Here is a 60,948-nt window from a genome sequence, read left to right on the forward strand (position 1 = left end):
AACATAACAAGCAACTTAACACATCCATATAACTAACACGTTAATAGCATCAAGGTATCAACTAAAATTTTTAAGCTTCTTTGTCAAATCCCAACTCTCCAACAACCCCAAATCCAACCATGGGATAGATGGAATTCAAACTAACAACCAAAAATATACATGAATTTAAAGGAATAACTTCAACATACCTCAACCTAGATACAATTATGGCCGAATTTCTCCAAAGCTTTTCTCTCCTTCTTTTACTTGGTTTTTCAGCTAAAGGATAGCAAGGATGAACACACACTTTTTTTTGTTCATTTTCTTATTATTAATCTTTATTTCTTCTCTATTTTAATTACTCACCAATATTAAATAATAAACAACATAACCTTGGAAGAATGAAGCCATGCTTGGCCGGCCACTCAACATAATTTGGGGCATTTTGACATGCAAACCCAAATTTTCATATTTCAATACTATTTGGTCCTTACTTATTTACCTATCAAATTTTCTAAGTCTCTCAACTAAATCCTTTCAAGCAAGATTCACATTCCTAAGATAAAAATTAAAACATCAAATTTTTATACAAGTACTACCACACATATAAGGTATGCAAATAAAATTTTAACTAAATTTTATGACTCGGTTTTGTGGTCCCGAAACCACATTCCGACTAGGGTCAAATTAGGGCTGTTACAAGCCTTCTACTGCTACTAGATACAGCTCGCTATACAAAAGCTGGAGCATGGCTCTCGACTCCCTCGGACTCATCTTCTGCTTGATTGGAAGACATTCACTATATTCAAAACAGTTTAAACAATTATGAGACGCCACACTATCAACATTCGAATAATGGCATGTATAGCGAACTTTAACATCCTCTACGGTAGTCCTAGAACCGACTAAACTGTAGCTCTAATACCAATAAATGTAACACCCCTTACCCGTACCCGTACCCGACGCCAGGATAGGGTTCGAGGCATTACCAGGACTTTACATTTCGAAATGTACCAAATTGGGTCACCAAGTTTTACTCAAATTTTAAGCTTTTCATCCATGAACAACTCGTCCCTTATATAGGCCTTCGAGGCCAATAACATACCTAAAGGCAGTGCGAGATAAATTCGGGTACGTTCGGTAAACCTTGGGCTCCTTAGGAAATTTTTTTCCTTATCATAAAGTGTCACACGCCTATGTAGGTGGGCCGTGTAGACTCACACACCCGTGTGACTTGGGGCATGCCCATGCCCTTCAGCCGTGGGCAACACGGCCATGGTGCACGCCCGTGTGGCCTACCCGTGTACAAGTTTGAGCTAAAATTTTAAGTGCAGGGACACACGGCCATAGCACACGCCCATGGAAGGGAACCATGTGTCACATACAGCCTAGACACACACCCGTGTGTCTAACCATGTCGACTCTAATAGGTTATTTTCCAAGCCTTTAGTCACCCCTTTCTACTACTTGTGCTTAGTGGTTACCAAATTCAAAGTAAAACACAATAAATAATCTTGATTAAACTAGATGTATGGAAATCTCATATCATTGGTTTCATACATGATAGGTTATTTCCCACTTAGTGTTTATGGGTTTCCATGTCACTTTAATTCATCCGAAATTGGCTCGTTCATGTGACTCATTGCCAATTGGTAACGACCTATCACTTGTAAATAAAACCATGCATAAATTCGTAGGTGATAGCCTACTTCAATAAAGCCAATTTTTGTGGCCATATACAAAGAAATAAACATATTTTTACATGCCTTCATTTGGCAAATCAAATGCACATGTAACAAAATACTCAAAAATACTATACATGCCATTGAACAAAACAAACAAAGTCTTTATACCAAAGCTTGTCTAGTTGATATTGTGTTGACTCTCCAATTGTCTTCAAATCCTTTCGACTTCGAGCTCTGTGAGACAAGGAAAAATAGAGGGATAATCATTTACATGCTTAGTAAGCTCGAATAACTGGAAAGTAAACTTACCGAGTAATTAGCATACATCCATATTTAAATCATGACATCATCAATTATGAAACGATTCCCTATCACATGCACTCAATCAATGAGTTAGTTACATAACAAAGCATCATGTAATTATGTAGATGAGTTCATCATCCATCATCTTATTGACATACATCATATTAATCCCGTTGAGTTTCTAGGAAATCTCGATGGAATACCCATTATCCGTTAATTCTTACGAATGATCATTTCACATATATGCACTCCCGCGAACCTCATATCTCATGGCAGGATTACCAGTCCCAGCTAAATCCCCCATATCATGGACTCATAAGGTGATGTCGGGATTACCAGTCCAGGCTAAATCTGTAACACCCCGTACCCGAGACCGTTGCTAGAGTCGGACACGAGGGGTTTGCAGACTTAAATCACTTGCTTTCACGGTCCATTTTAAATATTTCCAGCGGTTGGCTAACTACGTCCTTTGTCACTTTAAAAATCATATCTTGAGTTCCAAAACTCGAAAATCAGTTTAAGTAAATTTTTTCCTGAAACTAGACTCATATGCCCATCTACAGATTTTTTCTAGGATTTTTGGTCGGGCCAACTAGTGCAGTTTATTAGTTAAAGTCTCCCATTACAGGTACGACTACTTGACCTTCATACATTACGATTCAGATATCTCCCTGTACAAGGCTTCAATACTGATGTCGTTTGTTTCTATAGAAACTAAACTCAAAAAGGAATCTATACATATATGGCATGACTTCTAAATGTCTCTGGTTAATTTATAATGAATTTCCAAAGTCGGAACAGGGACTCCAGAAACCGTTCTGGCCCTGTCTCACGAAGACTTAAATATCTCTTAACATACAGTCCATATGATCGTTTTGTTACTTTCCTATGAAAATAGACTCGTCAAGGTTCGTTTCCATAATTTATTCGCTATTTAATTCCATTCCTAGTATTTTTAGAGATTTTTCACATTCACATCACTACTGCTGCCGGCATCAATTTTTTTAAGGTAAACTTTACCTATCTCATGATCCTCCATGGATCAACTAGAGTTTGTCATACATATACCAAAAGTGATCATGAATAACCATTCCCATGACTAACCGTTACCAACATTTCCATACCTCTCGATGGACGACATACAAAATGATTATAATGCTATGATCAAAGTATACTTAAAGCCATTTTCGCATGGCTTATATACATTAACCAAAATATCCTCCCACTACTAGTCTATTCTATACATGCCATAAGATAATCCAAAACATAGCAGTACCAAATAGTGGATAGTGATAGTGTGACTAGTTGCTGACAATCCCCGAGCCTGTAGCTTCCAAATGAGATTAATAAAACAGAGGAAACAAAGTAAACGGAGTAAGCATTACAATGCTTAGTAAGTTTTAAGCAGTGTCAACAGATAACAACCAAATTATAACATAGTTGTTCGTATTTTTATTTCACTCTTCCTTCGGGCATACCATCCCTTTACCGAATATGCACATCTCATCATATATAATAGGCAGATAAATTCTCACCTGATAGTGATCTCTTGTAAACATAGGTACATTACATATTTTCACCTAACTTTCCACATCGACCAAATGCACAATAATCATAGAACGGTCTTATTACTTTACTCACATATGCATCATATAACGACCTTGTGATTTAGTCCAAATCAAGCTTAAATATAATCTCAAAATACATACGACCAACTTAACGCATTGAATGTATTTATTACCAATTATTCTTGTGAAGTCATATAATCTTACGCTTTACTCGAATCTTGGTGAAACCTTTAGTTGGGGCTTACGGACAAAATCTCCACCGTGGTCATCGGGTCTTACCGGACATAATCTCCACACGTAGTCATCGGGTCTTTAGAGCTCGGATATAGTAAAACACGGAGCTTACGGACATTAATCGGGATAATATTCTCGCATAAAGCTGCGGGGTTTTAACCGGATATAATCTTGACACAAATGCCCTTCGGGACTTATCACATTTATACACTTTCACATCCATCACATTGGCCACTCGGCCTTATCACATATATACACTTTCACATTCATCACATTGGCCATTCGGCCTTATCACATATATGCACTTTCACATTCATCACATGGGCCATTAGGCCTTGTCACATATATACACTTTCACATTCATCACATCGGCCATTAGGCCTTATCTCATATATGCACTTTCACATTCATCACATTGGCCATTCGGCCTTATCACATATATACACTTTCACATTCATCACATCGGCCATTAGGCCTTGTCACATATATACACTTTCACATTCATCACATCGGCCATTAGGCCTTGTCACATATATACACTTTCACATTCATCACATCGGCCATTAGGCCTTATCACATATATACACTTTCACATTCATCACATCGGCCATTAGGCCTTGTCACTTATATACACTTTCACATTCATCACATCGGCCATTAGGCCTTATCACATATATACACTTTCACATTCATCACATCGGCCATTAGGCCTTATCACATATATGCACTTTCACATTCATCACATTAGCCATTCGGCCTTATCACATATATATATATCTCATACATATTTCATATTTTTCTTGTACATCAATTTCAGCAATAGCTTATAAGCAACTCAAATAGTTTCATCAAAGTTTACAACAAAATCACATATTCACTACAAGCAGTTTTCCTAAGCAACAGTCACTAAATTGTTTATAACTGGAGCTACAAAACTCAAAATAAATTTCCGTTAATTTTCCCCGAATTTAGACTCATGTATCCATAAAATTTTCAGAATTTTATATGTGGCCAATCAATACCAGATTTTTCTTAAAGTTTTCCCCTGTTTCACTGTTCGACTAATCTGACCACTCCTCACTACGAATCAGATTTCTCATTGTACAGAATTCAAAATGTGTTATATTCAATTTCATTTGAAACTAGACTCATTAAGGAGTCTAAGCATATAAAGTTTACCTTATAACCATTTTTGTGCAAATTATAACGATTTTCTAAAAAGCAGAGCAGGGATTTGAGTCATTCGACACCGTCTCACACAACTTTAAATATCTCTTTATAGGAAATTTCTTTGCTCACACGGCCTCTTTTATAAGGAACTAGACTAATTAAGCTTTGATTACATATTTTATTCAGCCTATAATTCCACACCAACAATTTATGGTGATTTTCTAAAATCACGTTACTCTTCTTGTCCTAAGCAAATTATTACAATTTGCTCTTAAATTTCAAGTCCAAACACTTATGAACTTACCATTTGAGTTTAAAACATATCATGGCTACATCATATCTTATTAAATCAACTCATTATGTTCTATTATGATTGAATTTACTCAACGTTTAATCACTTAAAACTTACCTCGAAAGTGGCCGAGCGACTAGATATCCACGGCTATTCGTTTACTTCCTCTTTTCCCTATCCGACTTTGATCCTCTTTGCTCTTAAGCTTAAGTAAAACAATAGATTTGCTTAAGTACTTAACTAATATTATTCACTTAACAATCACATTTGGCAATCACATATCATTTAATCTATATCTAAAACAATAGATTTCAATATGTATCATATTTATGGTCAAACACAAGAAGAAAACTAAATAGGCTTTACTAGCCACACTTAGTTCTATTATAACATAACTCCACTTACTTATATGCACATTCGGCACAAGCAAACTTCATTTCAATTTTGCCACTCTTGAACTTATCCATAATATCCTAAGTTCATTTAGTAGCTAGGCAACAATTATACAAATCAACAAGCATTTAACAACAATGTACTTAACCAATCCTTCAAGCATACATTCGGCAATATATATATGTTAATGACGAAAACACTTAGGCCAATTCTAAAACTTCCACAAATCTTCATGCTTACATGCCATAACCGTATGGTTCTTATCACACTTGGACCACAAAATGCATAAATTTCCCAAATTCTAATTACTATCATAAGCTCAATTTAGCACTCATTTAGCACTTCAACATAGCCGATTGTCATTAAGCAATTAAGCCACAACTATTCAATTTTACCAAGCTCAACTCATCTATAATCAACCTTCAATACACTAAAGCATCAAAAACAACATCAAAAAAATACAAACATCCATGACCGAATGTCATCTTCATAAATTTACAAAACATTTGCCATGAGCTAGCTTCTATACTTGATGACCACTCCAAATATACAAAGATTTTCAATGAAAGAGCATTAACATACCTTAATCCCTTAAAGGTGACCAAATGCCGTAACTTCAATTTCTCCTTTTCTCTTTAGGTACGGCAATGGAGAAGAGAAAGATGAACCAACTCTGTTTTTATCACCCATTTCTTTTAATATAAGTCCATACTTCATATTATTTATTCATTTAACACTTAATTTATTAATATAAAAGGCATAAAATGGCAATCATCCACTAGCCTTGCCGTCCACTAACTTGAGGGAGGGATATTTGACATGCAAGTCCTCATACTTTAAACCATACAATATTTGGCCACTACAAATCAACCTATCACATTTTCAAGTTTCTCACATAAGTCCTTTTTAATAATTCCACATTCAAATGACAAAATTAAAACACGATACTTTCACACATGAAACTTTACATATAATAAACATAGAAAAGAAAATTTATATACTTTTGTGACTCGATTTTGTGGTCCCGAAACCACTTTCCGACCAGGGTCAAGTTAGGGGTGTCACAAAATCCCTTATAACGATAAACACCCTTAATGAGCTCGGGTCTGAATTACCAGTCCAGGCTAAATTCAGACCCTAATCGGATTACCTGTCCGGATTAAATCCATAATGCACACATATTCTTCGGGAGGCTTGATCATTCAAGAAACACCCGTCCGAGCTAGATCCTTTTCATACGTGAGATCACGGATTACCTGTCCGGGCTAAATCCTTACTGCAACACATGCAGGATCTCTTTACACATATCAATGAGGGTTTATCCATCGAATTCCCTTTGTCAACCTCATCCGAGACATTTTTCACATGTTACCATCAAATATGCATTTCTATGATATTTCATGCTAATAATAAATGCAATCATCATGCATTCATAAATCATTCAATTATGCATATTAGGGGTTTACTTTAAGTTATCCGAACTTACCTGGTATTCTTTTCAGAGTTGTGTTTCGATTATTCTAAAACCTTGCGTTTACCTCGATCGACCTCCGGAATTTGTTCCTCGGGGTCTATAACAACAAAATTTAACTCATTAATACACCACATTATACATTTCAAGCTTAATATCTACCTCTGATCCAAATGACCGTTTTGCCCCTAACCTTTCACATTTTTACGATTTAGTCCCTAGGCTCGTATAATGAAACACATGCACTTTCTATCTTTCCCAAGCCTAACTGAACACTTTTCCTTCTTATGGTAGCCCACATATTCCATTATTTTCTCATTTCTACCAGACATTTACATCTTTTGCAAAATAGTCCCTATAAGGGTTTTTCATGAAAATCAACTAGGAAAAGATGTTCAATACACATTCATCTTTCATATTCCTCCATAATCCATCAAAATACAAGCAAATCATGCATGGGTAAATTTTTAAACATGAACCCTAGCATGAAATATGGGTAGAAAAGGAGAGAGCAAGCTACCGAGATTTCAAAAATACAAAGAGCATGAAAAACAGGGCTTGGGAGCACTTACTAATGAGCTTGGAAAGCTTAAAAACCCTAGCTATGGAAACTCTTGAAGTTTTGGCTGGAAAAGGAAGAGAATGGGCTGATTTTGGTTCATTTGTCCCATTTTATTTCATTAAAATACCAAATGACCAAAATGCCCTTAAGCCCTTTCCTTAAAATTCCATCCATGCAAGCCTATTTTTGTCCAAAAACTTAGAATTTAGGCTAATTTCTCTCCAAGACCTTCTTATTCATAACCCAAAGCAATTTCATACAAATTTCTTCTAGAATTCAAGTTTTGCAATTTATTCAATTTAGTCCCTAATTTCCAATTGAACACCTTACTCAAAGAATTTCTTAATGAAACTTTAACACATGCATATACTCATATTCTAGGCCTCATAATAATCATAAAGTAAATATTTTGATGTCGAAACTTTGGTCCCGAAACCACCATTCTAACTAGGCCCTATTTTAGGATGTTACATTATTTGCCATGATTTCTGTTATGTCTACTCAGAAATGTTTGAGAAAAGGGTATGAAGCTTATCTTGCTTTTTTGTTGAACACTAAATATCTAGAATTGAAAATTAAATCAGTGCCTGTGGTATGTGAGTTTCCCGATGTGTTTTCGGAAGAACTACCAGGTTTGCCTTTTGTCAGAGAAGTTGAGTTTGGTATTGAGTTGATTCCAAGTACCACACTCATTTCTATTGATCCTTATAGGATGGTCCCATTGGAATTGAAATAATTGAAAGCTTAGTTGCAGGAATTAACAGATAAAGGCTTTGCAAGACCTAGTAGTTCACCATGGGGTGTACCAGTGCTATTTGTGAAAAAGAAAGACGAATCGATGAGATTATGCATAGATTATCGGTAGCTTAACAAGGTAACAGTAAAGAATAAGTATCCACTGCCTAGAATTGAAGATTTGTTTGATGAATTGAAGGGAGCCACTGTGTTCTCCAAGACAGATTTGAGATCCGGATATTATCAGTTTCGAGTAAAGTGTCAGATGTCCCGAAGACTACTTTCTGGACTAGGTATGGTCATTATGAGTTCCTTTTGATGCCATTTGGCTTAACTAATGCTCCTACCATTTTTGTGGACTTAATGAATCGAATTTTCAAACCATACTTGGATAAGTTTGTAGTTGTATTCATTGATGATTTCTTGATTTATTCTTACGATGAGACTGAGCATGCAGTGCATTTGAGGACAGTTTTACAGATTCTGAGAGATAATCAGTTGTATGCCAAGTTTGGCAAAGTGAGTTCTGGTTACGAGAAGTTGGTTTTCTTGGACATATTGTCTTAGGTGAATGTATCAGGGTTGATCCAAGCAAGATTTCAGCTATTGTTGATTGGAAGCCTCCAAGAAATGTATCAGAAGTCAGAAGTTTTCTTGGTCTTGTCGGATATTATAGATGATGTAACAGCCCAAAATTGACCCTAGTCGGAATGTGGTTTCGGGACCACAAAACCGAGGCATAAAAATAATTAAAAATTTATTTTGATGCCTATAATATGTGTGTGCACATGTATGACATTTTATGATGATTGATTTAGTGTTATAAAGGTGAATTTCACTAGAAAGGACTTGTGTGAGAAAATTTAGAATTGAGATAGGCAAATGTGGAAGTGGTCTATTGATGCACACTAGGAAATGTTGTCCTTGCATGTCAAATTCCCCAAATTTGACTATAGTGGCCGCCAAGGTGGGCATGATGGGCAAGGAAAACATGTTTCCAACATGTTTGGCTAGTGAGTTATGTAGGAAGTATTATAATAAAAATAAGCAAAAAAAAATGAAAAAAAAAGAGAAAGATGAGCTTGGATGCCCCTTGTTGCCGTGAGTGTGGAGAAAGAAAGAAGAATTTTTGTTCATCATTTTTCATTTCCTTTGGGCTGAAAATTCTAAGGAGGAAGGAAGGAATTCTTGTTTCATGTTGGTTTGGAAGAGGTTTAGGAGGAGGTTTGGCCATACTTGTACCTAGATTAAGGTAAGTTTGATGTTTTGCCATGAGATTCATGTATATTTTAGTTGCTAGCTTGATGTTCTTGTTAGCCCATGGTCCAAATCTTTGTTATGTCATGGGAATGAAATTCGCCAAAGTGAATATGGTGTTAATGCCATTGCATGCTAAATATCAAGCTTGATAATGATTCATGTGATGGTAGATTGAGGATTCTTAGATTTTCTTTTAGCATTTTGAATGAGATACTAAGTTCTTTGTTTAACCATGACCAAATTGAAACGGTATGGTGTTGTGGTATTCGCCATGTTGTATCCATAAGTATGATTCATGCATGTTGCATGGTAAGTAAGATTTAAGCTTTGGATATGTGTGTATATTTGGATATAAGCCACTTGAGAATTGGCCATTGCACCTACATGAATATATGTTTGCACATGATGAATTGGTATGACATGTATACTATTTTAAGGTGTCTATTTGCTTGTGATGTTGTTTGGTTATGAAATAAATGAGAGATGTGTATAGAACTACAATATGTAATCGTTAATTAGGAAAATGTATGCTGTTTTTTTGTGTAGTATTAAGTGTAAAATTAGCCTCCACATAGACATGCATATTCGCCAAAGGAAGTAGATTGGTGTGCATGTATTCGGTTAGAGGCAACCATATTGAAGCCTTATCTTGGCTTAGATTGTCGACCAAATGGGTAATAAGTGAGGATGGTTGCGAATATACAAACATACATATGCATGTGTAATTGAATTATGAATGTTTAGCAAGAGGGTTAAACTAGTTGATTTATTGATTAAGCTCAAGGAGTTAAAGAAGGAGAATCAAGCAAGGGAAAGACGAAGGTCATCGAGTAGCCGACTTGGACTGTTTTACCCAACACAAGGTAAGTCATTAAGCGTATATTTGGTGTTGATTTAAATGATCAATATATATATATGCAAATGTGTTTAAATGAGTTGGTGTGTAAATGGAAATGTATGTGTATGGAATGATGCCATTGTTGAATGTATAAAGGCAGCAAAATACATAAGGTATTGGTCTCGGCACTAAGTGTGCGGGTATAAATGGACACGGTGACAAGATTGGCACTAAGTGTGCGGGTTTAAAATTGTACAGCACTAAGTGTGCGAGTTCGATTATATAGCACTAAGTGTGCGAGTTGAATACATATAGCACTAAGTGTGCGGATTCACTATATGTTCTTGCATTACAATTGGCTTGAGTGTGCGACATTATTGAGCTAATCCGGACAGCGGATCGGGTAAGTACCTCGAGCTCTTGACGAATAGAAAATATGTTCATGCTCGGGGTTGAATTTGGTAAGCCTTAAATCTATGTGATGATTGAAATTGTATGGTTGTGGTGGAAAATGAGTTAATGTGTAGAATATGAAATGTGGATGTATGACTTGGTACGAGATTGGACCGAAAGGTCCGAGGTATTATGGTATAGATTCGATATGGACGAGTACCTAGCCTCATTTGTTGTACATGTAGTAGTAACTTTATCAGTGGATTGACGAATGCTTATGACTTACTGAGTTGTAAACTCACTCGGTGTTTTCTTGTCACCCATTTTAGGTCTCTTGGACTCGTATTGTTGCGTGCTCGGAACCGTCGTTGAAGTCATCACACCGGCTGAAATCTTGTGGTATTGTTTTTTTGTTGTTGAAGAACATTTGGCATGTATAGGCTATTATATTTTGTCGAATTGTGGGTTGTAAACTTTAAGCCATGTGAAAATGGCCTATGTGGTCGTCGAGTGGGATGCTAGAACCTATAGCCACGAGTCTTAGAAACTCAAATTTTGTTAAGGTGGCCATAATTTGTGTCATGTATGATGGATGATTAAGGCCAAGGAAAAATTCATGAAATTGGCATAGTCTCTGCAGTAACTGTTGCGGACAGCAGCAGTGAGATGAGATTGAAAAATCACTAAAAATAGTAGAAGTAGAATTAAATAGTGAGTAAATTATGGAACTGAACCTTGATGAATCTATTTTTATATGGACGAAACGAAACGACCATATGAGCAGTATACTGGGAAATATTAAAGTTCTCGTGAGACAGGGCCAGAATGATTTCTGGGTCCCCTGTCGCGACTTTGAAAATTTACCATAAATTATCCAGAAAGAATTAGGAGTCATGCCTTATATGTACAGATTCCATTTTGAGTCTAGTTTCATTAGAAACAAACGGCACCAGTATTAAAGCCCTGTACAGAAAGATATTCAAGTTGTAACGTGCGGAGGTCAGAGCAGTCGATCCCTGTAACATGGGTGACTTTAACTAATAAACTGTACCAATTGGCCCAACCAAAAATTCTAAAAATAAATCCATGGATGGGTATATGAGTCTAAATTCAGGGAAAATTTACGAAACCAGTTTCCGAGTTTTGGAACTCGAGATATGATTTTTAAGGCGACGGTGATGCAGTTTTCCAGCCTGTCCAGAAATGCCAAATTGGTCGGTACTTTAAGAGGATTTGTCTCGTTAACCCCTCGCGTCCGACACCGGCGTCGGTCACGAGTTAGGGGTGTTACAGATGATTTGTAGAGAGATTTTCCATGATAACTACCCCACTAAAAAGATTACTACGAAAGGATGTCAAGTTTGAATGGACTGAGAAGTGTCAACAGAGTTTTGACAAGTTAAAGGCATTGTTGACTGAAGCTCTTGTTTTCGTACAACCAGAACCGAGTAAGGAGTTTGTGATTTACAGTAATGCGTCCTTGAATGGACTTGGTTGTGTACTTATGCAGGAAGGAAAGGTAATTTCTTATGCCACTAGACAGCTAAAGCCACATGAGAAGAACTATCCAACACATGATTTAGAGCTAGCTACCATTGTTTTTGCGCTGAAGATCTGAAGACATCATTTGTACGGTGAGAAGTGTCGAATATTCACTAATCACAAAAGTTTGAAATATTTGATGACTCAAAAACATTTGAATTTTAGGCAAAGAAGATGGATAGAGTTGATTAAAGATTATGAGCTAGTGATCGATTAGCACCCAGGTAAGGCAAACGTTGTTGCTGATGCTTTGAGTAGGAAATCTTTGTTTGCATTAAGAGCTTTGAACACTAGTCTAGCCTTATCAGATGATGGTTTTATCTTAGCTGAGTTGAGAGCTAAACTAATGTTTCTTGAAGAAATTTGTGAAGCTCAGAAAAATGACAGTGAGTTGTTAGCCAAAAGAGCTCAGTGTGAGTTGGATATAAAGTCAGATTTTCAGATCAGTTCTGATGATTGTTTGATGTTCAGAGACAGGGTATGTGTACCAAAGAATCATGAGCTTATTCGAAAGATCTTACAAGAAGCACATAGTAGTTCTTTGTCTATTCGTCCAAGTAGTACAAAGATGTATAATGATTTGAAGAAAATGTACTAGTGGGTAGGAATGAAAAGGGACATTTCAGAGTTTGTTTCTAGATGCTTGATCTGTCAGCAGGTAAAGGCCGAACATCAGGTACCTTCAGGTTTATTGTAGCCTGTGCTAGTCCCTGAGTTGAAATGGGACCGAGTTACTATGGATTTTGAGACAGGATTACCATTGACACCGAGAAAGAAAGATGCAGTATGGGTTGTGATTGATAAGTTAACGAATTTGGCTCATTTTATCCCAGTTCGTATGGACTATTCACTTGACAAGTTGGTCGAGTTGTATATTTCAGAGATAGTCAGACTACACGGGGTACCATTATCGATCATTTCAGATAGAGATCCGAGATTTACTTCACGATTTTGGAAAAAGTTACAGGAAGCTTTGGGTACAAAGTTGAGTTTTAGTACAGCTTTCCATCCTCAGACCGACGGTCAGTTAGAGAGAGTTATTCAAGTACTTGAAGATATGCTTAGATGTTGTGTACTGGAATTTCAAGGTAGATGGGAAAAGTACTTTCCATTAGTAGAGTTTGCCTACAAAAATAGTTATCAATCGAGTTTGAAGATGGAACCTTATGAAGCTCTGTATGGACGTAAATGTCGCACACCTTTGTATTGGACAGAGCTTAAGGAAAATCAGATTTACGGGGTTGATCTAGTTAAAGAAATAGAAGAGAAAGTAAAAGTCATCAAAGATTGTTTGAAAGCAGCTTCAGACAGATAAAAGTCGCATGCTGATTTGAAGATAAAAGAGATTGAGTATCAAGTTGGTGACAATGTGTTTTTGAAAGTATCCCCATGGAATAAAGTTCTCAGATTTGGCAAGAAAGGAAACTAAGTCCACATTTTATTAGACCGTTTGAAGTGATTGAGATAGTCGGACCATTAGCATATTGGTTAGCTTTGCCAATTGAGTTAGAAAAGATCCATGATGTATTTCATGTGTCTATGCTACGTCGTTATCGTTCAGATATGACACATGTGATTTCTCAGACAAAGGTTGTGATTCAACCAGACATGACTTGAAAAACTAGTAAAGATTCTAGCTCGAAAGCTAAAGTAATTAAGGAACAAAAGTATTGCACTTGTGAAAGTATTATGGAATAAACATGGGGTAACAAGGCCACATGGGAGCCTGAAGAGGCTATGCAAAAATAGTACCCAAATCTCTTCACAGGTAAGATTTTCAAGGACAAAAATCCTTAAAAGGGGGAGAAATGTAACATCCTGAAATAGGGCCTAAACGAAACAATGGTTGCGAAACCACAAATACGAGGTATAAAAATTTATTTTATTATCATTTTAAGGTCTATGGCATGATTGCATGATTGTGTGAAAATTGTTTTTAGAAATTTTATCAATAAAGGGTCCAATTTGATATTTAGGACTAAATTGCAAAAGTTGTAAAATGTGTGTTCTAGTTCACAAAGGTACTAAGTACTTGTGAGTAATGGGTTTTTAAAGTGGAGGTCCTTGGATAGTAATTAGACCATTATACTAGTTTGGACAAAAATACCTAAAGGAAGATAAAACACCATAGTTTTTAATTAAGGGCATTTTGGTCATTTAGTTATTAAAATGAATTAAAAACAAAACTAAAAGCCAATTTTTGTCCATCTTCAACCCTTGGCTGAATTTCACATAAGGAAGACATAGCTAGGGTTTTTCAAGCTTCCAAGCTTGATTGTAAGTCCGTTTTAGCCCCGTTTTAATGTTCTTTATGTTTTTCGAGTCTCGGTAACTTGATTAAGCTTATTCTAGCAATAATTTAACCTAGGGTTTATATTTGGAAAAACACCCATAGATGAAATGTGTTTATTTTGATGTTTTATGGTAGAATATGAAGCTTGAAATTGTGTTAAACAACTTTTGCTAAGCGATTTTACATGAATATGAGTAAAACGACAAAATCGGTAAAAATACCTAATGTTCATAAGTACATGTTAGAGTGAGAATTTGATGTTTCCATAGAAGGGAAAAATGATCAGCATGTCATAAAAAATAAGAAAATAGGATGAATTTTAATTTTCAAGCCTTGGGGAAAAGTGTAAATATGTAAAAGTTTAGGGGCTAAAATGTAATTTTGCCAAAGTTTGAGTCAAAGACTGTTTTAATAAATGTGAGTATTAAATAAGCTAAACTTGTTATTATAGATCAAGAAGAATGAAATCCAAAGTTAGACCGGAGAAAGAAAAAGATAGTGGACTAAATCGATATAGTTGATCGTAATTTGTTTCGAGGTAAGTTTGCGGTAAATAAATGCAATATTCTATTATTTTATGTTAATGTTGTTAATTTCCAGCATGTGTAAATTTATTTTATGAAATTATTCAAAGAAGACTCATGCATGAATTGACAGAGAAATAATTTCAGAAAGTCCCGGTTGAACCTTAAGAATGTGTAGGATACAAATGTCATGACATTAGGGTTTAAGGATACCATAAGACCATGCCAAGGCATGGTAATTGGTAAGGTTTCTAAGGCAAGGATATCATGTAAGACCATGTCAAGACATGGCATTGATAAGTTTCTATAAGGAAAAGGTCCCATGTAAGACCATGCCAAGGCATGGTCATAAGGCAAGGATACCATGTAAGACCATGTCGAGACATGGCAATGGTAAGTTTCAAAAGGATACCATGTAAGACCATGAAAAGTCATGGAAATGGTAAGGTACTCGTTTATTCTTAGTATTCCAAGTGGTTCAACGGGAAAATTTAAAGAGAATATCAAGGTAAGGTAAGGTAAGACGAGTTATACTAAAAAGGGTAAGACAACTTCATGCTAGAAGAGCAAAAGTAAGTATATAATGTTCATGTATGCTTGATAACGAAAAAGGTAAGTAAAATGTATTAATAAATTTGATTAAGTAAGTAAGTATTTCAGTAAGTGAGTAAGTGAAGAAGTTTAAAATATGTCTATGACAATTAATGAAGTTACATTAAGTAGTATCATGCCAAGTAGTAAGATAATTCTTATGAATGTTGTTATTTATTTGCATGCAAACTTACTAAGCTTAATGTTTACCCCTTTATTTTCCTTCTTTTATAGTTTTTCAAGCTAACTCGGGATCGTAAAAGTACGTCGGAGGTCCGGGCACACTATCACAAGGATTATTTTGGTATAGCTAGACGTTTCATTTTGAGTATGGCATGTATAGCATCGTAGCCATTTTGTGTGTATGATCTTATGATATGGCTAATGAATGGTATGTAAATGCTTGATAATGATTAGCTATTGGAATGGCTAATCAAGGACATGTTTGTTATTTTGTATGCCTAAATGCTAGTTATTCTATGGAAATCATGAAAAAGGTGAAATTAGCTTTAAAATAGTATTGGACAGCAATAATGACGTGAATTTGGAAAAATCACTAAAAATAATAAAAATGGATTCAGATAGTGAATTAGATATATAATTAAATCTTATTGAGTCTATTTTCATATGAAAGAAACAGAATAAATAAAGGAGTTGTATTTTATGAGATATTTAAATTTTTGTGAGACAAGGTCAGAGTGATTTCTGAATCCCCTGTTCTAACTTTAGAAATTCACTAAAAATTGTCAAAAATAATTAGGAGTTATAATTTATAGGTATAGATTCTTTATTTAGTATACTTTTAAGAGCAATAAACAGCATGGTTATTTGAATTCTGTATAGGGAGGAGATTAATTCGTAGTGAACAGAGTTCAGAGCAGCTGAACACTAAAACAGGGGAAACTTTAACTAATAAATTGTACTAATTGGCTAGACCAAAAATTCTGAAAAAAAAAATTAGTAAGAAGATATACAAGTCTAGTTCCAGATAAAATTTACGAATTTGAATTTTGAGTTTCGTAACTCGAGTTATGATTTATTTAGTGACTATGACGCAGATGGACAGTTTATTTATGAAAGATGAAATAAATTGTTTTGATTTGTTTAAGTGATCGAAAAATTTTTATTGATTCCTGTTTGTTCCCGAACTATTTCAATTTTATGTTTTAGGGTCTCAAAGACCCTTTTTAGGTACATAATGAATGAATGAAACTATATTGATTTTAAGAGCAAATTTTTATGCCCCGAATTAGTAAGCTAAGTCTGGTAACGCCTCGTGCTCGACTCTAGCGATGGTCTCGGGTAAGGGGTGTTACAGTTAAATTCTATGTTAACTTGATCATTAATGTTTAAATGCAAGATATGTTATTCATTTTGAAATGTGAATGAATGATGATATTTATTTCTTATTTTCATACGAGGTTATTAAGCTATAAAGCTTACATTGTTTATTTTTCCGTATTTTATAGTGAATTTAGTGCTAACTCGAATTTGGGGATCTTCGGAGACCCCATCGCACTATCTAACTATCAATTTGGTACTTTTGAGTTTATGTTTTAAGTATATGGCGTGTATAGGTATTTTGAGTCGTTTTGATTATGGGCTGATAATGATTTTGGTCATTTGAAATGACTTGTAAATGTATATGTTTTGGTTTGTAAATATAGCCATGAGAGTTGGCTTAATTTGGTTGTTTTGGCTATGTATATATATGTGCATATATGGTTTGTATTGTAAGTTCATGATAGATATGTGTATGGCTTATATTATAAAGCTTGTGCATATAGATATGGTAGATACTAAATGATTGATATTGAAAATTGGTTTGCTTGTGAAATTAGGCTAAATAATGCATATTTGAGTTTAGCCATTTTGCTGTTTAAGTAAGTAAAGTTTGGTATGAATTTGGATGCCATATTGTGGTAGTTATGTTTTGGCTTGGTTGGTGTTGGAAATGGTTTAAAATATACTTGAGAGAGGATGTTGGAATGCCTTTTATATGATATGTTTGGTGCCAATTGTTTGATATAGGTGTGCACAAATTTGGGTGGCAAATTGGCTTGGAAAATAGCTTATTTTTGTCCACACGGGCGGACAGCCGTGTGTGACACATGGTTATGTTACACAGCTGTGTGTCCCCTGGTGTTGAAATTTAAATCAAGTCAGTATGCTCTACACAGCCTCACACACTAGCGTGTGACAGGGCTGTGTGGCATAAGTCAGTATACCCTATAGGTTTGGCACAACCTAGCACACGGCTTGGCACACGAGCGTGTATGGCCATTTTTACTGCACATGGGCATGTGTGTTGGCCGTGTGACCCAAGTCAGAGAGTTACACGGGGTCAGACATGGGCTGGAACATTGCCATGTGCTTCCATTTGGAGTGTCCACACAGCCTATGACACGGGCATGTCTGTTGGCTGTGTGTTTGGCCACACGGGCATGTGTCCCTTGTTTTTGAGAAAATTTCTTAAGTGTTCAAAAAGTTTCCAAAGTTATCGGTTTAGTCCCGAACCACTCCCAATATATGTTTAGGGCTTCGTAGGCTCGTATTAGGGACAAATTGATTGAGATTGAATGATGAATGCATGAATTGTGAAAATGTATGCTAAATGAATGTTTAATTGTTTTATAAGTCTGTCAACGCTCCGTAACCCTATTCCGGCGTTGAATACGAGTTAGGAGTGTTACAAGTAGCTTGTTTGTAAATTCTGGTAGCAATAAAATGTACGGTGATTTGAAACAAATGTGCTGGTGGCCAAGTTGAAATGTGATATCTCAGAGTTAATATCAGGATGTTTAGTTTGTCAGCAAGCTAAAGATGAACATTAGGTACCTTCTGGTTTGTTACAGCCAGTGACGATTCTAGAGTGGAAATGGGAACATGTCACGATGGATTTCGTATCGAGACTAACTTTTTCTCTAAGAAAGAATGATGTTGTTTGGGACATTGTTGATTGTTTAACGAAATCTTGCATTTCATTCCAGTGCATATAGATTATTCTCTCAAGATATTAGTAGAGTTATATTGCTGAGATTGTCAGATTGCATGGGGTGCTAGTTTCTATTATTTGTGATAGAGATCTACGGCTTACATCTCGATTCTAGAGAAAGTTACATGAGGCTCTAGGTACTCATTTGCATTTTAGCACCGCATTTCATCCTCAGACCGATGGTCAATCCAAGCGAGTGATTTAGATACTCGAGCATATGCTTCGATGTTGTGTTTTAGAGTTCGAAGGTAACTGGGAGAGATTTTTACCATTAGTTGAATTTGCATACAACAATAGTTATCAGTTGAGCATCAAAATGGCACCATATGAGGCTTTATATGGTCAAAAATGTTGAACTCCATTGTATTGGACTAAACTCAGTGAGAAAAAGCTTCACAGGGTTGATTTCATACGAGAAATTGAAGAAAAGGTTAAAGTAATTCGAGATAGTTTGAAAGTAGCTTTAGACCAACAGAAATCTTATGCAGATTTGAAAAGAAAAGACATTTAATTTCAAGTTAGTGACAAAGTGTTCTTAAAAGTATCACTCTGAAAGAAAGTTCTTCGATTTGATCATAAAGAAAAGCTAAATCTGCGGTTTATTAGGCCATATAAGATTATTGAGAGAATCGGGCAAGTAGCTTACAAATTAGCTTTACCGTCAGAGTTAGAAAAGATTGACAATGTATTTCACGTTTCTATGTTACGACTGTATCTATCAGACCCTTCACATGTAATTTCACCTGTTGAAGTTAAGATTCATCCTGATATGATGTACAGTGAAGAACCAATCAAAATTTTAGCTGGAGAGGTTAAAGAATTGAGAAATAGAAGCATAGCTTTAGTGAAAGTATGTAACAATCCAATTTTCAGTGGTGTCGAAAACAGTGGTTTGAGACCACTAAATCTGACAAGTGAGTTCAAAAATTTTATTATTTATTATTTATTATTTATAAGTTAAATGTGATTTTAGGAAGACTTTTGAATTAGTGATTTGTGTTTTAATTGGAATTATTAGGTTAAGTGATTTCGAAAATGAGGTATCGAGACCTTGATTTCATAAGCTGAGCCGTAAATATTTTTATAAATATTTACAGTGTGTCAACAGGTTAGTATTAAAGTTTTCTTAGAAAATTTTAACGTATTAATAGTTAATTAATTAAAAAGGACTAAATTGAAAAAGATGCAAAACTTGCTAAAATGATTAAATAGCTCAAGAGTTAAATAAGGGGGGACTAAAAGGGTAAATTAACCAAAGAGGAAAGTTTCGGAGGCATAAGCAGAAAAAAATCAAAGCATTAGTGTGAACAAGGGGTAAAGTTGGAAATTTGTAAAATTAAACTTAGAAATTGAAATAACAAGAGAATTCTAGACAATTTCTTTTCAAAAACTTCAGAAAAATACCATAGGAGGGTTTTTTAAGCTAAATTTCATACTTTTGCTCCAACTGATTTCAATTCTTGCCTTTTTATTGTAATTTTTGTGTTTTTAAGACTTTTACAATTAGGTCCAACTATCTAATTCATTAGTTTTTTATTTCATGGATAATTTTGAAAGTTACCATTGATGATTGAAGAATGTTTATGATGAATTAACATGGATTTGAACTTTAATTTTGTTATATGATGATTTTATCAAGTGATTTCAATAGAAATTGATTTTAGGACCTAATTGTGAAAAAGATTAAATCTTAGGGTTTAGTATTAAATTTTCTTTATCAAAGGCTATGTAATAGCTTAGAATATTTAGATAAAGTGTTCATTGAGAAAATTTAGCTCATTTGATGGGTTAATTGGTGAGGGACTAAATTGCAAAAATATAAAAGTCAAGGTAATTGTGTAATTTTAAAAATTGAGGGGTATAAATTGTGAAGTGAATTAGAATTGAAATATGTGCTAGACGTATAAATTTTGAAGTGAATTAGAATTGAAATATGTGCTAATGAATAACTAATTTTATATACATTTTAGATCAAGAGCCCGTAGATCAACGGGAGAAAGGGAAATTAATAGAATAGTCTCTGAACTACTAAAAATTCTACAAATCTACCCCAGGTAAGTATGGTTAAACTTTAATGTTTATTTATTATATTGATGAATGTTATTATGTATTTATTCATATCTAATGTTGAAAATAAAATTATCGTTGAATTATGAAATTGAAATAAACGTTCAAAACGAGTGGAACGCGGGATTGAGTACATTCGTTCTGTGGTAAAGGACGAATTGATGGAAAAGACCATGGTTGGACCATGGCATGTTTATATGTAAGACCATAGCTGGGCTATGGCATTAATGTAAAGGATGAATTGACGGATAAGACTATAATTGGGTTATGGCACTACGAACGTAAGATCATGGTTGGACCATGGCAGTGATTAAATATAAGACCATAACTGGGTATGGAAATCTGATCATAAGACCATAGCTGGGCTATGGAAATCTAATGATAAGACCATAACTAGGTTATGGCACTACGAGTGTAAGACCATGCAGGGTCATGGTAACAAACATGTAAAACCATAGTTGGACTATGGAATAAAGAAAACGATGTACTCATATCCGTAAGTTGTTCCTCGATTCAATAAGAATTGGCAAAAGATCTATGTGAATCAATTGAAAGATATATTGATTAATAATGTTATTGATATGATGGTAGTGTGTTCATTGATTTATGTTGTGTTTGACAGGAAGAATGTATGATTTATTCGCAATTTAATTTATTATATTGAGTTCGGTAAGATCAATATTTAACCTAATGAACTTACTAAGCTTCGATAAACTTACTCGTATTGTTTTATGTTTTTTGTAGATTAACGTGAAATCGGAGGATTGGATCAGCACATCGAGTCACACTATCCAATTTGCTCCGGTAGATTTTTTCATACATACTATGGTTTATATGGCATGTATAGGAATTGGTATGATTTTAAGTAAAGTTGGTTTGTGTAACATAATGAGTTATACTTTGTTTAAGTTTCAAATCAACTTATATAAGTATGAATTAAACATGAATGAGGAGTGTTTAAAATGATTAATTGATGGTTATAATAAGGTATAATTTGACTTAGTAAATATAGTAAAATATGCATAAATCTGTATATGATTGATTTGGTAAGATTGGGTATTTGAATATATCTAATGATATGTTAGTTATAAGACTTGGTATTGGTTTGAATTGAAGGTCTTATTGTGTTTTGTGAGTGTGGAAATGGTTGTACCTAGGTTGATGTCAAAATGAGTGAGAAAAGTGGCCTTAAAAATGGCTTATTTTTGTCCACACAAGCAGAGACACGGGCGTGTGTCTCAGCCGTGTGAGACACACGGCCTGGCACATGGGCAGGTGGTCTGGCCATGTGTCCCCTTCATCTTAAAATTTCAAAATAGAATGCCTAGGTTTTTACACACGACCTAGTGCACAGGCTTGTAACTTGGTCGTGTTGTAACACCCCGAACCCGAGACCGTTGCCGGTGTTGGACACGAGGGGTTAACAAGCCAAAACCACTTATGGCACCGACCAATTTGACATTTCCAGGCAAGCTGGAAAACTGCGTCGCTGTCGCCTTAAAAAGCGTATCTCGAGTTTCACAACTCAGAAACTGATTCCGTAAATTTTCCCTGAATTTAGACTCATATATCCATTCATGGATTTATTTCTAGAATTTTTGGTCGGGCCAATTGGTACAGTTTATTAGTTAAAGTCACCCATGTTACAGGGATTGACTACACTAACCTTCGCGCGTTACAACTTGAATATCTCTCTGTACAGGGTTTCAATACATACCGTTTGTTTCTAATGAAACTAGACTCAAAAAGGAATCTGCAAATATAAGGCATGACTTCTAATTCATTCTGGATAATTTATGGTAAATTTTCAAAGTCACGACAGGGGACCTAGAAAACCGTTCTGGCCCTGTCTCACGAGAACTTTAATATCTCTCCGTATACTGTTCATATGATCGTTTTGTTACTTTCATATGAAAATAGACTCGTCAAGGTTCGATTGCATAATTTATTCACTAATTAACACCATTCCTACAAATTTTTGTGATTTTCCACATCCACGTCACTGCAGCTGGCAGCATCTGTTTTTAAGGTAGGCTTTACCTATATTGTAGTTCCCATGGACCAACTATAGTCTAGTCATACTTAGGTCCAACATATGATCATATTTAGCCATCCCAATGGCTGATCATGTGACCAACTCTCTCATTCCAAACCATAATCACATCATGAAACCAAATATAATTACAAACCACATATGGTCAAATTCCATACTCCACTTTTACGAACCATTTTCGCATGGCAAGCACACATATACATCACAAGTACTTAAAACAACCGAGAGTAGTCCTATACATGCCATATCCAAAACTCAACTAAAGGAGTACCAAAAGGGCTTTGATAGTGTGGTTGACTTCAACTTCTATGATCCCGAATCCGATCGCTAACGAGCAAAATCTATAAACAGAGAAACAAAGAAACGGAGTAAGCAATTTATGCTTAGTAAGTTTTGAGCCATAATATACACACAACCAAAGCATAGCATTCAAGTAGCTAAACAATAATTCATATGCACAATTTCTCAAAGACATGCTTACTTCACAATCCCAACTCTTATATTCATACACAAATAACGGCCTAGTTAATGCCGATAGCTCATTTATCATTAGAGCGAATATTCATACGCACTTACTCATAGTGTGCGAAGCACACACAAAACATACCTTGTTGTTGGGAATTTCACAAGTGCATTAACTGAAAATTTTCCAGCAAGTTCAAAGTTCTCGAATCACATACCTTGAGTTTATCCGGATATAGCTACTGTTCAAACGCCTTGGGACATAGCCGGTTATGGTAACCCGCACAAAGGCCTTGGGACTTAACCCGGATATCACAATTTGCACAATTGCCTTGGGCTTAGTCCGGATATCATAACTCTCGCACAATTGCCTTGGGCTTAGCCCGGTATCACAATTTGCACAATTGCCTTCGCTTAGCCGGATATCACTCGAACATTCATACACATCTTTGTTTCAATTTCATAACACAACTTTTATGCACAATTCCCTTAGCAAAATATCATTTTACTCAATGGCCACATACAAAGGCACAAATTGATTGCTCATTACTTCATTCAATCGAATCAAAATCTAAGTTTCGATACTCGAAAACTTACCTCGACGTGGTCGAACGATTTCGACGGCTATTCGACGACTTTTTCCTTCCCTTATCGGATTTAGCTCCCTTTGCTCTTGAGCTTAATTTAACAAATAAATTGGTTTTATCATTTGAGCATCGAAGAGGAATTCAAGATACCTAGCCAATATATATGCTCATTAGGCATCAAAGTCACATATGTACGAAATCACGAATCGAACTCAACACATTAGTTAATATTCCTCTTAGGCGAATTTTCTAAGCCAAGAATAGGCATCAATATGCTTGCCTCTAACCGAATGCATGCACACCAATTTCCCCTCATGTGGCCGAATATGCATGTCCATGTTGAGGCCAATTATGCACTTAATACCACACAAAAACAGCATGCATTTTACTAACTAACGCATTACATATTGTAGCTCAATACACATCTCTCATGTACTTCATAACCGAAACATCATCACAAGCAAATATATACCTTGAAATAGTATATATGTCATGCCAATACATCATGTGCAAACATGTATACACATATAGGTGTAAGGCCGAATCTCAAGGGTTTCATACCCATCTAAACACAAATTTTTACCAATCAAGTAACAAGCATAAATCATGCTCATGAATGCACCATGGCTGAATACATCACAACCATACTCTTTCAACTTCGGTCATGGTTAAACAAAGAATTCAATGTCTTACTCAAGATTGCTACAAAGAAATTTCAAGAGTAGTCAATCCATCATTGCATGCATCATTAGCAAGCTTCACATTTAGCATGCAATGGCTTCAACACAATAACAACCTTGGCCAAATACCATTTCCATGGCATAACAAGGATTTGAACCATGGCTAACATGAACATCAAGTTAGCAACTAAAACATGCATGAATCTCATGACACAACCTCATACATACCTTAATCTTGATGCAAGTATAGCCAAAATCTCCTTCTAGATCTCTTCCAAACAAAAAATGGAGCAAAATCCTCCTTCTTCCTTAGTTTTGGCTCAAAGAAAGGATGAACAAAATTTTTCTTTCTTTCTCTACAACTCACGGCAATGGGGGAATACCACACTCACACACATTTTTTTTCATTCTTTTCTTACCCATACACCTTTGTTTATTATTTCTCCCTAATGCACCAACAAAACATGTTTCATGACATGTTTTGCCCATCCTCTCTTGCCATGGCGGCCACTTCATGTTGGGGGAAATTTGACATGCAAATCCCTTATTTTTGCATGCATGAGCAACTAGTCATCACACATTTCCCCATCATACTTTCAAAGTTCACTACTAAGTCCTTTCTAGTGAAATTCACATTTATAACACTAAATCGAAACATCAAAAATGTCACACACAAATTAACACATATCACAGGCATCAAAATAAATTTTAAATTATTTTTATGCCTCGGTTTTGTGGTCCCAAAACCACATCCCGACTAGGGTCAATTTTGGGCTGTCACAACTCTCCCCCACTTAAGAAATTTTCATCCCCGAAAATCTTACCGGTAAATAGGGTTGGGTATCGCTCTTTCATAGAGTTCTCGGTTTCCCAAGTAGCTTCTTCATCCCGTGTTTGAGCCATAACACTTTCACTAGCGGAACCCGCTTGTTTCGCAACTCTTTCACTTCACGTGATAGGATACGAATCGGTTCTTCCTCATAACTCATATTGGCTTGAATTTCAACCTCTGATGGACTAATCACGTGCGATGGATCAGATCTATAGCGTCGAAGCATCGAAACATGAAAGACATCGTGAATCTTTTCGAGTTCGGGGGCAAAATCGGATGATATGCCACCGGACCGACTCGCCGGATATCTCATATGGCCCAATAAACCTCGGGCTCAACTTGCCCTTACGGTAGAATCGAGTATCTTTTTCCCAAAGCGAAACCTTGAGAAACACTTTATCTCCCACGATACTCGATGTCTTTTGTTTGAGACCGCGTCGACTTCGACGATCGGAGGCTATCTTGAGACTTTCACGGATTACTTTCACTTTACATTCAGCATCTCTAATCAAATCCACCCGAAAATTTTGCTTTCACCGAGCTCAGTCCAAAACAATGGCGTACGGCATTTACGACCGTACAAAGCCTCGTAGGGTGCCATCTTAATACTTGATTGAAAACTATTGTTGTAAGCGAATTCAATCAAAGACAAATACCATTCCCATGAACCACTGAACTCGAGGGTGCAACATCTTAACATATCCTCAAGTATCTGAATTATCCGCTCGGATTGACCATCGGTTTGGGGGTGAAAGGCGGTGCTGAAATGCAACTTGGTACCCAAAGCTTCTTGCAACTTCTTCCAAAATCGCGAGGTAAATCTCGGATCTCTATCCGACACGATGGAAATAGGCACCCGTGTAATCTCACAATCGAGAAAGCGTAAAATTCGGCTAGTTTGTCCATTGAAAAACCCGCGTCACGGGGACAAAGTGAGCCGACTTAGTCAATCTATCTACAACGACCCAAATCGCATCCTTCTTACTTGCGACAATGGCGGTCCGGATACAAAGTCTATTGTGACTCGATCCCATTTCCACTCGGGTATCGTGATCGGTGAAGTAATCTGAAGGCACTTGATGTTCGCTTTCACTTGTTGACATATTAAACATCTCAAAACAAAGTCGGAGATGTCTCGTTTCATACCATGTCACCAAAACCGACGTTTCAAATCGTTGTACATCTTCGTACTCCCCGGGTGGATTGCCATTCGGCTACAATGGGCTTCGTTCAGAATTATCGAAATAAGTTCCGAATTCTTTGGAACACACAGACGACCTTTGAACCTCAAACAATCGTCATCATCGATTTGAAACTCCGAGTCCTTGTTCGGAACACACTCGGCCGTTTTGCGACCAACTCATCGTCGACTTTCTGAGCTTCACGAATTTGATGTATCAATAATGGTTTGGCTTTCAATTCAGCTACTAACACATTGTCGGATCGAACAGACAAGTGCACATTCATCGCTCGTAAAGCGAATAATGATTTACGACTTAAGGCATCCGCAACCACATTAGCCTTTCCCGGGTGATAATCAACGACGAGCTCATAATCTTTTAACAACTCGAGCCAACGTCTTTGTCGCAGATTTAAGTCTCTTTGGGTCATCAAATATTTGAGACTTTTGTGATCCGAATACACATGGCACTTCTCACCAAATAAGTAATATCGCCATATCTTTAAGGCGAATACGATGGCAGCCAATTCGAGATCATGGGTCGGATAATTTTTCTCATGTGGCTTTAATTGTCTCGACGCATAGGCCACAACTCGCCCTTCTTGCATCAATACGCAACCCAACCCAAGTAGGGATGCGTCACTATAAATGACAAACTCTTTGCCCGATTCGGGTTGCACTAGAATTGGGGCTTCAGTCAAATAAGTTTTCAGTTGATCGAAACTTTTCTGACATTTCTCCGTCCATTCGAACTTAACATCCTTTTGGAGTAAGCCGTCATTGGCGTGGCTATCGTTGAGAAACCTTTCACAAATCGTCGGTAATAACCGCCCACCCCAAAAAGCTCGAACCTCGGTAATATTTCTCGGAGGCTTCCAGTTAAGTATGGCTGAAATTTTGTTGGTCGACTCGAATACCCGTCTGAGATATCACATGCCCCAAGAAGCTAACCTCTCTTAACCAGAACTCACACTTGCTGAACTTAGCATATAATTGCTTATTCCGTAAAATTTGCAGCACTAACCTCAGGTGTTCAGCATGTTCGGTCTCATTTCTTGAATAGACCAAGATGTCATCAATGAACACGACTACGAACCGATCCAAATATGGTCTGAAGATCCGATTCATTAAATCCATAAATACGCGAGGGCATTAGTAAGCCCAAACGGCATCACTAGGAACTCGTAGTGACCATATCTCGTTCTGAAGGCAGTCTTGGGTACGTCCGAATCTCGAATTCGTAATTGATAATAGCCCGATCTCAAATCTATTTTCGAGAACACTGAAGCTCCCTTCAGTTGATCGAACAAATCGTCGTCTGTGATAGCGGATATTTGTTCTTTATCGTCGCTTTATTAAGCTGACGATAGTCGATGCACAGCCTCATGGTTCCATCCTTCTTTTTCACAAACAACACTGGCGCACCCCAAGGCGAGAAACTTGGGCGAGCAAAACCTCTATCCACCAATTCTTGCAATCGAGCTTTCAACTCCTTTAATTCCGTTGGTGCCATATGATACGGAGCTATCGAAATTGGAGTGGTACCAGGTACCAATTCGATGCCAAATTCTATTTCCCGAACAGGTGGTAAACCCGGCAATTCTTTAGGGAAAACATCCGGGTATTCACAAACCACTGGCACAGATTCGGGTTTCTTTTCTGACTCCTTGTCATTGAGCACATACGCAAGGTACGCTTCGCACCCTTTTCTTACATATTTCTGGGCCAACATTGCTGATATTATAGCTGGCAACCCCTTTAAGTCCGTAGACTCATCCTGAATTATCTCGTTATTTGTGCACCTCAGATCAATAGTCTTGCTTTTGCAATTTACAACCGCATCGTGCATGGTCAACCAATCCAAACCAAGAATAACGTCGAATTCGTCGAATGGCAAAAGCATCAAGTCCGCCAAAAACAAGAACCTCGGAATACTAGGGACTTTTCTTACACACTTTGTTGACAAGCACGTAATGACCCAAGGGTTTGACACCGAATTACAAACTCGAAGAGACTCAATGGGCAAAGTCTTCTTTGGATGCTAAGGTTTCGCATATATAAGAATGAGTAGGACCGGGGTCAATCAAAGCAATCACATTAGTGTAAAGGAGAGTAAAAGTACCGGTAATAACATCGACGAGGAAGCATACTCACGTGCGGCGTATGGCATAAGTCCTAGCAGAGCACGAGCCTCGGATCGATGGTAGCATCTCTAGATCCTCTCGACCGCCACTAGCATTGCCCATATTTCTAGGTGGCCTACCTCGAGTTGTGGTAGCACCGGGTTCCCACTTTGATTTACGTTTTGTTCAGATAAACTCGGGCAATCCTTAATGAAATGATCGATCGATCCGCACTTGTAACAGAGCGGTCACGGAATCTACAACTCCCGAATGCCATTTGCCACAATATTGGCACTCGTTACGTCTCGACGATCATTGCCAACACCGGCGATCGAAGTGACTCGCGTGCCCATAGGGGGCCGATCGCGGTCTCGTCTAGAAAAGCCAAGTGTCTCTAGACCGGCCTAAGCCATCTCTAAATTTCTTTGATGATGTGGGAAGGGCTTCCCAAGACCTCTTCTGAAACTCCCTTGCTCCCACTTCACTTTTCTTTTCTCCATCTTGAGCTCCTCGGCTTTGCGCTCGCTCGACAAGAGCCACAAACTCTCGGATTTCCAAAATGCCAACATACCGCTTTATATCATCATTCAGTCCATCTTGAGCGTTTACATCACGACTTCGAAGAAATGCATTCAGCGATGTCTGGCTAAGCCTCACAAATCTTCGTTCGTAGTCGGTAACCAACATGGAACCTTGTTTAAGTTCAAGAAATTCCTTCCGTTTTGATCCATAAATCTCGGTGATATACTTCTTTGAACTCGGTTAGAAAGAACTCCCAAGTTACGTGCTCCTAGGCACAACAGAAGTCGAGTACTCCACCAATAGTAGGCGGAATCGCGTAGCAAGGAGATAGTACACTTTAAGCATTCATCGGTGTACATGATAGCTCATCGAGCACCGGATAGTGTTGTCCAACCAAAATTCAGCTTGCTTGGCATCGTCGCTATCCGTAGCTTTAAATTCAGTAGCCCATGTTTTGAATTCTATCGATTGGGGCTTACTTGACCTTATTTGGTCGATTCTGGGAGGTATTGTAGGTCTGGGGTTGCATTAGTCGGGAATGGAGGTTGTGGAACAGTAGTGTTAGTTCGAATGTATTGGTTGAACCAATCATTCATCACGCTATAAAAGGCTTGCTTAGCCTCATCATTCGGATTGCTAGCAATAGGTTGAGAGTCCGCGGCGCTGTCCCTTGCGGGAGCAAGCGCCACACTCTCCACATTATCAGCTATTGCTCGGTTGGGATCGGGATCCATGGCTATAAACAAACACAAATTTCAAAATGTCGAAATAACCACACTATCAATTATCACTTAATGGCATGTATAGCTAGACCCCAAACATATCACGGTAGTCCTAGGATCGACTAAACCGTAGCTCGATACCAATAAAATTGTAACACCCGAACCCGAGACCGTTGCTTGATTGTCGGACACGAGGGTTAACAAGCCAAAACCACTTATGGCATCGACCAATTTGACATTTCCAGCAAGCTGGAAAACTGCGTCGCTGTTGCCTTAAAAGCGTATCTCGAGTTTCACAACTCGGAAACTGATTCCGTAAATTTTCCTGAATTTAGACTCATATATCCATCCATGGATTTATTTCTAGAATTTTTGGTCGGGCCAATTGGTACAGTTTATTAGTTAAAGTCACCCATGTTACGTGGGTCGACTACACCGACCTTCAGCGTTACAACTTGAATATCTCTCTGTACAGGGTTTCAATACATGCCGTTTGTTTCTAATGAAACTAGACTCAAAAAGGAATCTGCAAATATAAGGCATGACTTCTAATTCATTCTGGATAATTTATGGTAAATTTTCAAAGTCACGACAGGGGACCCAGAAAACCGTTCTGGCCCTGTCTCACGAGAACTTTAATATCTCTCCGTATACTGTTCATATGATCGTTTCGTTACTTTCATATGAAAATAGACTCGTCAAGGTTCGATTGCATAATTTATTCACTAATTAACACCATTCCTACAAATTTTTGTGATTTTCTACATCCACGTCACTGCAGCTGGCAGCATCTGTTTTTAAGGTAGGCTTTACCTATATTGTAGTTCCCATGGACCAACTATAGTCTAGTCATACTTAGGTCCAACATATGATCATATTTAGCCATCCCAATGGCTGATCATGTGATCAACTCTCTCATTCCAAACCATAATCACATCATGAAACCAAATATAATTACAAACCACATATGGTCAAATTCCATACTCCACTTTTACGAACCATTTTCGCATGGCAGCACACATATACATCACAAGTACTTAAAAACAACCGAGAGTAGTCCTATACAAGCCATATCCAAAACTCAACTAAAGGAGTACCAAAAAGGGCTTTGATAGTGTGGTTGACTTCAACTTCTATGATCCCGAATCCGATCGCTAACGAGCAAAATCTATAAACAGAGAAACAAAGAAACGGAGTAAGCAATTTATGCTTAGTAAGTTTCGAGCCATAATATACACACAACCAAAGCATAGCATTCAAGTAGCTAAACAATAATTCATATGCACAATTTCTCAAAGACATGCTTACTTCACAATCCCAACTCTTATATTCATACACAAATAACGGCCTAGTTAATGCCGATAGCTCATTTATCATTAGGCGAATATTCATACGCACTTACTCATAGTGTGCGAAGCACACACAAAACATACCTTGTTGTTGGGAATTTCACAAGTGCATTAACTGAAAATTTTCCAGCAAGTTCAAAGTTCTCGAATCACATACCTTCGGAGTTTATCCGGATATAGCTACTCGTTCAAACGCCGGGACATAGCGGTTATGGTAACCCGCACAAAGGCCTTGGGACTTAACCGGATATCACAATTTGCACAATTGCCTTGGGCTTAGCCCGGATATCATAACTCGCACAATTGCCTTGGGCTTAGCCCGGTATCACAATTTGCACAATTGCCTTCGGCTTAGCCGGATATCACTCGAACATTCATACACATCTTTGTTTCAATTTCATAACACAACTTTTATGCACAATTCCTTAGCAAAAATATCATTTCGGCTCAATGGCCACATACAAAGGCACAAATTCGATTGCTCATTACTTCATTCAATCGAATCAAAATCTAAGTTTCGATACTCGAAAACTTACCTCGGACGTGGTCGAACGATTTCGACGGCTATTCGACGACTTTTCCTTCCCCTTATCGGATTTAGCTCCCCTTTGCTCTTGAGCTTAATTTAACAAATAAATTGGTTTTATCATTTGAGCATCGAAAGAGGAATTCAAGATACCTAGCCAATATATATGCTCATTAGGCATCAAAGTCACATATGTACGAAATCACGAATCGAACTCAACACATTAGTTAATATTCCTCTTAGCGAATTTTCTAAGCCAAGAATAGACATCAATATGCTTGCCTCTAACCGAATGCATGCACACCAATTTCCCTCATGTGGCGAATATGCATGTCCATGTTGAGGCCAATTATGCACTTAATACCACACAAAAACAGCATGCATTTTACTAACTAACGATTACATATTGTAGCTCAATACACATCTCTCATGTACTTCATAACCGAAACATCATCACAAGCAAATATATACCTTGAAATAGTATATATGTCATGCCAATACATCATGTGCAAACATGTATACACATATAGGTGTAAGGTCAATCTCAAGGGTTTCATACCCATCTAAACACAAATTTTACCAATCAAGTAACAAGCATAAATCATGCTCATGAATGCACCATGGTGAATACATCACAACCATACTCTTTCAACTTCGGTCATGGTTAAACAAAGAATTCAATGTCTTACTCAAGATTGCTACAAAGAAATTTCAAGAGTAGTCAATCCATCATTGCATGCATCATTAGCAAGCTTCACATTTAGCATGCAATGGCTTCAACACAATAACAACCTTGGCCAAATACCATTTCCATGGCATAACAAGGATTTGAACCATGGCTAACATGAACATCAAGTTAGCAACTAAAACATGCATGAATCTCATGACACAACCTCATACATACCTTAATCTTGATGCAAGTATAGCCAAAATCTCCTTCTAGATCTCTTCCAAACCAAAAAAATGGAGCAAAAATCCCTCCTTCTTCCTTAGTTTTGGCTCAAAGAAAGGATGAACAAAATTTTTCTTTCTTTCTCTACAACTCACGGCAATGGGGGGGAATACCACACTCACACACATTTTTTTTTCATTCTTTTCTTACCCATACACCTTTGTTTATTATTTCTCCCTAATGCACCAACAAAACATGTTTCATGACATGTTTTGCCCATCCTCTCTTGCCATGGCCGGCCACTTCATGTTGGGGGGGGAATTTGACATGCAAATCCCTTATTTTTGCATGCATGAGCAACTAGTCATCACACATTTCCCCATCATACTTTCAAAGTTCACTACTAGGTCCTTTCTAGTGAAATTCACATTTATAACACTAAATCGAAACATCAAAAATGTCACACACAAATTAACACATATCATAGGCATCAAAATAAATTTTAAATTATTTTTATGCCTCGATTTTGTGGTCCCGAAACCACATCCCGACTAGGGTCAATTTTGGGCTGTCACACGTGTGACCCCTGCACCTTGCACACGACCTAGCACATGGGCATGTGGTTGGGCGTATAACCTAAGTCAGAGAGTTACACAAGTAAGGACACGGGCTAGGACACAGCTGTGTACCTCACATCGAATGCCCACACTGCCTAAGACACGGGCGTATCTCTTGGCCATGTAAGCCACACTGCCGGCCATACAAGCGTGTCTCTTGGCCGTGTGAGCCACACTGCTGGCCACACGGGCGTGTTTTCCCTGCTCCTAAGAAAAATTTTAAGATTTTGGTTTATTCCCGATTCACTTCTAAGGTGTATTTTGGGCCTCATGGGACTATCTAAGGGACAATATGAGTGTTATATGATTAATTCTTGTTTTGTATAATAAAGGAATGAAATATTCATAATTAGTCCGTAAAGTTTGGTAATGTTCTGTAACCCTATTTCGACGATGAATAAGGGTTAGGGGTGTTATAAAGTACTTTGTGTAACATCCCTAACCCGTATCCGTCGCCGGACTAGGGTTAAAGGCGTTACTGGACAAATCAGAATATTTTACAAACAATTCATATGCTTCATCCACAATCATATTCAAACATTACCATAGAGTCCCTAATATAGGTCATTGATACTTTAAACATGCATTAAAAAGGGGTCAGGACTAAACCGAGCTCATACAAAATTTTTCAAAACTTAAACATTTTTCAAAGTTGTACAAGTCACACGCCCGTGTGAATAGGCCGTGTGCCTCACACGGCTTTAGACACGCCCGTGTGTCTAGGCCGTGTCAAAACAGGGCATACATACTGACTTGTCCACACTGCCACAAGATACGCCAATGTGCCAGGCCATGTGAAAATTAGGGAGGCTACTGACTTGGGTCACACGGCCAGTTACACGCCCGCGTGTCTAGCCCATGCTCGAAACTGTGGCCTAACACACGTCCGTGTGTGCGATCGTGTGGTCTGCTCAGGCTCATTTTGAAAGGGCCCTCGAGCAACATGGTTGAGACACACGTCCGTGTCCTTGCCCATGTGGGCAAAAATAGGCCATTTACAAGGCCAAAATGCCACCCATTATGGGTCCTCCTTACAAGCAACAAATAAGCATCAATTGCATACCAAATGTTCATTCATTTCACAACCAATACATACACCAATCATGCCATAACATTATCAACCAATTTCATGCTTAATAGTCATACCAAATTATGCCAAAACATAAGACAAAATCATATCTAAACATTTGTTTCATAACCTCATTTTACTCCATTCAATCACATACTATAAACTTACCAATTTCTCAAATATACACATACCAAAACTTACCAAAATTGACCATTTCATTTGGTCAACCAAATGCACATCATAGTGGCACATTTGCATCACATATTATATATCAAAATCAAACCATAAGTTCAAACACAAACTAGCCATATCACATGGCATGATATATACATTACAGAACATATCCAAATACTTCCAGCCTATAAATGCCATACTTTTATATTCACAATGTCAAAAGGTACCAAAATAAGGTTCGATAGTGTGGTGACGATCCTTGATGATCTCCGAGCTCTCAGTAGCTTCGATATCTGTAAAACAATGCAAAACACACATAAAGTAATCTTTCAAAAGCTTAGTAAGCCATATACAAATAAACTTAACATTCAAAACATGAAAGCATCATCAAATTACATATACTCCATGGCCAAATACTATCTCAAACCACACAGTTTATATACATTTAACATATTCCAATTCATTTACACATATAGCATATTTTCTCATACTTACAACATATATCATCACTAGTACATATACTAACCTTTTATTCTCAAACATAGTAAACATTTCAAACGTACCTGAATTGGATACACATCACATATAATCATTCGTTTCTCGGAATGCCCATTGAACCGTTCGGAATCATAAGGATACGCTGATAGCTCAAAAAGCTTGTACAATGCCAACATCCCAAACATGGTCTTACATGTAATTGAATATCAATGCCTCTGTCCTAAACAGGGTCTTACACGAAATCAAATACGATGCCAACATCCCAAATGTGGTCTTACACGTCAATCATAAGTCGATGCCAACGTCCCAGACATGGTCTTACATGATAACACATATCAGATCCTATGTCATGACATATGTATCCTAACTATTCCTAAGGTTTGTACGGGGCTTTTCAGACGTCAGAACTTTGTCGATGCTTTCTCGGATGTCTCATTTTTCTCAACTCATCTATTCATTCATCATATTTCAATAGCATATAATCGATAGTAATTCAATTTAAAACACATTTATTTGTATATAGACTTACCTCGTACGGATTCGGATAAACAGAATCGGCTACTTGACGACTTTCGACTTTCCTCGATCTAATTTTGTTTTCTTCAATTCTTGATCTATATAAAATCAAATTGAACTTTTTTATTTACCAAATCATTCAAATCAATCCAAAAATACATATTTAGGGTATTTTACAAATTAGCCCTTACAATTTCACATTTTTGCACTTTAGTCCCTAATCACAAAAATCACAAAATATACAAAATTTCCATATACTCGTGTTAGGCTGAATTCTCATAGTATTCATATTAGCCCATATGTTTCATTTATTTCACATTTTATTCCTTCAATTTACAAATCTTACAATTTAGCCCATTTTACTCAAATTCATCAAAAATTCAAAGACAAAATATGTTAACCCAAAAAATATCTTTCATTTTCTATCAACTAACTTCACAAAAATCATAATTTCATCAATGGCTCAATTCAAAATCATCAAGAAAATTAGAAATTAGGGTATGGGCTTGATAGATTATTAAGCAACGATCACAAAAACGTAAAAATTATTAAAAACAGATCAAAACACATACCTAATTTCAAACTCAAAGTGTCGAAACCCTAAAACAAGAATATGGCTTCTTCTTTCTTTGTGAAGTCAGAAAAATGAATGATAATACGACTAAAATTATGTTTTGTTTTATTAATAATAACTTTAACAACTAAATACCAATTTTGCCCTTAATAAATAACATTTAAAACATTAGCCTTAAGGCCATAAATGTCCACTCATGATTTCAATGGTATAATTGTATCATAAGGACCTATCTTTTAATAAGACAAAAAATTAAGCACTTTAACAAACAACAGGTAACTTTTACATTTTACGCGATTAGGTCCTTTTATCAAATTGGGCACACAAATGATTAAATTTTCATACGAAACTTTCACACATGTAAATTCACATATTATAAGAACAGAAAATAATATTTAAATGTTTTTCTGACTCAGATTTTTGGTCCTGAAACCACTATTTCGACTAGGGTCTAAACCGAGTTGTTACACTTTGGCAATGACACGGTATAGAATAAGCTAGCTGGGAACCGGAAGAAGATATGAAAGTGAAATATCTAAACCTCTTTTCTAGTAAGATTTTCGGGAATGAAAATTCCTTTAGGGGGAGAGCTGTAATAGCCCATTTTCGATAAAATAAAAATAGTGGTCTCGAGACCACAAATCTGACTAGTAAATATTTATTTTATTATTATTTTACTGTCTATGGAGTATTAGTAAGGTCATATAAAATTTTCGTTAAGAAATTTTAACGTTTGCATGCTTAATTTCGTGAAAAGGACTAAATCGTAAAAGGTGCAAAATGAGAGTTCTAGTAGCTAAAGAGATCAAATGGCTATAGAAATTTAATGTAAGAGTACTTAGGTGGTAATTAGACCATTTATGTGGTAGTGGACATTTATGGGTTTGGTTTTATTGAAATCAAGGATATTTTTAAAGGTTAAAAATGTAATTAAGTAATTAAAGGTTATTATAATAAAAACAAAAGAAAGAAATAAGATATCATCTTCCTATCTTCATCCTCAACTGAAATTTTCAAGGGAAACCATTGCTAGGATTTAGTCAAGCTACATTCACTTGCATGTAAGTGGTTTTTATCCCGTTTTTAATGATTGCTATGCTTTTGAAGTCATTGTAGCTTAATCTAGCTAGCCCAGGGACTAATTTGCAAAATTTTTAAAGGATTAGGGTTTTTCCATGAACATGTTTGCTTGGTTTTTTAAGTTTAATGAAAGATTATGAGTCCATGTTGTTAAATAAACAACTTTTGTCAAGTGATTTTTGATTAATTTATTGATTAAGGACTTATTTATAAAAATAGTAAAATACCATGATGAATTTATGAAATGATGATTTGTTTGGGTTGATATGAGTCCTTAGGTAAATCAGCTAGCATGATATACGGATGAAATTGTATAAATTTCCATTTACGATATTAAGGACTAAATTATAAAGAAGTAAAAATATTTGTTGTGGATACTCATCAGCTTGTGTGAGCGACATCATGTAGCTACATTCAGACCATCAGCTTGTGTGAGTAGACCCATTTATGGCTAGAGTGAGCAATGATGTAAAGGAAAAGGAATGGAATGGTTTTGACCATGTGTTTAGCACACTTTGTATGAGCTTCCCGCGTGTCCGATATTATTCTAAGTGGTTCAAAAGGCATGTAAAGGGAAGGAACAGTAAGTGTTCCGATCGACTATATTATGAACTTATGGAAAGGTATGAAATGTTAGAAATCAATGTATATGTATATTCAAGATTATGGAAAGTATGAGTTCAATTGTGCTATATTCATGTATTATACCTTACCATGTGGTGATTTTGTTAAGTTATGTATTAAAGCACTAACTTGTGTTGTTGATGATGCTTAGGCTTGTGCCAAGCTTATGTTGGATTGATTCATGTTTAATTTTTAAGGTTTTGCATTGAAATGGTAAGTTATGTTCATGATTTACAAACTTACTAAGCATTACATGCTTACGTAGTTTTCTTTCCTATGTTTTATAGATTACTAGAAGCTCTATCAGTTTGGAAGCTTGTCAGAGACCTATCACACTATCCAGCGATTATATCAGTAGATTTTGATGTTTTGGTCAAGGTTATAATGGCATGTATAAGTAAATTTATGTTTAATGGTTAGTTGATGTTTATGGCATGGTGACATCGGCTCTCTCACAAATCGCACAAGAAGGGTCTGTCGAGACTCCTCATTTACAACATTCCACATTAGTCAATAGGCATTCTTTGAGTACCAACCAAAGAAAATGATGAACCCGATGAGGACCATCCAAAGCCCAGAGAAGCTTTCATTTGTCATCCGAAAGGTTAAAAGAATTTTCCAAGAGTATACTATAAGTGAATTTGAATGTATAAATACCATTTGGAAACCATTTTGATATAATAGCATCTTTACCAACCAAAGAATTCAGAGACAGGATTCCAGCAATATAAGAAAGAGTGTCACTATTTAAAAAGCAATGTAAATAATCCTAATTCAAATTTCCATCCATAAAAACAACCTCGTTCAATGTGATAGAAACAACAATAAGAGATGGGAACCAACAAAAATTGAGAAGAGGGCCCACATCTGCTATGCAATTATCAGTCCAAAATTTCACAAGATTCTCATCACCAACAGACCAGAGTAGACTTTGGCATAGTAGAGGTCAAACCTTTGAAATCAATCTCTAGACGAAAGAACATTTACTACAATAGATGTCTTTTGAAATTACCTTAGTAATATTATATTTTGCTCAGGGGACTCTAACCCATCATGTTTCCTTATTAGTAAGAAGATTGAAACTCAACTTAAGCATAAAAGAATTGTTCTATTCTTTAAGACATCGCATTCCAAGACCCCCATTAGACAAGGGTTGGTAGTAATCTCCCCAATTAACCAAAGACATCTTCTTTCTAGAATCAGTACTCCCCTAGATAAAACCCCTGACAATTTTCTCAATTTTTACACAAATACCATGAGGAATCTTCATAGTTTGCATAAAATAATTGGGTATCGGCAACAGAATAGCTTGAGCCAAAGTGACTCATCCAGCTATTGAAAGTATACTAGCATTCCAACTATCCAACATCCTCCTAACCTTGTCAACGATAAAATTGAAGGTATTCTTAGTGACCCGCTTGTGAAACAAAGTCATTTAGTATAATACAACATTACCAATATTTTATCATTAATTATTTTATACTCAAGTTGTGACCTATCAATTAGATATTAACCTTCTTCAAAAAGAGCTTCAAATCGAATTATAGTTGTAAAAAAAAAAACATCATTTTTCATTACAAAAGTAAAAAAGGTGTGATGAGTTATATAGATGACTTTGTACATAAATTTTGTAATTTTTTTTTCTATCATTAACATATCGATGATTTATTGAAATTAGATGGTACAACAAAAATGCAATATTTACAATTTTTGAAAGAAAGATAAAGGATTTTGAGAAGAAATGTACTATTTTGAGATAAAATTATTTCAAAATTGACCCTAACACTACAAAGAATTTAACAGGCATAAATACCTTGTATAACCCCCCATCATAAAGACGTTGATATAAACATTAAGTTAAAAGTTTGAAGACAATTAGATCAACTGAAAATGGATACTAAAAAAAACCCAAACCAAAAATCTGTTGTTCAAATGAATACATTGTCGTCTTTCATATCATTTCCTTTTTGGCAATTGAAATTCCTTTTTCAAGAATTGATTGGCTTCTCGATCATTCCTATGGCACAAAACCCTGAGTATTGTATTAGGATCTCCACTATTCCACCTTCTTGTTGTGGGTGGCATAGGTAGCTTTTGGCCTAGGCTAGTGGCACCTGTTCCACTGGTTTCACGATTAATGATACTCAAATCTTCAGCTAATTGTTCAGTGCTTTGACCCATCAATGCTATCACCCCTTCAATTAGTTCAGCCTCACTTTGGACCACGTCCTCAGGTATCAACCCTTCACCACAAGTACAAAACACCCTTTTCAAGCTCTCAAAATCTTCCTCAATCATCTCATGGTCTGATCGTTCAAAGAACCTAGAAGGTCCCCCAGCAAGCAATACCAATACAAAGGCTTCGAACGATGCTTTCATAATTTCTTTAGTTGCTAATGCTTGAGCCTTGTCAGTGAGTATTGCAGTAAGAAGCGTGAGGTTATGCTTTAGGACTTTGATCAAAGGTCTAATCCTTGCATTGCCTACTTCCCCCACGTAAAGACTTTCATAGAAAACCAACTTCGAGTCGAGGAAAACGAGACGGTAAGCAGCGACTTCAGAGACGTGATCACAAGCCGATTGGATCAATGTGTTGACATGTTTGAAGTGGGGAGGCGAAGCACCGCAGTGTTTATGACTGTCGCCAAGATGAGTTGGTGTGGTTGAGACTTTAGGTGAGAGGGTGAGAGTTTTATCAAGGGAATTAAGGTGAGAGATGAGGTAGTGTAAGGTATTAAGGCGGACGTAAAGACGTTGCGTACCACGGCTCATCGAGGGGCGAGTGTGGTTTCTCTCGGTGGTAATAATTTGATGCATGTCCTGTATTCCAACACTACAAGGATTGGCCTTTCTCCATAGTTTGAAGAACTTTGAATCACGGTTACACCTTGTTAGAGGAGGAAGTTCTGGCAGATGACTTTCTTTTGACCCTGAAAACAATGTGACAGCCATTTATGAGTAACAAGAAAGGTTTCCCAAAAAGAAAAGAAGAGTTTTATGAAATCTCACCACATGATGCTACAAAAGTAATGTATTCTTGGAAGATTAGCTTTAAGCCTTCAGCTAGATCAAGAATCAAATCATCTGTAATGCCAATTGGAATATCAAAGAAATCTTTCACCATTTGATTGGCCGATCTCATTAGCTCCATACATGATTGTGTATATGGCTCAGATTTGGACTTTGGGTTCCATGTCTGCAACATAAAATTTCCAACCAATTATCAAGTTCAAATCATAAATATATTATTAGTTTTTAGCTTAGACATAGAAAAAAGATCGACTAACTTCAGTTTCTTTTACTCTACATAGTAACTCTTTCTCTTTCTTTAGCCTTTCATCGATCCATTGTCTCAAGAGCTTCAATCTGGTTGAATCAAATTCATATGGGATCATTTCTCTGATAATTCCTTTGCCTCCATCATCACACTCTTCTGAATCTTTAACCACCATTTGAACTAAAACCTTTTCCAGCTTTTCAGCTCTTTGTAGCACCCCAACTATCTCATCGGTTAGCATAATTGTCTTAGCTAAATATTGCTTCAACACTGTTCCATAGCATTGGTGTAATGTCACTGCTGCAACTCCACCTGCAATTGGATGCCATTTCTTCAATATAGGGCTAAATAACTCCCTCTCCTTTGCAGCCAAATCCTCAGTTTCCTTAGCCAAATCAAGTAGAGCTGCACTTGGTCCATTTTCTTCTGTATGTTTGACATTTTCATTTTCTATCATCTATAAACCAATCAACGAAGAAGTAACAATTAAACAAATATATATAGATATATATGCAGAGCAAATGAATAGCAACTTTTAGGATAGTTGCTTACAAGTATGATTACCCACCTTTGCAAAAGCATTTTTCACAGAAGATCGAATGTAACGATCTAAGCAATCACTGGTGGAATCGACAAGCATTACATCTCCTTTCTTACTCCCTTCCCCTTCCCCTTCCATGATACCGACATCTTCACTCAAAACCTTTGCTGAAAACAATGCCAAAGGCAAAAGATTTTCGATCTCATCAATATTTCCTTTATTGAAACATTCATGGTAGTAAAATAACCTCTTTTCAACCCAACTCTTTATTGAAACCAACATAGAAGACAAAAATTTCACATATGTTGTCTCTTTGTCTGGTTTTCTAGCATCGATTTCCACCTCTGTCAACATAGTATATGCAGCAGAAAGAAGATTAGGCTCTATCTGGTTAGTCACAACATATTGCTGAAAAAGAACCCAAGTGAAACATGCATTGTGGATTGACCTATTGATTCCTAATGTTGACCATGTCTTCTTCATTAACTCCAGCAACTCATCAACCTCATCAAGGACCATTATCTCATCCTTAACATCAAATATGGCTTGAAGGAGAGATATGTACATGTGAATGTTAAAAGGGTACCCATCAGCCCAGTGGCACACATCTGTGGGAGTACCATTGGTGCCTCTCCAAGCTAAAGAAACAACAGCGTTGCACAATGATCTCATCATGTCGGAATTCTTGCTCGTGTCGATAGGATTTAAGTCACCGGCTCGGATTATCTCGCGTAAACGTATTACTAAAGGGTTAGATTTATCTGTAGGGATTGATGGGTATAAAAGTAGACCTACTTCTAAGATCTTGAGTTGACGCTTTTGCCAAATATGGTACTCATGCAAGTCATTGAATTCGGATGGTTTTAAATGCCGAAGAAGCTCAAGTGGAAGAATGATGGTCTCGGGCCTCCTACCCATCTGTCCAAAACCAATATGGATTTAGCATTAAACTTCAATATCCTAACCTAAATTGCTTCTAAATTTATAGTAGTTTTGAATATATATAGATGATATATAATACAAAACAATGCATGAAATGCTTATAAATGTACGTACTTGGCCAACAAGGGTTCTCATGAGACTCTTTCTAAGCCTATTATCACTTTGCTCATTCACCCTCATTTGTTGCTTCATAATCTCCGCCGACGTCAATGGTCGTCTAGAGTTTGGCGGTTTCAACGTAGAAAACCCTAATCCAGCTACAGGGCTAAAACCGAAAATGGAAGCGCTATGTCCATGATGAGAAACAGGCGATGATGGTGACGACCCACCACTGCCGCCGCCGCCACCATTGCTAAAGCCCATGGCACAAATTGACATCCTCCTGGAATGTGTTTTTTTCATCATCTTCAACCCCAAGGCTCTTTTAATCTTACTCGCAGGGTTCATGGTCGCCGCCCCATTATTGACCCGCCTGCCTGGTGAGCCAGGCCCGGACCCGTTTCCTCCATCTCCATTATCATGTGAAGAGTGAAAGGTTAAAACATTTCGTCCTACGAAGCCCGGCGATGAACGACAAGCTGTGAAGAATATTTCGTAGGCAGCTTCACGGATGTCATCACAATCGAGACCTTCTAGCTTGCCAAAAGGCCATGCAAGGTCAATATTAGGGTTGGTGGTGGGGGGGCCATGGAAGAACTCCCGCCCTGATTGGTGGGGCATGCCTGAAAGGGGCTGGGGATTAAGGAAGGGGACTCAGAATCAGAGATTTTGTTGGTCATCAATGACCACATTTTTGTGTTAAAGGAAGAGAAAAGAAGACAAAGCAAACGTAAAAGAGAAAAAAAAAACAAACGTATTTGGTTTGTTGAATTTGCCAATGTTGTATTTGCCATGAAAACCAGCAAAAACAGGTTGTTAATCTCACTTAAGATAGCAATTTTCAATTTAATAATTTCTTTTTCACTTTTTTCTGATTTTCTCTGGAGTATCAAATATTTTCTCTAATTAGATCCCACAAATATATTTTTTATATTTGTGAAATACTCTCCTTTTCTATCTTTTTCTTTAGTCTCCAAATTATTTGATTTTTAAAAAAGAGGACATATATAGTTATTGTCTAGGACACGTCTTAAGTTTTTAATGGACGTGGATGAAAAAAACATATTTATATAAAGTTGGTTAAATTAAAATTTAAAATTTGTATTTGTTTGTAGTATTATTTTATTAAAAATATAAGATAAAAATATTCTCCTATTAATATTTCTTATTTTTGTATATAAAAGAGTATTTTAATAATTATTCAACTGAGTTGATATCCAGTTAACTTATGACACTATTTTAGTTAAAAATTTAATATAAAATTAAATTGAACAATATCATTAAAAGGTGCTACAATATCACACAAAATAAAACTTTTAACTACCAAAACACAGATATATTACAATTGAGACACATACTAAAAATAATTTTCCAACCAATCTTTTCAACAATATCATTCTAATATTTGAACTTAAGGTTTTTCCTTGAAAATGCTATATGTTTTGCCATTAATTCACGATACCCTACACTTATTGGTTAATCAATAAATCTTTAAAGGTCTTTAAAAAAGTCTATACTTATGAATACAAAGTTATTATAGCATAGTTATTTTTTATGTTATTATAGCATAATTTATATCATGTATATAATAGTATATACTATAATATAAACATTAAAGAAAGAGGTTAAATTATCTATATTTAAAACTTTAATTGAAAAACATAAATATTAAATTAAAATAATATGATTTTAAAAAATAGAAATTAATAATAATAAACTTAAAATAAATTTTATAAATATAAATAAATTTAACAAAATTTAAAATTCATATATAAAACTGAATTTAACTTCAAAAATATAAAATATAATAACTATATTCATAATAAATTAAAAATTCCATATTCCAAATGTTATATCGAAATTAAAAACATATCCAATCCTCATAAATTTTAATCTGATATCTCTTTCAACTCCCACTTCTATACATTAAGTGAAACAAGGCTCTCCACATATGTCTCTATTTCAAGATTCCCCCTGCCATTGATGCCATGGATTACAATCTCCCTGTGCGTATCTTCTTTTGGATTGTAAACAATCAATCCTTCATTAATCACCAACAAAGCTTCATCATTCTTCAAGAAACTAGGTCTCAAGTTCAAAAAGGGGACGCCGATCACGACTTTAGTCCATGATTCTTTCACAGCGTATTCCTTCATAACCCAGAAATCTTGTTGCTCCCCTAGCCAACAAAGACATCCTCCTAAAACCCCAACTGCAGTCACATTCTCTGCATCATCATATGGTCGAGGCAATTCCCGGAACTTTCCTTCAGCAAAATCGAATGCAACGATCAACCTTGGCATCGACACTAATGAAGAATCCTTACCTCGAGCAAACACCCAATGGACAGCGCCATTGAGGTGGACACCCGAATCACTGTTTGGGCTCTTCTCCAAGTATCTGTTTTCAATGAGTAGACATAGACAATGGATTCATACATGAATTTGACAACATTGTAATCATCGAAAGAGTGATCATATCCGAAACCATATACCAGGGGTCGAGAAACACGATCATCTAAGGACCGGTTGATGTTGATGTAAAAGTTGGGTATTCTTTTCAGCTCCCTTGTAGCAGGGTTGAACAGAAAAAGTCATTCCGGTTCGAGAGATATGCATAAGAGGACATTAAAGGAGCCAATGAACTTGACTTTGTCAAATGAACTTATCAATGGAAAATGGAGCTTCACCGCCATGACATCGTTAGATGTCATAGCAGCACACTCCACATGATACAGAGACGGTGTGGAGCTCGAGCGGAGAATGAGCTTCTGCCTCTGGTGCTCGATGTCTTTATCTATGATTGCTAAATTGAGATGCCTTTTGATGAATGTGGGATCAGAGATAAGCAAACACCAGAGCTTGCAAACACATTTGAACCGACAAATAGACTTAACTGGCAATCTCATGAGTATTTCAACGATGACATCCGAAGAAAGGTTGCTCTGCATTGTAACTCCTTACGCTAAAAACAAGAAAATGAAAGAATCATGGGTGATATTAGTGCAGGTGACAACTGATGCATATGAAAACACAAGAGATGATACAATGGAAATCCGCATAAATTTTGAATTTCACCCATAGTTTAACCCTAAACCCTTGAATCTAACGAAGGCTCTAATGAAGGCAAATCCCTTACATATAAGCTTCAAATATAAGAGGCAGACGACACAAATAAAGAGTAAAAAGATTAATAATCCATCTGAAGAGCCCAAAATATAGCCATTACAACCACGTTTTTTCATTGAAAAAAAAAAACATTCTTTTCACTCAACATCCATCGTCAAAGAACACAAAACATGGATTATTATATAAATTTTAAATAACTTATTTTGTTAAAATAAATTTATATAATAAATAGAAAGGATAAATTTTATATTGAATTATTTTTATTTAAATTATGTTCTCACTAACAAAAAAGTAAAAATAAAAAATAAATTTGTTTTAAATATCAAATTTTAATTATTTATGTAATAAATGATTTTATATTTCATATATAAAATTTTATAAACAATACATTTATCATATTCTAATATATTATAATTATATTATTTATGAATTATTATGATTAATTTATTAACAATTAAGAAAAGAATAAAATAGTGAACGAGTATAATTTACAATATATTCTTTTTATAGTTTGTACAAATACTTTAATAATAATTAGAATTTTTTATTAGCACTACATTTGAATAATAAAAATTAATATCTATTACTTATTATTTTTAATAATGTTGCTTTGTATTAATTATATGAAGTAAAATAATATTATTTATTGAATATAGTAAAAATGTTCTCATTATTATTTAAAATTATTATAATTTTGAATTGTAAAATAAGTTAATATATTTTAATGTTGTTCAAGAATTGAATAATAGATATTAATATACTAAGTAGAATAATTAAAATACATTATTTAATTTTTTAAATACACATGGAAAATCACACATAATACAATTAACATAAGAATTTAGTATATATAAAAGGACGTGTTTGGAAAAAAAATTAATTGACCAATATAGCCTTTGTTGTTTATTATTTTACTTAATTTTTCATTTAAATTATTTTTATTATTTATAAGATTTACTAAATTTAAAAATAAGAATTTTAATTTTAATAAAATATTTTATTAAATAAATTTATCATACTTATAAATAAGAATTTTGATTTCACTAAAAAATTTATTAAATGAAGTTATATAATAAATAAAAAAGATAAACATTATATTTATTTAAACTATTATGTTTCCATTAAAAAACTAAATATATATATATATATATATTAATTTAGTTTTAAATAATAAATTTTAATTATTTATATTAATTATACATTATTTACGAACTATTATGATGCATTTATTGACGATTAAGAAAAAAAAATCAAACAGTGCAAAGTTTAATTTACAGTATATCAATTTTTATAGTTTGTATAAATGTTTTAATAATGATTAGGATTTTTTATTAGCACTATATTTAAATTATTAAAATAATTAGCATGTTTTCATTATTTTTATAATATGCTTAATTGACATATTTTTACTATTTATTTTTATTAATTTTGGACATGAGTTCTACTAATTTTGCCACTTAATTAATCGTTTTCTATGTAGGTACAAGAATTATCCAATGTGTCGGAGAACAAGTTGAAATATGGATTACTAGAAAGAATTAGCATGAAAGATAGAGTGGTGCACAAGAATTGTAACACCCTTAAAATCGTTATGTTATAAAAATAGTATTAAGTGAGAATTGTGCATAACGGATTTCTCGGTAAAGTAAAATAATAAATATAAATGATAAAAGAGAAGGCCGATGGATGCCAAAGGAAAATTGAATTAAGAAGTATGTCGTGATGTATTAATTTAAGGAAAGGACTAAATTGTAAAAAAGTGAAAATTTTTGGTGTCCAAATATAATTATTCAAAATCTAAGGGAATTGAATGTAAATATGGGAAAGTTGAAAGACCAAAAGTGAAAATAACCTAAAATTTATTTTTGAAACAAAATTGGTAAGTAGGGGCCCAATTGAATAAGTGGAGAAAGATGAAAGACTAAATTGCAACTTGACTAAAAATGAATAGTGATTCAAGAATAAAACTGTAGAGAATTTTAAAGGGCAAAATGATTATTTCTCAATTTGGATAATTATCAATTATTGAGGTGTAATAATTAAGGATTTTTGGTGTAGAAATCTTATTGGTTAAATTATTTTATTATTTTACTATTATTTTATTTAAAAATATTTTTATATTGATTAATGATTAAGTAAAAGATGGAAAATCCATTCAAAAAAAAAAAAAAGGCCACAATCATTTATGGAGAAAATGAGTTTTTTTCTTTGCAATTTGGTCTTTTCCTTGAAATTCTATTAATTTTTTTAGTAAAATCAAGCCTCCATCAATCTAATAAACTTAACTTTCAAGAAGGAAAATTGTATATTCATGTTGCAGGAGAGAGAAAATAAAGGCAATGCTTGAAATCAATAGTACAATGTATGAATTTCATGGTTTCATCATGTTTTTAAGTTTAATCTTGTTAGAAAAGTAAGGAAGTGATGTTAAAGTAGAGAATTCTCATGAAAAATTTTATGTTCTTGACATGTTACTGGAGAGAGAGATAGAGGAAGTGATTCAAGTAACAAAGAAAAGAGAAAAACAAGTGATTTAAGGTTGAAGAGAGGTAAGTACCCTTGAATTCTTTTGTTACTTGAGGATTAAAATGTAAACTTTGTGAAAGTTGTGGTAAATTAGTAGAATAAAGTGTAAAATAATTTGATATGTGAAATAATTGATGTGAAATATGGTAATGAAATAGACATAAAGTGATGTTGAAATTAAATTATAATAAATATTGTATGTTCATGATGCTAAAGACTAAATCATGAACTTTGTGAAATTTATTGTTGAAATAAGAAAAGTGAAATGCATATAGATTAGACATTAAAAATAATATATTATGATGAATTAATGGATTAAAGTGATATGTGATAATGCATATTGATTTTCGTGGTAAAAGGACTAAATTAAAAATACGTGAAAGTTTTATATGTTATTATTTGATAAGTGAAAATGATATAGAGAACACGAAATATAAGGTGCATTGTGAATTAATAATTTACTAAATAAAGTTTTGTGATTTTTACAAATGCAATTACAATTATTCTTTAAATCATGGAAAAATGAGGATTAAATTAAAGAAGTGCAAAAGTGTAGTTAAATTGTGAAATATATATTAACATGAATAAAGATGAAAATGAAAAATAATATTTTGAAAATCTTAACGCTTGAACTTATATATACGTGTAATGTTAAATAGTAAATCCGAATGAAAGGAATGAGAAAGTGTAATAAAATCGTAATAATTGTTAAATAAAGCATTCATGACTAATTATTGTAAATTTGGTATTGCGAAATGCCCATGTAGAGTGTTGAATTTCGTGGATATAGTTGGCATGCCATAGGAACCCGAGCACTCCCGTGTTAATCATGACATGCATTTTGGTGCTACTCTATTTTGTTCTGATATTGTACTTTGGTGCCCGTGCTCTCAGCACTTATGTGCTTAGTGTATCGTGTTATGTTTCGTCTATCCATCTGGTTCAAACATGTTTATCATTGGCTAAAAAGTCGTGGTAAGTGAATTTGATAAAAGTTTTGTTCCTGTTAATCAATGAAATGATAAAATTAGTGAATCAAAGTATAATTAAATTTTGTAAATATGGAATAACCTATTGATTATATTCATGAATTATATTAGTAATAATGTTTATGATAAATAAAAATCAAAGAAATAGTAATATATGAATTCATGGGTACTTACTAAGTCTTCACAAGCTTAACGTGTTATTTTTTTAACGCGTAGGTGAGAGATCGGATTGAAGTTCTTGTTCAAATAGTGACCTTGACACATCTCATCACATCATCAAATCTTGCGAGAAAAAGAGTATGAAATAAATTTCATGGTATAGGGTATGACATATACCTATCTAATGAAGTAAGAAAGTGTCTAGTTGTTCTAATATTTGAGTTTAATGTGTTTAGAATGGTTAATATGAGGTATTACATACTTTATGAGCTCTGGTTATTGTTTGGAATGACCATGGACAGTTTTGGTATGGTTAATATGAGGTATTACATACTTTATGAGCTCTGGTTATTGTTTGGAATGACCGTGGACAGTTTTGGTATGATTTGTTAGTGTTTGAAAAAAAAAAATTCAGGTCCCTTATTTCAAGTCTGAAGACACATCTCACAATATCAAGGTCTTGTCTTGAAACATAAGCCTCTTTGTCTCGAGACATACATTCATTTGTCTTGAGACACGACAACTTCAAAGCTAAAGTTTTACAGTAACATGACATGATCTCGAGACATACATACTTAAAATTGAAAATTTTTAGTTGGGCAAAAAAAGAGACTTGAAACAAGTTTGGAATAGAATTAAACTTTATTGTTAGACTAATTAAATTCTAAAAAGAACAATGTGACTTTGACAAGGGCCCAAATCACAAGTATTTGATATAAAAAAATGTTGAGTGTTAAATGTAATATTCATTATTCGAGTTTCTTAAGCAAGGGTGTTACAAGAATCTTAAATTTAAGATTATTTTAATTAATTTTATTTGAAAAGATATCTCCTTTAAGAGATTAATTAAGATTAAGTTCAAAGAGTCCTTATAATAAACTTGCCTTTTATCCCGATGCATGATTAAATTATAATATAATTTTGTTTTCAACAATGTCGTAATATAAATTTTAGTATTTTATATTTATTTGTTAAAATTTAATATAATTTTTATAATTTTTCAACGATATTATAATTGAGAAAGTAAAAGGAAATAACATAAATGTTTAATTTTAGAATTATGATGGGATGGACACAAAGTTAAAGTTGAAATTTGAAAAGATTTTATAAAAGATTTTATAAAATATTTAAAATATAATTAATTATTTGAATTTTATGTAATTAACATATATCATCATTTCATTAACCTATGGTTATAATTTTATTATATTTTCAAATATGGCTTTAAAATTGATATATGACATAATTTTTCGTTACCCAAATTACGATGATCTTAAAATATCGTTTTATTCATTTATTTTTTAAAACATTGTAAAAAAATAAATGCATGATATATTAATAACAAAATATTCAAGTAACAATTACTAAATTAGACATAAAAGATTTAAGTAAATAAAAATAAAAATATAAGCGTAATAAATTTAGATATCTACTCATATTTTCATTTCTTCTTCATTTTCATGAGAAAAATAACAATAATAATACGACATGAGAATAAAAGATATACTAAATTCAAATAATACATTAAAATAATAACAGCATGTTAGGTTCATATGAATGGCATAACCCAGTTTCCTTTTCTTTTGGAAGATGACCCTTTCATCTTTCTGCTTAGATCATAGTATTTATCTATTTTCCTTAAAAACGTCTAATATTTTGGTATATGTTGTAATTTGATCATGGCATTGTTGTTGAGGAATAATATGTATCACAGGGGTTTAAAAAGGGTTCCTCATTGTCTTTTAGCCTGGTTTTCTTGATAATGAAAAGGATAGTTACTAAACGTGGAGAGTTCATAAAGGTTATGGAACAAAAATGTTACAATTTGTTTGCCCATGCTTATAAATGATAATATTGCTGAGGTTAGATTTCTTAACGTAAATTAGCTAAAATGCTAACATGGGTTGTAATGTTGTTTTTCTTTACGCAAATCTCTCTCTCACTGTTAAGAAGTCAAATTGAAAAAATTTCCTTTACAATAAAGTTCCCTTGTTGTGTTTTACAACCTTTATTACCTTGTTTATGTCGAATGTTTCATATGAAAAATTATCTTACAATTCACTGGATTGTGTTTTTAAAGCTTTATAACATTTTAATTGTTGCATTCCTAGTGTAATGAGTTGCTTCTATTTAATGATGCCAAGGTACTAGGCTTTGCTTATAGTATCAATGTATCTTTTTAGGAGGCGTTTAGTATCGAGTTTTAGTTTGTTCCAAATGCATTTTCTTAAGGGTGTTATGCTTCTTTGTTGTATGATCTTGGTGGATTTCTTTTCCAATTAATGAATCAATGAAGCAACAATTTAGAGTAAAAGAATTTACATATCTCATATTTGATATCCTGTGTTAACCAATTTGTCACCGGATGGATAGATTGTATTTATTAAATAAATTTTGGTTTCTCGCTTGAAATTTTATGAACTGGAAATAGGGATATGCACCACCTAATTCAAATAGAAGGGAGGGAGTTTTAAGGAGGAAATGCCTTGAGTATCTTGATTATGTTGCTCAATTTTATGACATTCCAGACACTGAGTGATGTACTCTTATATTTGACACTTTTTGTTTGTTAATTCCTTTGTCTTATGAATTTTTCACTACTTAATTGGTTGTATTTGATTTATTTCTTGTGTAGTGAACCCAATCTGGAAATGGCAACAAAAGACGTAATCTGCAGCTTTTCTTTCTTTTTATTACATCACGGTTGAGTCGTGGGCACGACGCTGATCTGACGTGGCAAATCAGAAGTCAACACGGGGAATATTCTGGAAACAACTTATCTTGATCTATTGACGTGATTTTAGGGATTTTGGATTTCATTTTCATAATTTTAAAGATATTATCTTATCTTTTTTTTATTAGTTTTCCTTGTTGATTTGGGAATTTGAAGCCTATAAATACCCACCTTTGGGTAAGGCTAAGGGGATCCCTGGTCTTTTGTTCTTATTGCTACTTTATTTTCATTTTTAATAAAATTTTCTTCTTTTGTTTTATTTCTACTTTATTTTATTTTATTTTATGTTTTTACATTATCAAAACATGTTAAGCATGATAATCAATATCATGCTTGGCTAATTTTTCTCAAGCCAAGAGCTAGTACGAATCAATTCCTCACGTGAGAATTGAATATTGCTTAAATCCCTTCGGGATACATTTTCGTCTTTCTGCTTAGATAGTTTGGCAATCGGCCTTACAAAAATTTTTAAACATTTTTCAAATCAAAAAGGATCTGTTGGTCTGGAATCGTTTAATTTTACAGTTGGGAGGAAGGATCGGCCTGTGGCATTTTGACTTCCTATGAACACTCTTAGCGGCGGTCCGCTAAGGAAAGACAAGATCGGAAATGATTCTCGATAAGGCAACTTCCGAGTTGGGCTTTTCCTGTTTTAAAACTAAGTATTTTAACGGCGATAGACGTGGTTGATTTAGTTAAGAATCAACTTTCGAAGATAGACTTGGGAAGATCGGTTACATAAGAGAAAAGCAAGTTACGATGGGTTGGGCCTCGTAGACTGTAACCGACATGAATCCCGAAGCAAAAATCTATTTTCGATGACCGTGGGAATTGACGAAACTAGCTCGAGGCGATTCTTATTCTCGTGTTTATTCAACTTAATCTTTCATCTTCTTTATTTTATTGCTTCTATTTTAATACATCTTTCTTTGCAATTTTACTTGTTTATTTTATTTTCTTGTTACTTCTCAAATCACCTTTTTTTTATTTTTTATTTCAGCTCCTAGGTCGAGAACAAGAAATTTAATCAAGAATTCCATTAAACTCCCTGTGGATCGACCCTCTTCCACTATTCTACCTATTTATTTATTTATTTTATTTTTGAAGAGGTTTATTTTATTTTGATAGGCAAAACGACGCATGTCAAAATTGGCGCCGTTGCCGGGGAATTTTATTTTCGGCAATTACTGATTATTTTGTTTGATTTTTATGACCAGGAGAAACTCGGGGACTTTAGTTCAATATAACCCAAAAATTGAAGCAAGCGCTCGTAGAAACCATGTGCAAATGCTTCGACGAAAGAAGCAGCAAGAGTAAATAGAACGACAATCCAATCTGAAATCTACTTCTGCGACACCACCACGTGAACCGGAACAAACTCCTAACGAAGGACCATCTCCCAATACCACTACTCCAATAACAAATCCCACGTTTGAACCGGAGCCAATGGCGAACCAAACCATTAGAGAGCTTGCCGCCGCCCCCGCCGTACAACAACCGCTCTACATTACCTTTCCTCAAGGCACTACCCCTTTTCAACTCAAAACAGGGTTAATTCATCTCCTCCCTACATTCAACGGTCTTCCTAGCGAAAGCCCACACAAACATCTCGCCGAATTCCACATGGTGTGTAGCAGCATGAAGCCGCAAGGAGTTTCAGAAGACCAAATCAAACTAAGGGCATTTCCTTTTTCTTTAGCCGGAATGGCTAAGGAATGGTTATTTTACTTTCCGCCTAACTCAATAACCACATGGGCTGAACTATCTCGTGTTTTCCTTTATAGGTATTTTCCAGCGGCAAAGGCGAGCAAGCTTAGGCGAAGCATTTTGGGAATCCAGCAAAAGAGCGATGAATCTCTCTACGACTACTGGGAGAGGATCAAAAAGTTATGCGCAAGTTGCCCGCAGCATGGCCTATCCGAGTAGACCCTCCTTCAGTATCTCTATGAAGGGATACTTCCGATGGATAAAAAGATGGTGGATGCTGCAAGTGGTGGCGCACTTGTCAATATGACGCCAGAAAATGCGAGAACTCTGATCTCTACTATGGCCGCAAACTCGCAACAGTTCGGCTCTTCAAGTGAACCTAGCTGAGGGGTTCACGAAGTAAGTACCATTTCTTTGGAAAATAAAATAGACAAATTGACTGATATTGTCAACTATCTTGTCACAGGTAAGATAGAAGCCGTGAAGGTTTATGGAATCTGCACGATGCCGAACCACCCAACCGATTCATGTCCAATGCTATAAGATGAGACGGGTGCCCAAGTCAATGCCATAAATAATTTCCCAGGACCTCCTCAAAGGCCATACAATCCCTACGGTAACACTTTCAATCCCGGTTGGAGAGATCATCCAAATATGAGCTATGGAAACAAAAACCAAAATTACCAACCGAGACCACCTCCCTTTCCAAATCAATCACCACAAAAAACCTCTCTTGTGACCATTGTTGAAAAGTTGGCCATTTCACAAGAGAAATTCCAAACCCAAACACAATCTCATCTCCAAGAAATTGACAAACAAATAAGCCAACTAGCCCAAACCGTTGGTCGCCTAGAGTCTCAAGGACGATTTCCCTCTCAAACCGAAACAAATCTGAGGGAAAATGTAAGCGCGATTACTTCACGAAGTGGTACCGTAATTTCACCAGAGCCGACAAAGGAGCCCGAGAAAATCGAGAAAGACAAAGAAGATACTTCTTTGAAGAGTCAAGAAGAAAAATCCTCACCTACCTCAGGTAAAGTCATTCCTAGTCCTTCATTTTCTACTTAAGAGACTCCTCCTCCCTTTCCAGGAAAGTTTGCAAGGCATGACAAAAAGGAAGAGGAGAAGGAAATTTTGGATATATTTAAAAATGTAGAAATCAATATTCCACTCCTTGATGTCATTCGGAAGGTGCCAAAATATGTGAAGTTTTTGAAACACTTATGCACAAATCGGAGGCGGTTATCCGGCAATGAAAGAGTTAACCTCAACGAGAATATTTCGGCCATTTTTCAAAGACGCCTACCACCAAAATACAGGGACCAAGGGATGTTTGCAATTCCGTGCAAAATAGGAAAAGTCAGAATAAAAAGGGCGATGTGCGATCTAAGTGCATCTATTAATGTCATGTCGCTAAGCGTCTACAACAAAAATTCAACAGAACCATTAAAAGAGACGCGAGTGATGATTCAATTAGCTGATCAGTCAGTTATCTACCCCGAAGGGGTACTAGAAAACGTGTTGGTAAAGGTAAACGATCTCATTTTCCCTGCTGATTTTTACATTATTGACATGGAAAATGATCGCAGCAATAACGGATCAGAAATCTTGCTTGGACGCCCTTTCTTGTGAACAGCGTATACAAAAATCGATGTCCGTAACGGCATCTTAACCATGGAATTTGACGGGGAAGTGGTTAAATACGATGTGTACAAAGCTATGAAGTATCCTGATTCCATCACAAGTTTAAATTTTGTTGATATTATAGATCCGTTAGCCGATGATTCTATCGAAACTAATTTGTTTTATGATTTTTGTAGGGAATTGGAGGATCTCAATGATGAAAGCGAAATCATTTCAGCTCTTTCCTTCATTTCTGATTCTCGATTAATTCCATCTAAACCCATTCCCTAATTTTGCAGGTGCCACAACTAGAATTGAAGCAACTTCTATCGCATCTCAAATACGAATTTTTAGGCGATAATCGAACCTTGCCAATTATCATTTCAAGTGAATTATCACGATAGGAAGAGGAAGAATTGATTGCTATTTTGCGCACCTATAAAAAGGCAATTGGATGGACATTAGTTGATATCCAAGGCTTAAGTCCATCCACCTGCATGTATAAAATTAAAACAGAGGAGAACGCAAAACCAACGAGAGAAGGCCAGCGACGTTTAAACCCGCTAATGATGGAGGTTGTGAAGGAGGAGATTCAAAAGTTGCTAGATGCTGACATTATCTACCCCTTTCTGATAGCAAGTGGGTAAGTCAGGTCCATATTGTGCCAAAGAAGACTGGAATTATAGTGGTTGAAAATGCCGAAGGAGAAATGATTCTCAAGAGAGTACAAAATGGTTGGAGAATGTGTATCGATTATAGGAAACTCAACTCACAAACCCGAAAAGACCATTTTCCTTTACCATTTATCGATCAAATGATCGAAAGACTTGCTGGAAAAACACATTACTATTGTCTTGATAGATTTTCTAGATTTTTTCAGGTTCCGGTGACACCTGAAGACCAAGAAAAACAACATTCACTTGCCCTTTCGAAACTTTTGCCTATAGGAGAATGCCTTTCGGTCTTTGCAACCCTCTGGCCACATTCCAACGATGCATGTTAAGTATTTTCTCCGATCACATCAAGCGAGGAATAGAGGTATTTATGGATGATTTTACTGTTTACGGTAATTCATTCTCTCAATACCTCTCCAATCTTTCTTATGTTCTTAATCGATGCATTGAATTTAAATTGGTTTTAAACTACGAGAAATGCCATTTCATGGTAAGTAAAGGATTAGTACTCGATCATGTGGTTTCAGCCCAAGGAATTGCTGTTGATAAGGGAAAGATTGATGTAATTCGCTCACTTCCATACCCCACTTCGGTGAGGGAAATTCGTAGTTTTCTTGGCCATACAAGTTTCTACCGACAGTTCATAAAGGACTTCTCTAAGTTAGCGCAACCTCTTTGCCGATTACTACGAAAGGACGTGAATTTTGTTTTTGATCAATCTTGCAAAGATTCATTCGATGAGCTTAAAGGAAGGCTTATATCTGCACCAATTGTACAACCATCAAATTGGACTTTACCATTTGAGATTATGTGTGACACATCTGACCTTAGCGTGGGAGCCGTTCTCGGCTAAATGAGTATAGAAGGACCACACGTGATAGCCTATGCCTCTAGGACTCTCGACTCGGCTCAACTCAACTACTCGACAATGGAAAAAGAGCTTTTTGCTGTCATTTTTGCATTAGAAAAATTTCGTTCTTATTTATTAGGAACTAAAATTTTTGCTTTTTCCGATCATGCAGCACTGAAATACTTGATGAACAAAAAAAAAGCAAAGCCGAGGTTGATACAATGGATTCTCTTACTACAGGAGTTCGATCTTGAAATCAAGGATAAAAAGGGAAGCGAAAACTTAGTAGCTGACCACCTAAGCCGTTTGCCTACTTCACCAGTCGAACCTCCCCTACGAGAATAATTTCCAGACGAAACATTGATGGAAGCACACGCATCATTCCCATGGTTCGCTGATTTGGCAAATTTTCTAGCTACGGGTAGATTTCCAAACAATCTATCTCAATCTGAGATCAAATGCATAAAAAGAGAGTCTCGATACTACATTTAGAATGATCCATATTTATGGAAAAATTTCTCGGATCAAATTGTACGACAATGCGTAAGTAACAGCGAGGTAAAATCCATACTTGAGTTTTGTCATTCCTACGCTTGCGGTGGAGATTTCGGCCCTAAACGAACCGCACACAAAATTCTTGAGTGTGGATTTTATTGGCCAACCTTGTTTAAAGACACTTACAACTTTTGTAAAGCATGTGACAGGTGCCAAAGAGTCGAAAATCTAAGTCGAATGAGTGAGATGCCATTAAATCCTATACACATCTGTGAAATTTTTTATGTGTGGGGGCTCGATTATATGGGGCCATTTACCTCATCATTTGGAAATTTATACATTATTTTGGCCGTTGATTACGTTTTGAAATGGGTAGAGGCGAAAGCTACCCGAGAAAATGATGCGAAAACCACAACTAATTTTTTACGTGATTTTATTTTCTCAAGATTTGGAACTCTGAGAGCGATCATTTGCGACAGAGGAACACATTTCATTAACCGAGTCGTCGAATCTTTGATGAAGAAACATGGCGTGACTCAGCGGATAACGACAGCTTATCATCCTCAAACCAATAGACAAGCAGAAGTTTCAAATCGAGAAATCAAGTCAATCCTAGAGAAGACCGTTAAACCAAACCGGAAATATTGGAGCTTGAAGTTAGTTGATGCGTTGTGGGCATATCACACGGCCTACAAAGGACTTATCGGGATGTCACCTTACAGACTTGTTTTCGGAAAACCTTGCCACTTGCCTGTCGAACTCGAGCATAGGGCATTTTGGGCGGTGAAGGAATGTAATATGGAGATAAACGCTGTTGGCGAAGCACGGAAACTTCATATCCAAGAGCTTGAGGAGATTCGCCGCAATGCTTACGATAGCGCACAAAATTATAAAGAGCGAACAAAAGCATTTCATGACAAGCACATTTCATTTAAAACATTTTCCGTTGGGCAAAAAGTTCTCCTATTTAACTCAAAATTAAAAATTTTTGCAGGGAAACTTAAGTCCAAGTGGAGCAGACCATTTACCGTGATTAATGTTTTTCCTCATGGAGCCGTGGAAATTGAGGATAGCTCAGGTGCACGATTTAAAGTTAATGGACAACGGCTAAAACCTTTCTTCAAGAGCAAACCAATCGGACTAATTGAAGAAATCGGGTTGGAAGAGCCAAAAATCTGACAGGAAAATGTCGAGCTTAACGACGTTAAACAAAGCGCTAAATGGGAGGCAACCCATTTGTTTACTTTTCATCAATTTTAATTTTTTTAATTTGTCATTTGTTCAGACCCCTCCAGGCCCTAGAAGAGAACATCACGGAAACACTCTCTTTCCTTTACCTCAGCTGTGGCCGCCGTTGTCATTGATCACGGGGAGTATCCTTTACCTTTCTTTGTTCTTAAATGTACTTTACATTTTTTTTCCATATTGGGACAATACGATTAAGTGAGGGGGAGGGTAAAGGATGACATTAATTTCACCTTGCTTGTCATATTTGTTTGATGATATGTTTGTTTGAATTGATTAGAAGAACAACTCCTTTGCCGTTGCTTGCCACTAAGCATGTTATGATTATTTTAGTTCATAAAGATACTTGAATTCTAGCATGCTTGATAATCGAATAATATGAGTAAGTCCAATTTGAAAACCCTTACAATTTGTCTTGATGTTGTTAGTTGAATTTCTCACCTAGCTTAATTAATTAGCCCATTTTGTGAGAACTTGAGCCTTTAGCATGTATGATTATATTTTTATGCTCTTTTTCTTGCCTGAGAGTGTCAATTTGGACATTGGAATCTAGAAATTGTGGCTTGTATACATTTTGAGATTACATTGGAATTTGATGCATTAATATGATTTAGGCATTAGGATTCACCCTTTCTTTTCCCTTAATGAACCAAGTTGAAGCCTAATCCCATTTTCTCTGTTTTCACCAAGATTTTAAACCTAAGCCTTTTCATTTATTCCTCTCTTCCACCCTTGACAAGACAAAGAGCATAAGTTTAAGGTTGTGAGATCATGTTCCACAAAAAAAAAAAAAAGAAAATTGAAAAAAAAAAGAAGAAAAAATAAAAGGAAGAAAAAAAGTTAAAAAAAAAAGTTTGATGATTTGTTCATTATAGCTACCTTTGTTTAGTTTGCTTATTCTTGTTGCCTATGTTTTCTAAGGTTGTGGACATGATATAGTTACTTGTTGGGAAACTCTTGTCTTGATTTTCTTTAGCCTCATTTTAGCCTTATTCCCCACCTTTACCTAAGTCCCATTACACCTTTTATTAAAAGTCCTAATGATTTTTGCATCTCATTTCTTTAAAGTAGTGGAGAATTGATCTTGCCACAAGCCTATGGAGACCCTTATTCAAATTTTGACTTTGAGTGAATTAGGTTTCTACACCCGAAACACTTTGAGTGATTTGAGTGCATCTTGGTAAGAATTAAGCTTAGGTTAGAATTTGATTGATAATTGATAGACAATGGTAAGATTGAATGATTGTTCTTGCTTGCACCTATTCATTTTGATTCATGTTTTATTCACGTCATTTTTGTGCACTTGAACTCTCATAACTTTGTTTAAGACTTGCAACGATTTAGGAGAAAGATGATTAAGCTTTTGATTAATTTACTTCAAACATACTTGAGGGCAAGTATGAGACAAGTGAGGGGGAATTTGATGTACTCTTATATTTGACACTTTTTGCTTGTTAATTCCTTTGTCTTATGAACTTTTCACTACTTAATTGGTTGTATTTGATTTATTTCTTGTGTAGTGAACCCAGTACTGGAAATGGAAACAAAAAGACGTAATCTGTAGTTTTCTTTCTTTTTATTCTGTCACGGCTGGAGTCGTGGGCACGACGCTGATCTGACGTGGCAAATCAGAAGTCAACACGGGGAATATTCTAGAAACAACTTATCTTGATCTATTGACGTGATTTGGGGGATTTTGGATTTCATTTTCATAATTTTAAAGATATTATCTTATCTTTTTTTGATTAGTTTTCCTTGTTGATTTGGGAATTTGAAGCCTATAAATACCCACCTTTGGGTAAAGCTAAGGGGATCCCTGGTCTTTTGTTCTTATTGCTACTTTATTTTCATTTTTAATAAAATTTTCTTCTTTTGTTTTATTTCTACTTTATTTTATTTTATTTTATGTTTTTACATTATCAAAACATGTTAAGCATGATAATCAATATCATGCTTGGCTAATTTTTCTCAAGCCAAGAGCTAG

General features: G+C 35.4%; 3 protein-coding genes across 3 annotated transcripts; 1 reads left to right on the top strand and 2 right to left on the bottom strand.

The window, feature by feature from the left end:
• Nucleotides 1–39,704: 39,704 nt before the first annotated feature.
• LOC108458855 (protein unc-13 homolog) lies at nucleotides 39,705–43,590 on the bottom strand. Its single transcript, XM_017758252.2, has 5 exons — nucleotides 42,850–43,590; nucleotides 41,821–42,711; nucleotides 41,263–41,709; nucleotides 40,985–41,171; nucleotides 39,705–40,905 (listed from the first exon to the last, which is right to left on the bottom strand). Exons 1-5 carry the CDS (start codon nucleotides 43,453–43,455, stop codon nucleotides 39,932–39,934), a joined length of 3,105 nt encoding a protein of 1,034 aa, XP_017613741.2. The 5' UTR covers nucleotides 43,456–43,590; the 3' UTR covers nucleotides 39,705–39,931.
• Nucleotides 43,591–44,753: 1,163 nt separating this feature from the next.
• Nucleotides 44,754–45,784, bottom strand: LOC128282098 (F-box/kelch-repeat protein At3g06240-like). Its single transcript, XM_053020291.1, has 2 exons — nucleotides 45,480–45,784; nucleotides 44,754–45,234 (listed from the first exon to the last, which is right to left on the bottom strand). The coding sequence occupies exons 1-2, from the start codon at nucleotides 45,782–45,784 to the stop codon at nucleotides 44,754–44,756; spliced, it is 786 nt and encodes a 261-aa protein (XP_052876251.1).
• Nucleotides 45,785–54,731: 8,947 nt separating this feature from the next.
• Nucleotides 54,732–55,709, top strand: LOC108458854 (uncharacterized). Its single transcript, XM_017758251.1, has 2 exons — nucleotides 54,732–55,110; nucleotides 55,168–55,709. The coding sequence occupies exons 1-2, from the start codon at nucleotides 54,732–54,734 to the stop codon at nucleotides 55,707–55,709; spliced, it is 921 nt and encodes a 306-aa protein (XP_017613740.1).
• The last annotated feature ends 5,239 nt before the right edge of the window (nucleotides 55,710–60,948 follow it).

Source organism: Gossypium arboreum, chromosome 10 (assembly GCF_025698485.1).
Source record: "Gossypium arboreum isolate Shixiya-1 chromosome 10, ASM2569848v2, whole genome shotgun sequence".
In the NCBI taxonomy this organism is placed as follows: Eukaryota; Viridiplantae; Streptophyta; class Magnoliopsida; order Malvales; family Malvaceae; genus Gossypium; species Gossypium arboreum.

What these genes read in the sequence shown, in the direction of transcription:
- LOC108458855 (XM_017758252.2), bottom strand. Translation starts at nt 43,455, where the DNA reads ATGCCCCACCAATCAGGGCGGGAGTTCTTCCATGGCCCCCCCACCACC. An exon ending in TGAGAACCCTTGTTGGCCAA is followed by an intron (nt 42,712 to 42,849) that starts GTACGTACATTT and finishes GGTTTTGGACAG; the next exon opens with ATGGGTAGGAGGCCCGAGAC. An exon ending in GTAGAGTAAAAGAAACTGAA is followed by an intron (nt 41,172 to 41,262) that starts GTTAGTCGATCT and finishes TTTATGTTGCAG; the next exon opens with ACATGGAACCCAAAGTCCAA.
- LOC108458854 (XM_017758251.1), top strand. Translation starts at nt 54,732, where the DNA reads ATGAGCTATGGAAACAAAAACCAAAATTACCAACCGAGACCACCTCCC. An exon ending in AAAATCCTCACCTACCTCAG is followed by an intron (nt 55,111 to 55,167) that starts GTAAAGTCATTC and finishes CTCCCTTTCCAG; the next exon opens with GAAAGTTTGCAAGGCATGAC.
- LOC128282098 (XM_053020291.1), bottom strand. Translation starts at nt 45,784, where the DNA reads ATGCAGAGCAACCTTTCTTCGGATGTCATCGTTGAAATACTCATGAGA. An exon ending in AGTTCATTTGACAAAGTCAA is followed by an intron (nt 45,235 to 45,479) that starts GTTCATTGGCTC and finishes CATTGAAAACAG; the next exon opens with ATACTTGGAGAAGAGCCCAA.